The 72,089-nt window shown below is 38.0% G+C and overlaps 2 protein-coding genes and 3 long non-coding RNA genes across 10 annotated transcripts; 4 read left to right on the top strand and 1 right to left on the bottom strand.

Annotated features, from left to right (window-relative positions):
• Nucleotides 1-18,401: 18,401 nt before the first annotated feature.
• LOC26531354 (uncharacterized) lies at nt 18,402-36,914 on the bottom strand. 5 transcript variants are annotated; one of them, XM_070210814.1, is made up of 3 exons: nt 36,802-36,914; nt 36,017-36,075; nt 18,402-21,631 (listed from the first exon to the last, which is right to left on the bottom strand). In XM_070210814.1, the coding sequence occupies exons 2-3, from the start codon at nt 36,036-36,038 to the stop codon at nt 21,213-21,215; spliced, it is 441 nt and encodes a 146-aa protein (XP_070066915.1). In that variant the 5' UTR covers nt 36,039-36,075; nt 36,802-36,914; the 3' UTR covers nt 18,402-21,212. The 5 variants fall into 5 exon arrangements, 2 of the variants coding, with proteins under 2 accessions (XP_070066915.1, XP_070066916.1); XR_011417123.1 differs by lacking the exons at nt 18,402-21,631; nt 36,017-36,075; nt 36,802-36,914 and adding exons at nt 23,244-23,879; nt 25,433-25,672; nt 28,396-29,113; XM_070210815.1 differs by lacking the exons at nt 36,017-36,075; nt 36,802-36,914 and adding an exon at nt 25,433-25,566.
• On the top strand, nt 23,076-23,729 carry LOC116652329 (uncharacterized). The gene is made up of 3 exons (XR_004305305.2): nt 23,076-23,261; nt 23,323-23,397; nt 23,590-23,729. It is a non-coding gene; the product is annotated as an uncharacterized lncRNA (long non-coding RNA).
• LOC6635252 (spermidine synthase-like) lies at nt 25,538-34,741 on the top strand. 2 transcript variants are annotated; one of them, XM_070210813.1, is made up of 2 exons: nt 25,538-25,652; nt 33,873-34,741. In XM_070210813.1, the coding sequence occupies exons 1-2, from the start codon at nt 25,543-25,545 to the stop codon at nt 34,606-34,608; spliced, it is 846 nt and encodes a 281-aa protein (XP_070066914.1). In that variant the 5' UTR covers nt 25,538-25,542; the 3' UTR covers nt 34,609-34,741. The 2 variants fall into 2 exon arrangements, with proteins under 2 accessions (XP_070066914.1, XP_002058760.3); XM_002058724.4 differs by lacking the exon at nt 25,538-25,652 and adding an exon at nt 25,869-26,097.
• Nucleotides 29,204-33,074, top strand: LOC138911495 (uncharacterized). The gene is made up of 2 exons (XR_011417124.1): nt 29,204-30,320; nt 30,383-33,074. It is a non-coding gene; the product is annotated as an uncharacterized lncRNA (long non-coding RNA).
• Nucleotides 36,915-43,668: 6,754 nt separating the features above from the next.
• Nucleotides 43,669-50,371, top strand: LOC138911524 (uncharacterized). Its single transcript, XR_011417153.1, has 3 exons — nt 43,669-44,165; nt 49,047-49,261; nt 49,343-50,371. It is a non-coding gene; the product is annotated as an uncharacterized lncRNA (long non-coding RNA).
• The last annotated feature ends 21,718 nt before the right edge of the window (nt 50,372-72,089 follow it).

Consider the following 72,089-nt stretch of genomic DNA (forward strand, 5'->3'; position numbering starts at 1 on the left):
TAGGATCTTGCGTTCATACATACGGACAGACGGACGGACGGACGGACAGACAGACGGACAGGGCTAGATCGACTTGACTCCTGATGCTGATGAAGCATACATATACTTTATGGGGTCGGAGATGCTTTCTTCTGCCTGCTACATACATTTTCACAAATACAATATACCCTTTTTACCCATTTTTAATGGGTTCAGGGTAAAAAAATATTATTATTAAATTATTAAAGCTATTTATTCTTTTTTTTTTGCAAATATTATTCTGAGTATCCTTTATAGATATAAGTCACAAAAATAATAAAATTCATAACACAAGTGTAGAAAAAATATACAAAACTAAGTTAGTCAGTTAGTTCTTTGCAAAATGCAAACACAATTTAAATATAGCCCAAGCCAATAAAAAAGGAACTTTTAGCTATTGTCTGGGCCACCAACAGCTTCAGGTCCTCTTTATTCACAGAATGACAACGAAAACCAGATTTTTATCACAGAAAGACCTATTAATAATTATAATAATACTTAATAATAAAAGCTAATAGTAACAAAGTAGAAACGATACACTACTTTCACAAAATAAAAATTAGAAATTTCTTATCAGGCAATGACCCATGAATACGCTAAAGATATGATTAAAGAATATCTATGCACTAAGCAAAGTTTAATTTACTTCCATAATGAAGCAGACTTCATTATTTTCGAAGAATCTTATGTTGAAATCATCAACCCAAATAACTCAACAAAAGTGATGAAATCAACTAAACAAGTTATAGATGTCCAAACTTATGCAAACTTAAAGGAAATCATCCTTAAAAGTAATAAAGACTTATTGCATACAGGTATAAAATAAGTCATAACCCTTTTTAAAGAAGAATACATTACCCCAAAACATCATAAATGAATGCGAAAACGTAACATATGAATTCCAACCTTTATTTTCAAACGATTAAAGAAACGTTCAACCCTCGAGAGAAATATGTCGGATTTTTATATCATTGACAATATACAGTTTCTGTCTTGCATAGACACTAACTCCAAATACTCGGCATTAATATAAATAAACAGCAGAGAAACAAAAATTTTCAACCTAATGAGTAAATTCAGAATTCAAGTTCACAGAACTCCAATTATGGTTATAGTTTGAAAAGGTCCAAATAACTATAACCTACCAAAATTAAATCTCTAATATTGAGAGATTTCGCAAAACAGTTAACGAGAAGTTAAGAATAATTAACAGCAAATCCGGTCCGGAAAATAAATTAACAAAGTTTGTAACGATACTTCATACGACAAAAACAAAATACAACTGGTAGAACACTACCCGATATCTTTATATTTGCCAAAACCCCCGCTATAACACTAAAGTAAATAAACTTAAAATGAGAACAAACTTAAAAGAGAAACGCCAAGAGTTTGAAATAGACACTAGCTTTAAAGAATCACCCCTAGAGTAAGATCTAACACTACAACCCCATTCAAGAAAACCGGAACGCTCAAACAAATAGACGATAAGCATTACGAAGAAACGAATAGAGGTAGAAAAATCACACTACAAATCTAAATTAAAGAAAAAAATAAAATCAATCTAAGCAAATGCGATAATTCCAAATCAAATGGCCAAGAAAGCCCAACTTAAATTGACACCATATTTAATGTTATTCCTCATAAGCACTTTCGTGTACACTTACCTGTAAACTACGAATACCATTATCTGTCCGTTAATATATCTAAAACAAAACAAACTTATGACAAATCAATTAAACAAGCTGAAGAATTCGACACATATTCACAGATAAAATACTTAAAATAAAAATTAGAGAGATTATTGAAGTAAAATTATACGAAAAATTAACGGCAAAACGAAGCAAACGCGGTCTTGCTAACTTTATGGGTACAATTTATAAATATCTATTCGGCACATTAGATCAACAAGATAAAGAGGAATTAGAATCTAAAATGAATAATGTAGCAGAATAATAAAGCAGAATAAGTCGAGTAATAGTCAATACAGGCATAGAAACCATAAATAATTTAAATGAAGTAGACGCGGAAAGCCAAAGGTAAGCACTCCTCATATTTAACCTCCAGGAATACACCGAATACATAGAAGACATTTAGTTAAGTATGCAACTAACGAGACTGGGATTTTTTAATCCGAAATTACTAAAACATAACACCTTACAATGTTTTTAGCCAGAAAAATTATTATATCAAAACTTCAACTTGGTTAAAAACAGACACTAACGAAATTTTTACCATATTTTATTTTTATCCCATATTCCACGAGAGATAATCAAAACGATTTTTGAATTATTACCGTATCCCGATTAGGGATGAGCCATATTTGGTCAATCTGTTACAAGTAACAAGTATTCAAAAGTAACTAGTTACTGCTGTTACACCTTTCAAAAGTAACAGCGACAAAAATCATCCAATGACATGCACGGATATTAAAGCATGTCTAGATTTTGGTCGTTGTTTACTCAAAAGATTGACACCGAACATTTCACTAAGATTACTAATATTATTACGACAAAATAATAATTGACTGGATCAATGTTGATGGCTTCATTATACCCTTGCAGAGGGTATTATAATTTTGTCGTGATATGTGTAACGCATAGAAGGAAACATGTCCGACCCCATAAAGTATATATATTCTTGATCAGCATCAACAGCCGAGTCGATAGAGCCATGTTCGTCTGTCCGCCTGTCCGTCTGTCTGTTTCTATGCGAACAAGTCTCTCAGTTTTAAAGCCATCTTAATGAAATTTTGCAGAAGTCCCTCTTTCAGTTGCACGCAGCACATATGTGGAAACCAGCTGGATCGGACCACTATATCATATAGCTGCCATAGGATCGATCGGTCGAAAATTAAGTTTTTATATGAAAAAACATTTTGTTTTTCAAGATATTTTGACCAAACTCGGCATTTATTAATTTTACTTTGCTCCTCATATATATGCAAAATCCTATTAAGATCGGACCGCTATATCATAAAGCTGCCATACGAACGATCGGTCGAAAATTAAGTTTTTGTATGAAAAAACATTTTGTTTTTCAAGCTATCTTGCCCAAACTCGGCATTTATTAGTTTTACTCCTCATATATACGCAAAATTTTATTAAGATCGGACCACAATATCACATAGCTGCCATAGGAACGATCGGTCGAAAATTAAGTTTTTGTATGAAAATACATATTGTTTTTCAAGATATCTTGACCAACCTTGGCATTTATTAGTTTTACTTTACTCCTCATATATATGCAAGATCCTATTAAGATCGGACTACTATATCATATAGCTGCCATAGGAACGATCGCTTGAAATTTAAGTTTTTGAATGAAAAAACATTTTGTTTTTCAAGATATCTTGACCAAACTCGGCATTTATTAGTTTTACTATGCTTCTCATATATATGCGAAATCCTATTAAGATCGGACCACTATATCATATAGCTGCCATAGGAACGATCGGCCGAAAATTAAGTTTTTGTGTGAAAAAACATATTGTTTTTTCAAGATATCTTGACCAAACTCGACATTTATTAGTTTTACTATGCTCCTCATATATATGCAAAATCCTATTAAGAGCGGACCACTATATCATATAGCTGCCATAGGAGCGATCGGTCGAAAATTAAGTTTTTGTATAAAAAACATTTTGTTTTTCAAGATATCTTGACCAACCTTGGCATTTATTAGTTTTACTTTACTCCTCATATATATGCAAGATCCTGTTAAGATCGGACTACTATATCATATAGCTGCCATAGGAACGATCGCTCGAAATTTAAGTTTTTGAATGAAAAAACATTTTGTTTTTCAAGATATCTTCATCAAAGTCGGCATTTTTTAGTTTTACTATGCTTCTCATATATATGCGAAATCCTATTAAGATCGGACTACTATATCATATAGCTGCCATAGGAACGATCGGCCGAAAATTAAGTTTTTGTGTGAAAAAACATATTGTTTTTCAAGATATCTTGACCAAACTCGACATTTATTAGTTTTGCTATGCTCCTCATATATATGCAAAATCCTATTAAGATCGGACCACTATATCATATAGCTGCCATAGGAACGATCGGCCGAAAATTAAGTTTTTGTGTGAAAAAACATATTGTTTTTTCAAGATATCTTGACCAAACTCGACATTTATTAGTTTTACTATGCTCCTCATATATATGCAAAATCCTATTAAGAGCGGACCACTATATCATATAGCTGCCATAGGAGCGATCGGTCGAAAATTAAGTTTTTGTATAAAAAACATTTTGTTTTTCAAGATATCTTGACCAACCTTGGCATTTATTAGTTTTACTTTACTCCTCATATATATGCAAGATCCTGTTAAGATCGGACTACTATATCATATAGCTGCCATAGGAACGATCGCTTGAAATTTAAGTTTTTGAATGAAAAAACATTTTGTTTTTCAAGATATCTTGACCAAACTCGGCATTTATTAGTTTTACTATGCTTCTCATATATATGCGAAATCCTATTAAGATCGGACCACTATATCATATAGCTGCCATAGGAACGATCGGCCGAAAATTAAGTTTTTGTGTGAAAAAACATATTGTTTTTTCAAGATATCTTGACCAAACTCGACATTTATTAGTTTTACTATGCTCCTCATATATATGCAAAATCCTATTAAGAGCGGACCACTATATCATATAGCTGCCATAGGAGCGATCGGTCGAAAATTAAGTTTTTGTATAAAAAACATTTTGTTTTTCAAGATATCTTGACCAACCTTGGCATTTATTAGTTTTACTTTACTCCTCATATATATGCACGATCCTATTAAGATCGGACTACTATATCATATAGCTGCCATAGGAACGATCGCTCGAAATTTAAGTTTTTGAATGAAAAAAGATTTTGTTTTTCAAGATATCTTGATCAAACTTGGCATTTATTAGTTTTACTATGCTCCTCATATATATGCTTAAATCCTATTAAGATCGGACCACTATATCATATAGCTGCCATAGGAACGATCGGTCGAAATTTAAGTTGTTGTATGAAAAAAACATTTTGTTTATCAAGATATCTTGCCCAAACTCGCCATTTACTATTTTCCCTGTGCTTTTTAGATACGGGCAAAGCACTATAAGCATTATGAAAAGGTTGGGTCTGCAAGGGTATTAGATCTTGGGCGTGCTGAAGATAGCCTTTCTTTCTCGTTAGAGTTGGATTCGAAAATCGTATACTATGATAGAAAATCCGAAAACTAATATAGAAATACCACCAAATGGAGAAGTAATTTTAAAAATTTGTTTTAAACGGGAATCAAAGTGGGAGGCTACCATAAGTATTTAATCTATAATAATAAGTTTAAGGGCTAAGCTAAATCGGGTCTTTCCGACACCCGACCCACCACCAACAAATATATAGAAGACGGATTTTTGTTTGGCATTGTGCAAAACATGTGTAAAATATGTTTCCTATATTAAATTAAGTGGTTTCTGTAAAGCTCGACGCTGACTAGAAATTTTATTGCATTAGCAACTTTAGAAGGCCTAATGGTTTCAGGCATGAAATCATCCTACGTTTGAGATGAATTTGCACTACCTCGCTCTCATACGTAACAGCATTGGCCACAGGAATTGGGCCATTGACCAATGCTCCTTTAATTGCATTTTGTCGGCCTTGTCGTAAAGAGTTAATAATCTTGAAAAGAAGGCGAGGAAAATCAGCCTTTTCGTCTAAAGGCGTTAAGCCTTTCAAACAATCTGGCAGATCTGGAAAATCTAGTCCATTTTTATAGAAGTTTTTGTGTTTTTCCTAATTTAATAATCTATGTGTTGTCGATGGCGAGCTCGCCGAATATTGTTTCGTTCTTGGTGCAGATGCCTCAGCTCGGTGTACAACAGTGGATCGCATTTTTGCTGATAAAATGCCCGAAGGTAGCAGCCTGATGATAACTTTAATTAAGGCGCTAGAGGAAAGTGCATCACAATTGTTGTCCCAAATATGCTCTGCTGGCCTCACATGCCCACAATTTAAAGAAATCTTCGTTCAACGCTTTGTTGACATCGAAACGTCGGCTGCCACACTGATAAAAATTTTGAACGGGCGACCAAAGTCTGTAGAAAGTTACACCGAAAATGGGAGCCGAATCGTCACCTTACTAATGTCAAAATTTAAATCTAATGATCTGGAGGAAATTGCGGTTTCACTAGTCTTGGCCCACATGGCACAAATTGATGACAAATTGTCGCGCTGGGTTGTTACAAACAATATTAAAACTCGAAATTAAATGCAACAACAACTACAAGCGCACACTTTTAAAAAAGGGAACCTAGATGCCGGCGCATCTACAACAGGCCCGGAGCGTAAAAAGTCGAAGTATCTCTCTCAAGTGAAATGTAATTATTATGGAAAATCTGGACATAAATATGCCGAATGTCGTGTTCGGCAGAGGACACCACTTCAAGGAAAAAGCCACTACGGTAGTTCAACGCAAGGATCAAAAGACCGGTCAATGTCATATGTTTCAAATGCGACGAGCCTGGGCACTTCGCATCCGCTTGAACAAAAGGACGATCACAAGGAAACGACCGAGTAATCGAGAAACGTGTAGACATCTGTACTGTAGCTCCACCATCAGGAACAATAAGTAGTTCAACCGGTGAGTCCGTTCCATTTTGCTTCGACTCTGACGCTGAATGTTCCTTGGTTAAGGAAAGCGTCGCCGATAAATTTAGTGGTAAAAGAATTAATAACATTGTTAAATTGAACGGCATAAGGATTGATTCAATATATATATATACAATATATATATAACATTGTTAAATTGAACGACATAAGGATTGATTATATATATATATATATATATATATATATATATATGTATATATATATATATATATATATATATAAATATTGATTAATGTTATTTTGAGATTTTGTTACATGTATTTGAAACATGACATACTAATTGGTCGTGAAATTTTAGCCAGGGCTTCGGCATGGACGCTGACAAATTTCAAATTTACACAACCAAAAGAGTAGAATCGTTTGTAATTACCAATTATGAAGATGTCATAGAATCAAATAGTGAACTTGATGATCTTGATAAGGCAGCCTTGATAAATATTTTAAAATGTTATTCAGATTGGCTTATTGATAGAATACCAAAGGCTAGGGTCACCACAGGGCAGTTTAAAATTAGATTAATAGATCAGCAAAAGGCCAACGGTGGCCATATAGGCTTCGTGAAGAAGAGAAAAACAAAGAGCGGGGTAAAGTTAACGAATTACTAAAAGCTAAAATTATTCGTCCAAGCTGTTCACCTTTCGCTAGTCGCATGATACTAGTTAAAAACAAGTAAGAGTTTCTAGTCGGGAGCTCCCGACTAGGGAATACCCTGAACCCTCTTCCTTCAACATCAAATGCATATATATATTTTATTCTAGAAGCTAATTGTCAAGTTTGGTGACTCTAGCTCTTATTATTTACCAAAATTTCCCAAAAAAAACAGGTTATCGATATCGATTTTTATCGATTGCTCGGAAACGGAGTACGTTATCGACTATCGGAAATAAACTCGATCTGTGCAAGAACTGGGAGCACCTACAACTAAAACTTCTCTAGCTCTTATAGGTTCTGAGATCTTTGCGTTCATACATACGGACGGACGGATGGACGGACGGACAGACAGACGGACATGGCTAGATCGAACCGGCTATTGATGCTGATCAAGAATATATACACTTTATGGGGTCGGAGATGCTTCCTTCTGCCTGTTACATACATTTCGATTTTGCACAAATACAATATACCCTTATACCAAAGACAATATAAACACTAAGATGAGTAACGCCATACAACAAAATGATACTATGCAGCTTGATTTTTTGAAAATTGAGAACGAAAACGAAATCTGTAGCATTGCGCTCTCACAGCCGAGAGAACGAAAAAGCTAAAAATAGAATTTGCTCTCAGCTTCGGCTCTATGAGGGCCGTGCAAGCAATTATGTTTGTATGCGTGTGAATATACATACATAACAGCATATTTGAATGTGTTGTTATCCACTGCCTGGCAAGTTAACAACAAATAAATTCATACAGTCCCAATAAGAAGCATTGCAACACCTCATAAGAAGTGCAGCAAAATGCTGACTTGGTGTCTGTGCCATTTCCTCCACGCGCCGACTGGCAACCGCCGAAAATTCCAAGAAGAATTGCCCAACGGGCCAACAACATCAGCAGCGACGCCGCTGCCAACGCCGCTGCCGCTAAGCCACAGGTTACTAGGGCTAGAATTGATTTAAGTTTATTCAGTTGCAAATTAACATCAAATAAAGGAAGTCCTGCTTCCCTAAAAATTATATTTTTTTCATCGTTTAATAAAGTTTGGAATTAACTGGCGCCCGAGCAGGGACCGGCTCGTGTTACAACAGAACAAAACGCTTCTACGTACGCGTTAGTCGGTTATATACGCGAAAATAAAACCAGTGCAACTCTCGTTGATTAAATTCAACGATTGGTTAAATTCGCGAAAGGCAATTGGAACTTAATTGTTTAATTTTGCCCATCGGTGGACAACGCATCTTGTAAGGCCCGCCCGCAGGATACTCTCAACAAAGACTGGTCGCAGGATCCCTAGTAGATACCCAAAGGCTTCAAAAAGGATGAAATCCGGACCGGCAGGGGAGGTTGCCACATCAGGAATAGTACTGTAAGTTAGAAATTAAGTGAAACACAAAAAAACAAACGAACAACTAACACAAAAGTGAAATAGAATTATAAGAATAATAAATACTAAATATTGTAGAACGATAAGCATGATAAAAAAGTGTAAAACGATAAACAAATATAAGGACTACGAACGTAGTATAAATTATTTCCAACTTTGCGACTCCCAAGGGACCCTCCAAAGTAGAAGGAAGAAACCAGCCACTGGTTTTAAAAAGAAAACAAAAACGATCAAAAATTCAATTAAAATATGGAGTAAAAAATTAATACTAGATTTAAATATACTTCGAAAATATCTTCAAATATACAATATAAGTAATATATCTCGTTTTTGGCTAATGAAAGCAATTTACTTAGGCCCCCAATAGTATCAGATCAACCACAGGTAGGCGGACATAACTCGAACAGACAGCAACAACGACATATCGACAGACAAAACGAACATTTACAAAATAGAGTCATGGCGAATAACGCAGAACAGATAATAGCAGCCACGGTTAGCCAGATTTTGGCACAACAACTGCCGACATTGGTAAAGCAGTTAGTCAACCCCTCTAGGGAGTTTAGTGACGTAAACGACCAAACAATAACTGCCAACCATAATTTGAATGACTTAGACAGAGTTCCGGACATAGTTAAAAGCCTCAGAGAATTCTTCGGTAATCCAGCAGAATTTAGCTCATGGAAGAAGAGTGTAGATCGTATACTCTCAGCCTATGCAGCTGAGGCAGGTTCGCCAAAATACTTTGGCATATTGCATACAGTGAGAAACAAAATCACTGGCAATGCCGACACGGCCCTCGAGTCGTATAATGTTCCCCTAAATTGGAGCGCTATCTCCAAATGTCTCACGCTGCACTACGCAGACAAAAGAGATCTGGGAACATTAGAATATCAGATGACAATGTTAGTGCCAGGTAACAAACAAACAGTAGAAGAATATTACCAGGTCGTTTACAACCACTTGTCGCTGATATTAAATAAAGTAGGCTGCATGGAATTAAATAGGGAATCCGAAACCCTTATGACAAAAATATACCGAGATAAAGCATTAGATACCTTCATTAGAGGTTTGAAGGGAGACTTACCACGGATTCTTGGAATAAAGGAGCCAGCAGATCTACCTTCAGCCCTTCACTATTGTCTAAAACTAGAGAATCAAAGCCATCGCACTAACATGGTTTTGAATAGAAATGAACAGACACATGCCAGAAACCCAAATAGAAATATACCACCACCTACACTGCCACCCCGAACAGCTCAGCCTTCGTTCGCTCAAACTTTTAGGCCACCACCCATTAGCTTCAGGCCTCAACTCCCGATCCATACACCTTGGCCAACCAATACAAACTATGGACCACCGACTTACAACAATAATGGACCGATTCCACAATATCCCAACCAACGAACCTACCAGACACAACCACAACAGGTATACATACCCAATAGACCTTCTGCACCAAAACCCCAACCACGTCCTGAGCCAATGGACGTGGACCAATGCATCCGCACGAGGATGATAAACTACATGAACAGACCCAATTTTGAAGTAGGGAAAAGACCTCCACCACCAACAAACGCGACGGACAAAAAACAAAGAAATTTCAACATACAAACAGGAGAAGAACAGACGGAGACAGAAAACACCGACAACTATGTGACTATGGAGGAATACGTACAATCAATGCTAAATTACGAACAGCAGACTGAATACGAACAGCCATTAAACGAATACGCCCAACAAATTGAAGAAACAGATGACGGACAAAATACCCAATACGAACACTCAGACATTAATTTTTTAGGATAAAGAGCTCCTCTCTTCCTTACATAGAATGTAAGATGGGGAGCGGAAAATTACTCAAAATACTAATAGATACAGGATCAAACCGAAATTACGTCCAACCAAAATTCGTGTCCGAGCCTATTCCAAACGAAAAACCCTTCGAAGCCGTCACAGTCGGCGGAAGCATTAAAATTACACACCACAAGTTCGCTAATCTTTTTAATAGAAACGATATAAAAATAAAATTCTTTCTCTTACCCACCCTAAAATCATTTGACGCCATATTAGGTAACGATAGTCTAAAGGAACTAGATGCTGTGATACAAAGCAGCAAGAATCTACTAATAATCAAGAACAACATTTGCATACCCATTAAGCAGAAAAAAATAGAGGCGGTCAACACGGTAATACCACGGACAGAACATATGACAAACGAACAAAAAAATAGCCTTAATCAACTAGTTAAAATGCACCCACACCTATTTGCCAATCCGGACGAAAAACTGACATACACAACCAACGTCAGAGCAGAGATTCGAACAAAAAACGACTCCCCCATATATTCAAAATTTTACCAATTTCCAATGTCTTTAAAAGACGAAGTACACAGCCAAATCAAAGAACTTTTAGAGGACGGAATCATCCGACCCTCCCGATCCCCGTGTGGATTGTTCCGAAAAAATTAGATGCCTCCGGGCAAAAGAAATATCGCATGGTTATAGACTACAGGAAACTAAATAAAGAAACTACCGCAGACAAATACCCTATACCCGAAATCAACGAGGTACTAGCACAGCTAGGCAATAACAAAGTTTTCTCTGTCTTAGATTTGAAAAGTGGCTTTCATCAAATACCCCTTAAGGAGTCAGACATAGAAAAAACTGCCTTCTCCGTTAACAACGGAAAATACGAGTTTACACGACTCCCATTCGGTCTCAAGAATGCGCCCTCAATTTTCCAGAGAGCTCTTGACGACATCCTTCGTGAGCATATTGGAAAAATATGCTTCATTTATATTGACGATATCATTATCTTTAGCAAAGATTATGAATCGCATGCGCAGCACCTTGCCGCCATATTCAGAACTCTACAAGAAGCCAACATGAAATGTCAGTTGGACAAATGCGAGTTCTTTAAAAGCAGAGTAAAATTCCTGGGATTTGTCATCTCAGACAAGGGGATAGAAACTAATCCAAACAAAATTGAGACAATAAGGAAGTACCCACTTCCAAAAACACTCAAAGATTTAAGATCGTTTATTGGCCTTGCCAGCTATTATAGGAGGTTTATAAAAGACTTCGCTAAGCTGGCAAAGCCCCTAACCTCTCTTTTAAGAGGGGAAGATGGACGCGTGTCCAAAAATCAATCAGCTAAAAAGCTCATTAATCTCAACGAAGAAGCGATCGAAGCATTCAATAAAATAAAAAATTCCCTAGTTTCGAATGAGGTAATACCTCATTACCCAGACTTCAGCAAAGAATTTCATCTGACAACAGATGCATCCAACTTTGCTATTGGGGCTGTCCTATCCCAGAACAAGCGACCCATTTGTTTCCTCTCTAGAACTCTCTCTAAAACAGAGGCGAACTACGCCACCAATGAAAGGGAAATGTTGGCAATAATTTGGGCCTTAAAAGCCCTCAAGAATTACCTCTACGGTAAAGCGAGTGTAAAAATATACACCGACCATCAACCCTTAACCCACTCTCTTAGCAGTTGGAACGGCAACGCTAGGATAAAGAGGTGGAAAGCTTACCTAGAAGAGTTTGATTACGAACTCCTCCATAAGCCAGGTAGGGATAACATTGTAGCCGATGCGCTATCACGTATCCCTGTGATCAATAATATTGGATCAGTAGCCTCCACCCAGCACAGTGCAGACAGTTCAAGCCACAATTTAATTCCGAGCATAGAAGCTCCAATTAACGTATTCAAAAACCAGATATTTCTCAGTATTCCACAGGCATACAATTACTCGACCAAATTTCTCAGAACACGACCTTACGCAAATACTGAAAGCTCATCTAAACCCATCCGTAATCAACGGAATAATAACTTCAGAAGAAATAATTAATATTAAGTACGCCATACAATGGGCGAAATTGAATTTAATAAATACATTCCTACTTGGCGAAAAAGAAATAGAGATTGTAAACGATAATTTTAATAAAAGCAACATGCCACCTTTAAATATTGAAGAAATGCTAGAATTCGCAGATGTGTCCATTTTGCATAATGGAACCACTCTGTTTTATATTGTAAAAATTCCAAATTTAAAAGAAATAGAATGCAAAAATACTATAATAAAGCCAGTAGTGAAAAACAACAATATAATAAATTTAGAATTTAACGAACTGTTTCATTGTAATAAAACAATCTATGGCATAAACAACAATTGTAAAAGATACCATAATATTTAAATTTGTAACAAATCAAAAATTGTAAACTTGAAGAATAATAATTGTATACCTAAGTTAGAGAGCAAGCGCTCTGTGGCTTTAGCAATGCAGATCATATTCCGGAGATGGAGGAAATCGACGAGGGAGTTATACTAGTGAACGACTTGTGTGAACATAAAAAACAACGGTACTATTAGATGGCAAGAAGAGAAGAAACGCGTGAGAGGCACCTACATGATTAACTTCTGGAACGAAACCTTATTCATCAACAAACAAGAGTTCAGCAACCTAGAGGTCACCGTCATGACCCCAGGAAATCCCACAATACAAATAACCCCAATAGAAAACGAAAGAATAAAGATTCTTTCTCTGGAAGCATTAGAAGAATTGCACATCGAAAACATAAAAAACATGCAAAAACTTCAGACGCACTCTATAGCAAATAGAGTCGGTTTCATAACTCTGTTCACAGTTGCCATCCTTCTTACCTGTGTATTACACGTAATGAAGAAAAATAAGAAAAATATAATACTGCAACTGAACAAAGAACAAGAGAGACCCAAAAAAGAACCAGCACATTTCCAAATACAAAATACAGATGTCAACAACCTTCAGGTTCAACAACATACCTTTCTTTCGATGATCGCTTGAGGACAAGCTTAAATCAAAGGGGGAAGAGTTAACAACAAATAACTTCATACAGTCCCAATAAGAAGCATTGCAACACCTCATAAGAAGTGCAGCAAAATGCTGACTTGGTGTCTGTGCCATTTCCTCCACGCGCCGACAGGCAACCGCCGAAAATTCCAAGAAGAATTGCCCAACGGGCCAACAACATCAGCAACGACGCCGCTGCCAACGCCGCTGCCGCTAAGCCACAGGTTACTAGGGCTAGAATTGATTTAAGTTTATTCAGTTGCAAATTAACATCAAATAAAGGAAGTCTTGCTTCCCTAAAAATTATATTTTTTTCATCGTTTAATAAACTTTGGAATTAACTGGCACAGTCTCTGGCTGGCAAAGAAACAATTTTCTTAGTTTTTTAGCGCAGATCACGACGACGATTTTGTGTACTGAGGTTGGCTCCGTACAAAAAAAAATTGTATTTTTAAGATGATGCAAATATTTAAGTAATTTTTTATATTTGAAATTATTAAATTATTATTATTTTTAAGTAATACAAAATAAATTAAGGAAATAAAAGTGCAAATTTGTTGTTTTCAAAGATACATTTAATTAATTTTTATTTTTCTTATGTTACTATTTTTTGTTCGAATTATAAAGCACAAAATACGCAGGGAACACCACGAGGAGGTCATTATAATTATAATGGGGTCGTAACTAAATATGACCTTCGGGTCGACTTGAAATGTAACTGTATTTTTTAGCACTCTTATATGACATAATTGGAGAATAAAAATAATATTAATTTAATTTAAAGAAATTATGTAAATATTTGCATCGACTTAGAAATACACATTGTCTGTGCATCCAACCTCAGTACACAAAATGTTCGTAAGTTCTAAACTTTTTCGCTCAATGTACTTCGAAAACGAAGCGACGCAAAGTTCCATTTGACTACAACTTAGAATATGGCGCCAAAATACTGTACGAGTGAGGGGACGGCGTTGTCGCGCTGACGCCGAGTGTAGTCCAGCTTGCGTGTGTAAAGAAGCATATATCGATGAGTGAGTAGAAGATGCGAGCAGATTTAGGCAGACTATTGAACACGCCGGTTGGAATTCGCTTTACTCTTAAAGTTTGTGTGTCAACATGGCAGACCAGCCACAAGAAAATAACAACACTGCGACATATACATAGAAAAATGAGCGCGCTACTTAATTTATTGTGAGAAACACATGTCTTTCAGCCTTGAAGATAATATATTTTATTTTATCGCATTTTAGCAATATAAATATAGAGGAATATTAATGTATAGAGCACACAATTTTTTAATCACGTGCGCTGAAAGTGACAGTGCTGAAAAGGGTCTATTTCGTGGGCTTTTATTGATCTGTGATAAAAATTAACATATTCATTCACATATAAAGCATAGGTATAGAACGTATATATGTATTTTAAAATAAGAGAAATCATTTTCAAAGGTTTAATTAATTAATTATAAATGAATAAGAAACAAAATTGAGCATTGATTACACCATCTAATATTAATCATAAATACGCATTTAATTTCAGAATGTACATACATTTATTACTTAAGGAGTGAATGTATAACGAACAAAAACAAAAAACATCCTCCTAATTTTACGGTTTGAGCTTGCACCTCGCCGAGAATACATTATATTACATAATATTTGATCCGTCCCTTTGTGCTAAAACCGTAACTCCGTTAAATGTTTCGTTATACCACTAATCAAACAACATATAGACTGGACATCACATACAAACAACGTTGTCACAACCGCTTACTCTACAGGAAAGTGCTTGGCGCACTCTCTTCCATATGATTTGTGCGATAGAACGGCAACGTGGCTAACTTTTATTTCGCTCGCACTTACTCTCAGCTCTCAATGCTCTCTCTATGTTTAGGGATCGTTTAAATGTGTGTGTGTGTGTATTTGTCCGACAAGCAAAACTGCGTAAAAATTCAATTTTTCCTAAATGCTGAGGCATTTCTACCATTTTGAAGGCACGAGCAATATGAAATAGAGAAAGGGTTTGCCACGTCGATGCAAAATTCTGGCATTTTAGTTCGCTATTGTTGGTAAGGGTACCCAAGCGTTGCCATGTGTGCGTTTAAAATATTTTGGACTCGCTATTCACGCATACTTGTATATTTTGTATATGAATAAAAGGATTTATGCGCTTGTGTGCCTGTTGCTTGCCTGCCTGCCTGTCCCCGATGCAAATTTAACAAGATTTAAGGATTTCTGATTTTGGACCTCTACACACAAACACACATACAAATGTCTGTGAATGGGCTGATCATGGGCGCAAAAGAAAATACATATCATTATTGGCACGCGCCTGACGCACGCTTTTTTTTTTTTTAGATTTTGATGATTTGCGCCATGTAAAATAAGTTACTGTATAAAATATATATTTTTTTTATTTTCTAAGAAACTTATCAGATGTTAAGATATCAGTTGGATAATGCTTCGTTGCGACACTCATTCGGTCGCGTGTCAAGATTGTTCATTCAGGCTTCAGCTGTTGTAGACTCTTAGCAAACTTTGGGAAAACGAGTATTGAGTTATTATTGTATGAGATTTTCGTATAGAATATTACAACATCGTTGAGTGTCTTTCGTTAGCGAAAGATTAAGCTGCGTTAGCAATTATGCGTGGATGCTCTATGATGGGAGCATAGGTCTTTAGTTTTTAATGTCTGATTTAGAGGGTCATGTTTTCTTGGCAATGGCAATGGCTTGCTACGTGTTGTGTTTACAGTTTTGTACATGTACTTATGGGTTTTATAGTATATGCTTATGTGATAATTTGCCGCCATTACTTGCTTGCTGTTTAAAATAAAGTTGCTCTTAATCGATTAATTGTCTAGTTGAGAAATGCAGAGGCAACTTCCTCTATTAATTTAATCTTGCTCCAGAAGATACTGTTATTTTCGTAAACGGCACTGCAAGCTTTGTAACGCGGCCTGTTACAATGTAACTGACGTTGGAAAAGAGTTTATTTGTCCGAGCGATGTGGTTCAGATGCTCTAAGCGAAGCTCCGATACTTCATTTTTATACAAAACTATTTCAACAAATCCTTAAAACGTAGACTGAACGTTCAACAATGTCAAACAATGTATCAAATATTTTTGTCTTCTGACACGTGGCACGTAGCCTGTTTATAACTTCTACTTTTATTTCAGCAAACACAATAACGTTTTCAGCAGTAGATTATTCTTATATTAAGAGGACAATTGCATTAAAATTGTGGGATAAATTGGCGGGTAGTTCCAATCGATGAATTTAATTGATTTACAGCTATGTTGCAGAGGTGTGGGTTGGCGATAGCTATAAAATGAAAAGAGCCTGACCTGTATAAACTATTCTAGAAACTACGTTTGCTGTTTACACTAAAATGGTCGCACCACCACCCATTGGGCTCCCTCGTTGCGATTAGTCGTGATACGATTAATATGCTGTTTGGTGTATCTGTGCATTGCATGGTTAGTGCTGTTAGATACATTTTTACATTACATACCCTTTTTAAGTAAATGTGTAGAATTCGGGTGAAGAGACCCCGAACCCAAGTATAAGACCCCAAAAATATGTAAATTCTTAAAATGTGTTATATATTTACTTATATATATTTTTTAAATCCCTTAGTTTAAATAAAAACATTTTATAAAATACCTATATAGAAAAACACTAATAGAAATGGTGAATAGAGAACCACTGTGGTAACTATATACTGTCCTGAGTCTTCTAGCGCTAATTTATACACTGGAGAGATTTGATAATCCCAATTTAATGTGCGATTCAAACTTGGTAGTGGACATTTTTAAATCTAATAGACACCTTAATTCCTTCCAGAGCAATTCATCGTAAATGAACTCACATCCATGAAATTTGCTCAACAGTCCCTTAGCGTGGAATATTGCTGAAATAAATCCTCAAATACTGTTTTTAACAAGTGTGAGGAACTTTTATCAATAACTTAAAGTCCTAAAGACATATAACGATTATATGGAATATTCAAACAAGACTGACCCTTTCCTACTGCTTAAGCACTTTTATAAAAACCGATTCCACACTTAGCTAGTGGTTCATTGGTATAACCTCGCAATCGAGATGGAGTATGAGTATATTAGGGCCTCAACAAAACATAGAAAAGACGGCTGAATGATTAGACTTTCGGGAATATCTCTATGTATAAAACTGTTTATCCAGACTGACTGACTGGCTAATAGGTAATAAACGCACAGTCCAAACCGTGGGAGCTAGGAAGCTAAAATGTAATCTCTAGTTACCTTATGCAATGCGATTTTTCCACATTGTGGAAAAATCGCGAAAAACGTTTGATTGACACTTACTTGCTTACCAATCGGCTTCAAACTCAATTTCAATGAAATTTGTTCAAACTCATTTGAGGGGTGTTTCGGACATTTTGAAAAATCCATCATTCCGTGGTGGAAATAATGGTCTAAGATATGGTGGGTGACGTTTCGCGCTCAAATTCATTTCAAAAGATCTATATGAAAAATCATTTAAAACATGTTTCTCGCTTTTCGCAGATTCCAAACTTCTTCGGAGAAATGCGATTCAAAGATTTATTGGACTAAATTTTAAGTTTTTTCAGAACATTAGAACTTAACGTATACGCGCTTCAGCGGGTCAAGGTTTTTGTTCACTTTGAAGGATCTATATGAAAAATCATTTAAGATGTTTTTCGCACTTTTCGCAGAATCCTAACTTCTTCGGCAGAAATGCGATTCAAAGATTTTTTCAGATGAAATTCTAAGTTATTACGGACAAAGATTGGAATAGACCTTAAATAAGTCGTATCTTTTGGACACCCGCACTAGCTCTTACAAATTTATAGAAAACGGATTTATTTTTGACATTGACATTACAGTTATATTTACAGGTTGACATATTTCACAGTAAAGTCTAACATGCTAACTATTGCTACACCAGTTAATAAATCTGGTTTTGATTTGAGAACCTTAAGTAATGATTTAGTAAATACTTTTAAATATTTCCAGATTGTACCGAAGGTGTACATGTTCGCTCAAAGTGTACACATCGTACAGAAGCTTAATGGGAATGGAATTACTGTTTTGGGCATGGGCGAGTATGGAACACCAAAACTACATTTGTGTGGCCTAACTTCTCGCCTACATGAGAGCTCGAAATTATGAGTTTGATACTCAAAAAATGAAGCCACGTCCAAAATAATTGTTTCAGTTGCGATAAACTAATCAAGACTTCACTTCCGGGGCATCTTTCAGCCAGAACATGCCATGAATGTGAGGGAAGGCAATTTTTAGAAACTAAACACGCCAAAATGACTACCAGAAACATCGCCTTTCGAACGGTTAAAATCAAAATTACCTAGCAAAAGTAATAAGGTTAGCTCTAGTTAGACACTCTATGTTTTTTAAATTTTAATTTGCTGCTTATTCACCGGAAATTTTTAACGGATTTTCATTCTTAGAAAGTAAAACTAACAGCTAAAACTAGCGAAAGTCTATAAAAAAGTTCGCAAAGACAATCTGCCATGGCCTTTTTCTTTTCTGCTTCCCGATGAGCAAGTGAAGTGCTAATACTTTTTAAATCCCTGTATCGTGACGTATGAAAATTTTAATATGATCCTCAATAAAACGTTTAGCTGCCGTAATGACTCGTGTGGCGCCGGGCTTACGCAAACAAGGTATCTAAGTTATGATCTAACTTTTATTGTACAACTTTAAGTACACGTTCTGTTAAGGCCAGCAAAAACAGTTCGGAGTGCCAGGGACATTTTTTAACAATGTCCTAGAGTAATATAAATGAATGCAATTTTAATTATCCCCTGTCGTCGGCAGATGCAACAAATGGCGCTTCTTCAAAAGAAAAGAAGGAAAACCAATGTTCGATGGCAGCAATTGTAAATTTTATTGCATCAGAAAATTAAGAGGGCTGAATAGTTTCAGCCATGAAATTGATTCAATGACCATCGTTACCTTTAATGATTTTGTCGGCCAACCTCTAAAGACTTAATAACCATGAGGGGAAGACGTGGGGAAATATACCTCTCCTCTAAAGGACTTAAGCCCTTCACAATTTTAAGCCATTTGATTTAGAAGCATTATGGCTTTAAACTAATGTAATGCTATGACATGACGTTTTGCAAAAACTATATTTATTATTGACAGAGGGAAATATAGAAGATAGACAGATACAAAATATCTGAATTTGAACTTATTACAATACTCACTAGAAAATTTGTCCACTTAATGTAGAAACAATAAACCTTTAAAAGAAATGCAAAGGTGATCTGATCTGGCCGCATTGTGCCTATTCTCTGATATTACCAATATGGCTCCTAAAACGGCTGATGCTGCAAACTTCTATTGGCATCAAAAGATGATTGTCGCGCTTGAATTTACGCACTTCGGCTTGCAAATGTTTTACGTGCTTGACTAATTTTTCATCGGATCGAATTTTCTCTTACCTGTGACCGTTCATTCCAATCTCTGGCTTATTTTAAAGTTGTAGATCTATGTTTTTTCGACTATGTCGAGTCAAGTGGTCCGCAGTATTTAGTATGTGTTCATTTACCATATTAACTATCTTGTCTTTCGTTACCTATTCCTATTTGTCTCACTTGGGCTAAGATAATTACCGATTTCTAGCTTTTTGTCTCTGAGACCTATTAAGATCTGATAGCCCTTGTCCTGGACATTTTACTTAACTTTAAAATTTGAATAAAAATAAAAATATAATATACGAAAATAAGTAATTTAAAATAAGGATTCCTAATTAGTGTCCATCACACACTAGCACATACACGCAAAACAGTAACCGAAAACTTTTTATTGATGATGCCTACTTTTTTTAAAGATGATCAGGCAACAACATCAGATATTGAGTATCAACAGTTCCGAACCGACAAACCAGTTTTTTCGCATTGTGCACAGAATGTGTCCGGCTTTCCGCATCTGTAGCAGAAAATCTTACGATCCTTAGAGAGGCAGTCCCTAAAGACATGATCGAACTGCCTACAGTTCCAGCACACTGCCTCGCACGACTGCCTTCTCCAGTTCTCTAGGCGATGGTTCCGTACGATCTGGTGGCACTTCAACCTCGTGAACTGTGGGCCTCGTTCCTTGGAGTAACGCGATGGCTGCACGTACCCGGTCCGGCTTTTGCGACCAATGTGCCTTTCCACTTGTATGCATTCTTGGCGCAGCTCGTCCACGGTTAGTACATCCATGGCATAAATGTATTTTGCCAGACCCCCCTTCAAGCCTTGCTTTATAATCTTTACCAGTTCGCGGTCTCTCAGCGCCTTCGAGATTCACGCGGCGAGTTGACGCATGTGGTGAATATGGTCGTCCACCCCTTCGCTGGTCTGTTGCTCCCGTAGTAGTAGCTCCTGCATCACGTCGTGTTCCGTCTGATATCCACGGAACCGGTCTAAAAGAGTGTGCCGCAGTTGCATCCAGCTATCGACCCTAGAATGCCGCACGTGCATCCAGTACCACTCGCGGGCACGGCCGGTCAGGAGCAGATGAAAACCGCGCAGGAACTTCTTCCAAGGGCATTGATATTGCCTCTGCAGGAACTCCAGCCAAAACACGAAGTCTATAACAGAATTCATGACGTCCTCGCCATCAAACCTGACGTTCCACCGCTCGAGCATCAGGTACGCCGCTTCTCGCACGTTGGCATACGCTTCCTCTGGCTGAAAGTCATCCGCTCTCTTCGGATTCCGCCAGTTCCTCGCATGAGCCTCGGCAACATATACAGGACTGCTGGATGATTACTCCGCTCCTCGCGCGCCCTGTCTGTGTGGCTTCGGTGCCACCGGTGGTGTACGCCTTCCGGCACGCCAGACCGCGAAAACTTCGTCGCAACGTCCCGTGGAGTTCTGTCTTGTTGCGCCAATTCCTTCTCCAAGTTTCCAAGATGACCTTCCGCCGGGATCTGTCTTTCAGCAAATCCTCGGAAATTCATCGGCGTTCTCACAAGACCTCCCGTCGGACGTAGCGGTGGCATTGCTGACGCTCCGTCAGCTTCAGAGCCCCAATCAGACACATGTTCCTCAGCCATACTGAGCCCTGATACCAAAAAAAAAACTTCATCAATAGGAATAATTATCAGTAAATAAATAACTAAACGCCCACTAACAAACCTTACTAATAATGAAAAATAAATAAATAATCAAATAAATAACAACAACAAAAATATGTACGATAAGGGTTCCCCCTTTTTTTCAATAAATTTCAAATACTTGGAGGGGAGAGACAACAAATCCTATCACAGGCTAACTTATCTACGCACTGGACAGTGGAAAACACTTAGGCATTCGTCAAATGCTCAGTTCGTCAGTTTAACTGAAGAACGGCATTCTAGGAACGCTACCTTGAAGGCTATTATGTTCCTGTCGCAGTTCTAGAAAACTCCAGGACATGCTGTGTGACAGGTGCGGCGCAAGCTAGATTGTACATCGTCCTGGGTAACCTAGGTCCGAAGCTCATATAACTACGGCCAGCATACAGCAAACGTATACCCAGAGTGAGACAAAATAAATAGTAAACTATAAACAAGCTCCAACCGACCCTACCCTAATACCCATTTCATCACAGGATATTTTTTATAGCGGCTACCACCAGGCGAATGATGAACAGTCGCAAACGCTTCGCCAGCAGCCAACGTGACGTACTGTCCTCAACCGCGACAAGAAATCCCCCTGTTAATGGACACTATGGCAAGCTCAGTCCCCGTTGCTCTTCCGGCCATTTTTGGGATATGCTGTGTGGCAGATGCGGCGCAGGCTCGATTCTACATCGTCCTGGGTCACCTGGCTCCTAAGCTCTTGTAACCACGGTCATTCACACTCCCAGCATTAACACAGAATGAGACCAACAAAACTAATAATGAATAAATAACAACTGACAAACTACGTAATATCACATTCTTATCACGAGATGCCTTTGTCATTGCGGCTACCACCAGGCGAATGATGACCGGTCGCGAACGTTTCACCCACATGCGAACGTGCCTTACCGCCATCAACCACTACAAGAAAAAATTCTCATTCTTATGGATATTCTGATAATGTCTACTTCCGTCGTGCTTCTCGGATTCCACGACCCACCAAGCGATTATGAGCCACATAAGACTTCAGCGATAGGGATCCTAAACCCAACGGAGTCCTTTTCTCTGTACCTTCATTAATATCTTATTATTTTTATTTTTGACGTACGCACCGACTTCAAAGAAGCCGAGTGCGTTTTTAAAAATTGGGCGCTGTATTGTTACGAAACTGCTTGTTTCTCGGTGGGCCGCGCCGGCTGGCTCATCGGTTTCTGTGGGTGCAGTCCCATCCCAGGCCCGCAGTCCGCACAATCGATAACAACGAAGCTACACGTCTATAGCAAAACAGACTTACACAACACTATGCAAAACGAACCAAAAATCGATAACATCAAACAATCGGAACTTCTAACAGATGAACAACGTAAACAGCTGTGACGATAAGTAAATGTAAACAACAAAGATGAGATGTTGATATAAACTAACAAAAACATTATTAATCCACTTCACTCTTCCAGATCGGGCCCCGGTTCCGGACCGCCCAACCATGAGAAGATCACCTAGATTAGATGGCCATCGGCCTATGCCGGCTGTTATGTCAACTCTCCCCATCAAGAAAAATTTAGCCGGACATTTCTCTCTTCAGATACAGTATAATTGGTAGCATTTCTGATCGTTATTAACATTTAATCTTATTTCTATTCCCCTGCAGGTTATCTTCAAGCTGCTATTGATAATTTCGTACACGCGAACATTTCCGGCATTTTAAATCAGGTGGATACGATAAGTTGGTATATTTTTATATTAAGAAGATATTAATTTTAAATTTCAATTTTTTTACTTCCTTCAACTTCGCTTCAACAGTTATCTATAACGAGTTGCTTCATTTCATATTTATAAGAATTTCTGTTAATCTAAAAACTATTAAAATTTTTTTTTTTTTGTACATCATACATTTTTGTTGGCGACCTTCATACAGAGCAGGAGACATAAAAAAACGACAATGAGGAGTCTGCGTCTGACTCTACCGTTTACTCAGGCGAGGAGGCACGAACTGGAACAGACTAACTCGGACGATATGGGCGTGGTCTCGCCCGTGGCCGCCTCTTCGTCGTGTGAGTCCCGTCCGTGATGGATCGTCTCTCCGTCGTGTGGATTACGCCGATACTTGGCCGTGCTTTGAAAATACGGCCCGAGAATATCTGGGTTGATCTGGCCAACGTCCTCCGGGTCGGGATTCAAGCGTTGTGTGCCACTGAATGGCTGCGGCTGCTCTAATAAAGTATCGCTTTTATAGTTGTTTTAAATGACGACAGTGTGTTTCTGGTGTATTATTGTTTCGTGTGTTAACGCTCTTGTGCACCATTTCTTTTGCAATACGTTAGCACATAAGGAATTATCTTGGCAATTAACTAATAAAGAAAGCCCGTCATGAACAACTGTATGCCCTTTGATTTTTTTAAGCACATGTTCCGTGGCCGGCAAAAAAAAATATCCAACTTCAAAATTTTTTTAACTGTAAGCCGATATTTCCGCTGTCAACCGCTGACAAAGTCGAACCCTCTTCACTGTACATTGGGCAGCACATCAAAGGTGCCGTAATTCGGTACCCGCGTACATTTAAATATGGTTACCGTTGCTGCTCATCGGCACAGCTGCTCAAGGGCTCGAAACACGGCCAATGGCATGCGATCCACTCTCTCTTTTATCTCTTTGGGAGCGAATCGGGCAGCCAATTTGGCCTCTTTGGGCGTCGTGGATCGCAAGTTCGGTGTTGCCACTCCTCGATATTTTAAGCGCCCTTGTGTGTCCGGCTTCACCCCGATACTCAGCCCCAATCACCAAAGAAATCGCCGAGGCCGATAATAAAGAACGATACGGAAATGCAACAATCTAATTCGCCAACGAACGGTCATGCGATGGTCACCAGAATAAGGTGACTACTAACCATCTTATGCATTACTGGTCATTAAGAAATTCGTTAGCGAATGGACTTGCAATGCGTGCCGATCAAAACGAAAATGTTAAAGAACTGTTTTTCTAATTACGAGGTCTGTGCTTCGTCTTAAAAATTTGATCGCGAACAATAAAAATAGCCAAGTTCCCTATATTTTGCAGTCAAGAACTGTGTAGGAAACAAGGTCAATGAAGGGCGCGCGCGTCTTTTGTTAATTGTGTAATTTAATTAATGGGTATGTATTTGCAATAAGATTCATTTATATTTTTATACCCTGAACCCATTAAAAATGGGTATAAGGGTATATTGAATATGTGCAATATGAAATGTATGCAACAGGCAGAAAAAAGCATCTCCGACCCCATAAAGTATATACATATGTATATTCTTGATCAGCATCAATAGCAAAGTAAATCTAGCTACATATGTATATCCGTCTGTATGTCTGTCCGTATGTATGAACGCAAGGATCTTAGAACCTATAAGAGCTAGAGACTTGAAATTTTAGATGTAGGTCCTCGTAGTGGCTGCGCATATCGAGTTTGTTTCCGATAATCGATAACTTACTGCGTTTCCAAAGTTCGATATTAATATTCTATTTTGAGCAAATGGGGTAAATATGTATTAGAAGCTAGAGTCATCAAAATTGATATGTTGCTTCTAGAATATTATATATATTTCCAGTATCTTTCATTTTTTTCCTATCGCCACCTCCCTGCTACTACCTCATAGCAATAAAAAAACTTAATAAGCGAACTTGTATTGCCCACTAATTTAAGCCACAAATTTAATGGAATTAACTTTTTGAGAATACATATATATTCTATGGTACAATTTAATATGTGTAGGAAATTCCATTACCGACCTGGTTAAGAAACACGTGTTTGCGGCAGCTAGCACAAATTCCAAGAATTTCTGTGTCCATGTATGTATGTATATACACACACACATTCATGCTCGTCTGCTTCTAATTCTATGAGAAGAGGCGGTGGCAAACAGTGCGGTCTATTGCGAGTTCGAGCCTTACCGAGAAAACAATTTTTTATTTTGGCTCAGCATTATTTTGGTCATCAGCAAGTAATACGGTTAGTTGCGAGTTCGTACCCTGCAAAGGGAACTTTGTTACTTTAATTCATCTAAAACGAGCGCGAATAGTGATCTGAATTCGGTGTTGGTATAAGAGGGTTCAGGGTATTCCCTAGTCGGGAGCTCCCGACTAGAACCTCTTACTTGTTGTTATTAATTCCAATTGGCAAATCATGTGGGTACATTAAAATATGGTTACTTTTTCCCGTGACCACGTGTTTACTTTACTTTAATCCCAGATTGAACACACTTGTGGCCTGGGGCTTATTTATATTTGAGCTTAAATTTTTTCTTTCAAATTATTAACTAAATGGATAAAGTTCTAACGGGCTGGTTCAGTGAAATCCAAAATGAATTATGGCCTGGACAATCATTTTCTTTAAAAGTGCAAAATGTTCTTCACAAAGAAAAGTCGAAATTCCAAGATATTCAAATAATTGAGACGTAAGTAAAATTCTGTAAATTATAGTTGTTATGTACATACATATTTAAATACATAAATAAAGAAATGTATTTAGTCTATGTACATACAACATACATACATATGTATGTATATATGCTAGGGATGTAAAAAATAATTGGATAGTTAAAATATGAAAATAATAAAATATGTATATACATACATATGTATGTACTTCAGAATATAAATACATATGTATGTATGTGTGTACATATGTGCATACACAATGCCACATTAGTACCGAGTTCGATGGAACATTGTTAGAAAGGTTGATAATCCTTGGTATGAAACATAACTTTTATATTTTTATGCCCTGAACCCATTAAAAATTGCTAAAAAGGGTATACTGTATTTGTGCAAAATGTAAATTTATGTATGTATATAAAAACCAGAAGGAAGCATCTCCGACCCACAATAGTATATACAGTATGTCAATAAAGTGTTTTTACTAACAAAAAAAAACTAATTTTTTGGGTTTAGTTGAAAATAAATGTACCTAAAAGTGAGAATTTTTTTTCAATTATAATTTATTTCGATTCTATATTTCTCCTAGAACTTAATGGCAAAAAGAATTGTTAAATAACATTACCCAAACATTTTATAAAATTAAAAAACTAAAAACATTCACATTTTATGCTGTCAATAAAGTGTTTTTACAGCTACGGTAAATTGTTTTGCCGTTCTCTTTTGGGTGATCCCGTTAGATTTGGGCCCATGCGTTTTGGCTTCTCTTGTGTCTTCGACTTTTCTTGTCATTTTCTATTGCAATTTATAACGTTTTGCTTTAATTTTATGAAAAATAAAATGCCAGGAAAAAGAACAACTTTTGAAGTCGCTCAGCTGGTGTATTATAACCATCAGATGGGACGTCAAGTCTCGGAACTGGCTGATATGTTTAATTTATCAAAAGCAACGATATACAACATATTAAACAGAGCCAATAAGGAAGATAGGCTAGAGGCAAAGCCAGTATGTGGTCGACCCTGCAAAATTTCTGACAGAGATAAGCGAAAAATTCTGAGAAAAATTGAGAAAAATCCACAAATTTCGCTTAGGGATATTGCTCAGGAGTTCAAGGAAGAAAGTGGTGTTGATGTGTCACATGAAACTGTCCGAAAATTACTGAATTCCAATGACTACACATCACGAGTTGCCAGGAAAAAACCTCTACTATCGGCGGCGAATATTTTGAAGCGGCTATCGTTCGCTCAAGTCCATGTAAATAGTTCGAACGATTTTTGGAGTAACGTCATATTCTGTGACGAAAGCAAGATGATGCTATTCTACAACGATGGGCCATCCAGAGTCTGGAGAAAGCCACTAACAGCGTTGGAAAACCGCAATATTATTCCAACCGTTAAATTCGGAAAACTATCAGTGATGGTGTGGGGGTGTATTTCGAGCAAGGGTGTAGGAGATTTGACCTTCATTGAGAATACCATGGATGCTAGACAATATCTGAGCATTTTACAGACACATCTCGTCAGTAGTGCACAGAAATTTGGATTCTATGAGGACAATAAGCCAATTTTTAAATTTTACCAGGACAATGACCCGAAGCATAAAGCTCATATGGTAAGAGTTTGGCTGTTGTACAACTGTGGAAAGGTGTTAGACACTCCACCACAAAGTCCAGATATGAATCCAATAGAAAATGTGTGGTCATATTTGAAAAAAAAAGTCGCAAAGCGGAGTCCAAAATCAAAAACTGATTTAAAAGCTGCTGTACTGGAAGAATGGCAGAAGATTCCAGAAACATACATACAAAACCTTATTGTTTCAATGAAACGGCGATTGCAGGCTGTATGTGACGCTAATGGCAGCCACACAAAGTATTAAAAAAAAATATTCCTGTTTTTTTAACATTGTTATTTAGTAATAAAGTTTCGTGTAAAAACACTTTATTGACAGCATAAAATTTGAATGTTTTTAGTTTTTTAATTTTATAAAATGTTTGGGTAATGTTATTTAACAATTCTTTTTGCCATTAAGTTCTAGGAAAAATATAGAATCGAAATAAATTAGAATTGAAAAAAAATTCTCACTTTTAGGTACATTTATTTTCAACTAAACCCAAAAAATTAGTTTTTTTTCGTTAGTCAAAACACTTTATTGACATACTGTATGTACATACATATATCCCATCTGTCTGTCTATCTGTCTACCCATATGTATGAATTTAAGGATATGAGAACCTATAAGAGTTAGAGACTTGAAATTTTAAGTATAGGTCCTCCTATATTTGCGCAGATCGAGTTTGTTTCCGATAATCTATAACTCACTTCGTTTTCAAGCAATATTCTGGAATATTATATATGTACATACATATATCAAGTATCTTGCTTTTATACCTATTTGTATTGACTAACAATTAAAACCACAATTTAAATGCATTTAACTTTTTGAGTATACACAACATTTCTACGGTACAATTAGATATACCATAGAAAATTTAATTAAGATCGGTAAATTAAACACGTGTTTACAGCTAGCGCAGTTTGAAGAATTTCTGTATACTGTATATGTACCCACACACATGCATGCGCGTCTGCTTCGAATTATATAAACAGCTCTACAATTGCGATTGTATTGCTTTCTTTACTAATATTTTATAGCAATCGCAACAAGACTTAATAATGGTTAAGCAGAAACGGCGGCAAGTAGTGTGGTTAGTTTCGATTTCAAGCCCTCCCAAGGGAACATTTTTCTGTAATATATCTTTATTGCTACAAACGAGCAAGTAGCGCCAGCTGCATTTGGTGTTGGTATAAAAGGGCTCAGGGTATATATAGGTTGGGAGCTCCCGACTAGAACCTCTTACTTGTTATTTGGCTGTTGAGTTGAGTCGTCAGCAAGTAATCGAAAAAAAAAATAAAGTTATTAAAATTATAAGGTTTAAATTGCATATGAATTTGGAAAATATGGATTTTTCGTTTTTTCAAAAAGATTTCTTGACATACTGAATATGTGCATACTACCACTAACCAAACTACATATAGACTGGACATCAGTGCAAGAAAGTAGGCACAAAAAGTATTGGAGGCAACTGGTCCAAAATCGCGAGGAAGCGAGTAAGATATATGTATGTACATATAATGTATTTTTGAACCGCTTACTCTACAGGAAGGTGCTTGGCGCACTCTTTTCCATATGATTTGTGCAATAGAACGGCAATGCTGCTAATTTTTATCTCGCTCGCACTTACTCTCAGCTCTCAATGCTATCTCTTCATGTTTAGGAATCGTTAAAATGTGTGTGGTTGTATGTGTCCGACAAGCTAAAATGCGCACAAATTCAATTTTTCTCAAATGCTGACGCATTTCTACCGTTTTGAAGGCACGACTAATATGAAATAGAGAAAGGGTTTGCCACGTCGATGCGAAATTCTTGAATTTTAGCTCGTTATCGTTGGCAAGGGTACCTTACCGTTGCCATTTATACATTTAAAACATTTTGGACTCGCTATTCACGCATACTTGCATATTTTGTATATGAATAGAAGCAATTATGCGCTTGTGTGTCGGTTGCTTGCCTGCCTGCTTGTCCCCGATGTAAGATTTTAGGATTTCTGATTTTGGACCTCTACACACAAACACACATACAAATATCTGCGAATGGGCAGATCATGGGCACAAAAGAAAATATCATTATTGGCACGCGTCTGACGTGTACCTTTTTTGTTATGATTTTGATAAATGAATGTTGACCCCTTACTAAGTGTAAACATAAGTATAAGTATATAAATTTAATCGCTTTTTTTCTTTTAAGTTGGTATATTTGAATATTTTAAAGATTCTTATTTTTTCACAAATTTCATTCATAAAAATCATAAAAAAGGCGCGCGTCAGACGCGTGCCAATAATAATATTTTGATATATGAAAAATAATCCTAAGAGACTCCTTTTCAAACGGTGGGGAGCCATAAAATATGTACGCCCTTAACACTGCCGAAGCGCGGTCGAAATATAACCGAGAAACACCAAAACAATAGAATTGTTGTCTCTGCTCGTCCCATTGAGTCCTTTCTTCTACACTGATAGCATAATTGCTGGCGAAGATACGACCTTTTGTTCTAAGGCCAAAGTGTAGGGAAGATCTTAAAGATTTCTTAGTTTCCGAATTAAGCACACGTGGAGCGTGTACCATCCTGTACATTTCGTTCAATGTGACAGCCATAGTTGTGTCGTAGATCATGATCGTTTTGTTCGTAAGTAGGGTAAACCCTTATCTCTGCTATGTCGTAAATTTAATAATAACTTAATATTGCAGATGTGTCAGATTAATATGCTGTGGCGTTGATTGTTCTATTGAATATAAATGTTACTTTTCCGGATATATGAATCTTAGGAATGATTTTGTATTAAATATATTTATTCTTTATGTTCTCTTTAAAACTTATTAAATGTTACAGTATTTTGTAGTTGGCCAATGCTTTGGTGCGACACCCATTCGGTCGCGTGTCAAGATTGGGCAATCAGGCCTCGCTGTTGTATGCCCCTAGCAAATTTATTTACAAATTTGTCTATGCGACAAATGAGTAAATAATACAAATAAATAATCTTGCCTTCGGCAGTAATCCATTAACCTGTTCGTGTCGAAAAGGATTTCTTGATTATTGAGTTGGTTACTCTTAGCTGCGACTTTCTTAAATATCGATTTGTGTAATCGTTTAATCGAATTCGTATTGAACCTTGTGGTTTCATATTGTTTTAATATCATTTCTATGCATCGCTTGTTTCTATACTTATAATTACAAAATTTCCTTTAGGCCGATCGGATAGTTATAACCACGATTAATATACCATCAGATATTATGGTTAGCCATGGTTACAGGTTTATGGCTTAGGTCTCGCCAATATGTATGGCAACCAATTGGGCATCCAATTTTTATTTTTTCGGGACAAACAGTTTTAGGATTCACCAAACTAACATTTGCCACGTCCCGTGACAATAAACTTCAGCAAAGTATATTTTAGGTTTTTATATTCCACTAAAATTTGTTAAATCATCTATTGGTAACATTAAAATGCTAAAAGGATATTATTTTATTACATAAAATTTCTTTCTGAATAACAAGGCGACGAATTTCCCGTTTGCACCGGTATCTATGGTGGCCTATTTTTATGGTGTCTATCTTTACACTTGTCTTCATTTCCTTAATTTGGCGGAAAAAGGCTTTACCTATAGCATTCTAAAGAAAAAACTTCGATAGTCGAATTATTCTACATTTGCTTTAATGTTATCAACATAAATAAGTAAGAGATTCTAGTCGGGAATTCCAGACTAGGGAATACCCTAAACCCTCTTGTACCAACACAAAATGCAGTTCGTTTTAAATAATAAAAAGAAATAAGAACCATTATACCCTTTTTATCCGTTTTTAATGGGTTCGGGGTATAAAAATAGTTTCGCTGGTAGGGCTCGAACTCGCGACAGATCGCACCATTGGCCACTGCTTCTACTCAGCAGCCACACTAATAATTAAGTCTTATTGAGAAGAAAAGCAAATTTAAATGGCAGCACAAAAATCAATCGCAATTGTAATGTTGACAGAATGCGAAGAAGACGCGCATGATCATAATTAAATTTTCTACAGTATATCTTATTATACTATAGAATATTTGTGTATTCGCAAAAATTAAATTGCATTTAAATTGTGGCTTAAATTAGTGGACAATACAAGTTGGCTTATTAACTTGATCTGATAGGTATAAAATGAAAGATGCTTGATATTTTGTTACTGTAGCTCTTATTATTTATTCAATTTGTTAAAAAAAAGGATATCGATATTGATTGTTTGTGAATGGGCAAGTTATCTATTATCGGAAACACACTCGATCTGCGCAGGCACTAGGAGGAGCAACACCTAAAATTTCATGTCTCTAATTCATATAGGTTCTGATATCCTTGCTATCATACATATGGACAGACAGAGGCGGACATGGCTAGATCCTCGGCTATTGATGCTGATCAAGAATATATATTCTTTATGAAGTCGGAGATGCTTTCTTCTGCCTGTTACATACATTTACATTTTGCACAAATACAATATACCCTTTTTAGCCATTTTTAATGGATTCAGGGTATAAAAATTATAAAATATTTATAAGAATGCTCAGTATTACTGCCAAATGCACACTGATCTCTTTTTTCACTAATACTTATGTCTTGTAAAAATCAAATCCTGCCACAAAAAAGTGTAATAACGGAAGTAACGAAAGAGAAAGGCACTCTTCGGCACGCCGAAGATCTAATACCCTTGCAGACCCAACCTTTTTATAATACTCATAATGCTTTACCCGTATCTAAGAAGCACAGGGAAAATAGTTAGTGCCGAGTTTGCTAAAGATGTCTTGATAAATAAAAGAGGGTTTTTAACCAAAAACCTAGTTTACGACCCATCGTTCCTATGGCAGATATATGAAATAATAGTAAATAAGATTTTAAAAAATTGAAGGGAGCATAGTGAAATCTTTAAATGCCGTGTTTAACCAAAATATCTTGAATGACAAAAAAGTTTTCCACACAACAGCTTGATTTTCCACCGACCGTTCCTATGTTGAGTTTGGTCAAGATATCTTGAAAAAAACAATGTTTTTTCATACAACAACTTAATTTTCGAACGATCGTTCGTATGGCAGCTATATGCTATAGTGATCCGATCTTAACAGGATCTTGCATATATATGAGAAGTATAGTAAAACTGATAAATGCCGAGGTTGGTCGATATATCTTGAAAAACAAATGTTTTTTTCAATCAACAACTTAATTTTCGACCGATCGTTCCTGTGGCAGCTATATGATATATTGGTCCGATTCAGCTAGTTTTAACATATGTGCTGTGTGCAACAGAAAGAGAAACTTCTGCAATGTTTTATCAAGATAGCTTTAAAACTGAGAGACTAGTTCGCATAAAAACACACAGACGGACATGGCTACTTCTGTTGATGCTGATCAAGAATATATATACTTTATGGGTTCTTATGGGTCTCCTTCTATGCGTTACAAATTTCACGACCAAATTATAATACCCTCTGCAAGGGTATACAAATGGGAACCAACGAAGCATTTTGCATAGGCATTCTACTAATAGACGACATTAGACTTTGGCTTATCATACTTATGAAAATATGCCATTACTATTACGAAAGTAATTGTTAAAAACATCTAAAATTGAAATTATTTACTTGTACTATTTACTGGAAAAAGTTTTAAAAATTTTGTAGAGTTATCCACTAGCACCAAACGCTATATTCTTTCTGAATTTATACTCGGTAATATGAAGTGTACGGGACGCGTGACAAGGCGTGGGTTATTGGTTAGTCAACATAGAAGAGCTGTTTTCACGCGATATCAACTCATGAACTTCACCAAGCATAGTCCAACGATTAATTAAAGAAGATTAGTCCTTAGAAGTCTTCTAGAGTATATTAGTAACCGTATACAGTATCCCAATTTAAGCCACGAACGACTAACAGCAAAAATTGTTTATGTACATATTCAAAGATAAAATAGTAAGCACCAGAAATTAAAATGTTTTTTTTTAGTGTACGGACTCTCAAACATCTGTGACCATCGCTGGATAAAACCCAAAACAATTCCGGCTTTATTGACCATAGTTTTTATGATAGTCGAGTTGTTTTTCGCCAATTTACGAGTGTTACGGGTGGAATATCCAAAATTGCTGAAACACAATTTCATTAACTTCGAATGAAAGTTATACACTTTCGCTAATCAATCCTTCACTTTATTTTCACAGAGAAACATATGGAAGGTGCCTAATACTGGACGGTATCATTCAGTGTACTTCTAGGGATGAGTTTTCCTACCAGGAAATGATAGCTTTTTTGCCGCTATGCTGTCATCCAAACCCACAGAAAGTTTTAATTGTTGGCGGTGGTGATGGAGGTGTAGCACGCGAAGTTGTAAAGCATCCGCTGGTTAAAGAAGTTCATCAAGTCGAAATTGACGATCGTGTTGTTCAACTTTCAAAAAAGTATCTACCTTCTATGGCATGTGGATTCGATAGCAAAAAGTTAAAGCTTACTATCGGCGATGGTTTTGAGTATATGAAAAATCACAGAAACGAATTTGATGTCATTATAACCGATAGCTCTGATCCAATTGGTCCTGCCGTTAACTTGTTTCATGAAAGCTACTTTGATTTACTAAAACAAGCACTAAGAGATGGAGGTGTTGTATGCTCTCAAGCAGGAAGTTTTTGGTTGGACTTTGAATACGTAAAGAAAACATTAAAAGGATGTGCCTTGCATTTTCCAAAAGTAGGATATGCCATAACTTCTGTTCCATCTTATCCATGTGGTCACATAGGATTTATAATAGCATCTTTGGATAAAAAACATAGGCTAGAAAACCCCGTGAAAAAGTTTGAGAAATCCGAAATAGATGCATTAAATTTGAAGTACTACACAAGTGAAATCCATGCTGCTGCTTTCACTTTACCTCGTTGGGTTGAGAAGCACTTTTACGAATAAAGCTGTTTAGACATTTAAAGCATTTTTGTACTCGGTAAACAAAATTTAATGATTTTATACATTGACAATAAAATATTTTAAAATAAATAAACAAGTAAAAAGTTCTACTCGGGAGCTCCCGACTAGGAAATAACCTGAACCTTCTTATTCCAACACCACCGCAATTGAAGTAATTAAGATAATTAAAAAAAAGTTCTCTTGGCAGGGTTTGAACTCGCAACATACCGCACCACATTCTAGGCCTGTATTCAACACCCACACCAATAATTATGTATAATTGAGAAAAGTACTAATTAAATAGCAGAACAGAAAACAATCGTTATTGCAATGTCGTTGATAGAATTCGAAGCAAACGCGTATGAATGTGTGAGTGTACATGTATACAGAAATTCTTAAAGCTGCTGCCCCATTCAATTGCGCGGTTACATATAACTTTGGTTTTTTTCTTAACCGAACTTTATGAAATTTTCTACAGTATATCTTATTGTACCATAGAATATTTGTGTATTCTGAAAACGTCAATTGTATTTAAATTGTGGCTTAAATTGGTTGGCAATACAAATTGGGTTATTAACTTGATTTATAGCTCTGTGGTGGTAACGGGGAGGTGGCTATAAGTATAAAATGAAAGATACTTGACATATATAAAATATTCTAGAAGCAACATATCATGTTTGGTGACTCCAGCTCTTATTATTTACCCAATTTGCTCAAAAAACAGGATGTTGATATCGATTTGTATCGATTGATTGGAAACGATTATCAGAAACAAGCTGGATCTGCGCAGGCACTAGGAAGACCCTCATCTAAAATTTTCTGTCTTTAGCTCTTATAGGTTCTGAGGTCCTTGCGTTCATACATACGGACAGACGGACATGGCTAAATTGACTCGGTTATTGATGCTGCTCAAGAATATATGTACTTTATGGGGTCGGAGATGCTGCCTTCTGTCTGTTACATACATATGCATTTTGCACAACTACAATACACCCTTATATCCATTTTTAATGGGTTCGGGGTATAAAAATAATATGTACATACATATTTATGCACTGATTAGGACTAAGCCTCAAACGTATGTAAGTATGTATGAGAATATATATATACATACATGTACATACATTAAATTACATATCTTCCGCAAGCTTAAATAAAAATATTGATTTTTGAATAAGGAAATAATGTTTGGCGTAAATTGACATTTTTTAAATTAATATGAGAGTGCATACATTCGTATGTATGTTTAGTGACACATGGACAATACACATAAACAAATACTAACTATAAACAGCTCGTGCTACGCGCTCTCTTTGGTTAGGCTAAGCCGAAAAAAAATGAAATTTCTTGACCTTTTCTAATGGTACAACTATCATTACAAAAAGTTATAATTGTATAAAAAATATCATACCTGGAATAAAATTTTTCACCATTGATCAACGAAACGGCTGACATTCCAAGAGTTGGCATCTAATGAAAAAACGGTACTTAAACAGCAGCACATTCATATATGTAAAGAGGACAGCATACGATCAATAACCATAGAACATGGTTATTGATACGATACATTCGCAATTGTAATTATTTGTGTGTGTATGTATTGTTGTGCTAAAGAGTATGCGAATATTTTAAAAATAAAACAAACAAGAGGTTTGTTTAAAATAAGTCTTCACCTTAACCTCTAGCAATCTGTGTGCTTCAAGTTAACAAACTGCACGTGTTGGAGCGGGCACTCAACGCTGTTGTAACAGACAAAGAATACGACGTGCAAACATCCAAATTCGGAGTCATGCGTATCTACACTGCTAATGCTCAAGCGTTTCGATCAGTTGTTAGAGCGCTAATCCAACTAGACTGTGAGTTTTAGCAGCACCAACTGCGGGATGACAAACCTTATAGACTGGTTCGTAGGGATATCATGCCAATGTCCCAAATGATCTTAAGCGCATTCTCTTTTAAAGGTTGCACAGTAACATATATTGCCCAAGAAAAATGGACTTGCGCACATCCGATCAACGAGGAGGACGATGAGCAAATAAATAACGCGAAGACTAGACAAAATATGTTCTACGTTAATATCGAACACACATCAAATGTAGCCGAAACAGTTAAAATAACCCATATAGAAATAAAAAGGTTACAGTAAAGAAAGCGGGTCGCAAAAGTGAGTTGGTTCAATTTGTTAATTGTCAATACCTTGGGCACACGCTAAATTACTAAATTACGCTAAAAATCCAGTCTATGGCAAGTGCGCAGGCGATCACCGTATCGACTCAGTATCTTGTCAGTTGAGGTTGAGTGACAACAACACATATTCTAACTGTAGTGGGGACCACATAGTTAGTTTTAAGGGCTGCCAACTTAGAATAAAACAAGAGGTTTTAGTCGGGAGCTCCCGACTAGGGAATACCCTGAACCCTCTTATTACAACATGGAAACGGAGTGAGTTATCGATTATCGGAAACAAACTCGATCTGCGCAGGCACTAGAAGGACCTACATCTAAAATTTCAGTCTCTAGCTGTCTAGTTCTGAGATCCTTGTGTTTATACATACGGACGGACAAACAGACAGACAGACGGACATGGCAAGATCGACTCGGCTATTGATGCTGATCAAGAATATATATGCTTTATGGGTCGGATATGCTTTCTTCTGCCTGTTACACACAATTGAATTTTGCACAAATACAATAAACCCTTTTTCAATTCAATGGGTTCAGGGAATAAAAAAAAAGTTTAAGCCAGTTGTGGGTTAGCCAAAAAATGGGGTTACGCGTTCTCACAAGCAAAAGAAGCATGCCAATGCGAGCCAACCGACACGCATATATCCCGGCTGCAGTCGTCCATTATTAACAAGTTTCACTCATTAAAGAAATCAATGCAGGACTTAAATTAGAGAATGGATCAAATGTTCAATCTAATACAGGAGACGATGGTAGCAAAAAATAAAGCTTTTCGTGACCTGGTTAAGCATCTCATCTCCCTAAAATCCAAATAACCAACCCGCATTTTAAAATCAGATTGTGGAACGCACGCGGCTTACTTAAGGACAATGATGAACTTAGGTTCTTAGTGCCCACACTCTAGATAAAATGCTGGTAACTGAAACACACATGCGTCTTAGACTGAAAACTGAAAACACGGCTATGAAATATACCATTCTTATCAGCCCAGTGGTAACTGCAGAGATGGAGCAGCGATCGTTGTCCGATATTCTGTTCTCCGTTGTCAGAATAAGCCCATATCGCGCATGCATGTCAAGATAGTGGTAACGTGCATACAAGCACTGGAATCGTCACAATTGCTTCCTTATATCTTCCACCTAAGGAAACACGAAACTTTGAATATATCTTAATTACTTGGGCAGCTCATTCAATGAGGGGGGAGACTGTCTTCGAGAAAATGCCATATCGAGCTGCTCATGCAAAGTCCTGGCTCCAGGCAAACAAACATTATATTCGTATAACACCCAGCTAAGTCTGCGCTCGACTTTTTCACAGTTCAATCGCTATATGAACTCTCTCTGGATCACTTGCCTCACGAAGGCAATGAAACCTCCAACCTCGATCCTCTGTTGAAGCGTTTAGACTTGGCCTCGACAGAAGATTAAATCTCAACATGTAGTTAAGCGTACCGGAGGACATTAGGGACACAATCTCCATGTTCATCGAAAATATTAGACAAGCAGAAATTTGAGTTTCGCCTAAAACGAACAAGTTCATCGAATCTATAAAGTGCTTCCCTTCTTCTTCCCGTCTTCAAAAGATTCTAGTCTCAAATTGATCGGTTTCCGAACGACGCGGCCTCATGTTGTTATTGCTTTCGTCTGGCATTCATTCAATTGGTACCGAAGCGAAATTGTTCGAGCAGGGTCAGGGTCCTGGAGAGGCGATAGTCCGACGCATTGTTTCGGCTCGTTGTATTTTCGAATACCGTGAGATTAAGCCAACATGGCAGGTGCCCACGTAAAACACTCTGTTTGCCCTCTAACCCACTGACTTTGTCGGAGGTAATGCTGCAGATCAAAAACTTTAACTTAAGCGTCGAGCGCTGCTATTCATAGATCTTTTGTTCAACCGCATTTTCCAAAGATCTGAAAGTCTGCACTGATCACGATGGTCCCTAAGCCAGAGAAGTAGCTCACGGACGAAGTCGCGTACAGACCAATCAGTCTCCTCCCTGTCCGTGCACCGATGTTGAAAAGGGTTATTCTCATAAACGTGACACAGACGAAAATGTCTCGGAATCCCGGAGCACACACAAATTGCAAACACAACACCCGGGTGTCTGCAGCTACTTCTGCCAATGCCCAAAATTCAATGACAACTTCAAAACATTTTCCATATGAACCAAAACCAGCCATAATCGAAACAAACGACCAGCAATGAAAAAAGCACACCCTCTTAGCTCATTGATATGGTTTTTAAGCAGTGCTATGCCTATAATTCGCAAGATCATTAATTTTATAAAATTTCATTATTCGACCAGCAAGGCACCCTTTCTCAAAGAAGGGTATTTTAACTATTCATAAGTAGTATAACCAAATACCTACTAATATACACATTTTTATCCAATGAAATTTCGTATTAAGTGTGCAACTATTGGTACAATTAATAATAATTATTTTCGTAAAACATTAACTACCATTTCTAAGTATAAATAATTAATGCCGCGACGCGCCAAATAGTTGTTGTATGAGTGTCTTATCTCAAACATATTGGTGCAAATCTGCGTATATCTATGTGTCAGCCAAGCCAAGAGACTTCTATGAATGTAAGAAGATTGGAAGGATTTTGATGTGCGATCATTTCGTATTTAAAATGATTACATAAGTCAATAAATGATTTACTATAAAGGACCCTATTCATAAATTATTTAAAAGTATATAATAAAGGTTTGAAATATACTACTCAAGGCAAGAAATAAAAGTCTATAAAATGTGACGTCATAAGTTGTTATGCTCCGTGTGGGTAGCCCTTTGATTTGAAACCCATGGCTTGGTGGCATACGCAAATAACACATGGGAAGATCAAAACGGACAACGAAAAAAAAATGGGTTTCGTGCGCACTGTTGTTGTGCAAGTGATTTGTTGTTGTTTCCTATGGTAAATGAGCATTATTTTGTTGGGTTTGTTTTTGCGTTTGCGGACCAACCCGATCAACCGCTCATGAACTTTAAAACTTATAACTCAATGGCTCCTTGATATATACATACAAAGGGCATCGAGAGAGACCTAGGAGTTCCCAAAGTAATCCGAAGCATGTCAAAAGATACTTTGAGCGCCTTCGCTCCCATCCCAACCCACTAGTGAGACGCATAACTTATCCAGGAATAACAAGAATAATATGCCGCATTACAGGAGTTTGTCTCTGTAGGGCCAAAAAGAGGAGACTTAAACGGTGCCAAACACTGGATCTACTTAACAGTGTCTTATGAGACATATCACTTTAATAAAATATATAATATAACAAGTAATACTTATGCAGAATATAAAAAAATAAAATTATTTGCTTTATACCCTTAACACCTTAGACTCATTAGTAATACATCCATAGAAAACTAGTTTAAGCTGCCATGTTAGGTAGAAGTGATCTTGTTAACAATAATGTATATATACGGAAACAAAAATATTATGAAATAAAATATAAATATTTCATGTAGGCCATTCAAGGTCGGCACGCCGTTAAACTAAAAAATGCCGAGTTTGGTCAAGATATTGTGAGAATTTAAATTTCGAGTGATCGTTCCTATGGCACCTATTTGGATTCCGATCTTAAAAGGATTTTGCATTTATATGAGGAGCATTGTAAAGCTAATAAATGCCGACTTAAGTCAAGTCTATCTTGATAAAAAAAATTGGTTTTCATACAAAAACTAATTTTAGACTGATCGCTTCTATGGCAGTTATATGATATAGTGTTCCGATCCTAATATGACTTTGCTCATATATGAGAAGCATTTTAAACCCAATAAATGCCGAGTTTGGTCAAGATATCGTGATAAACAAAATGTATTTTCATACAACAACTTAATTTCCGGCTGATCGTTCCTATGGCAGCTATATGGTATAGTGGTCCGAACTTAATAGGATTTTGCATTTATATGAAGAGTATATTATAAGTATTAAATGCCGAGTTTGGTCAAATATGTCAAAAGATACTAATTTTTAATAAATATTTAAATAAATATTTTAATAAACTAATTTTTTTTCATACAACTTAATTTTCGACAGATTGTTCCTGTGGCAGCTATATGATAAATTGGTCCTATTCAGCTGGTTTTGAAATATATGCTGCGTGCAACAGAAAGAGAAACATTTGCAAAGTTTCATAAAGATAGCTTTCAAACTGAGAGACTAGTTCGCATAGAAACAGACATAGAGACAGACGGACATGGGTATATCAACTCGGTTGTTGATACATATATGTATATATTTTATGAGGTCGGAGAAGAAGGAGAAGGAGACATTCTATGCGTTACACATTTCATGAAAAAATTATAATACGCTCTGCAAAGGTGTAAAAGTAGATCAGATTCTTCTCATAATGCCCGACTGGACGAGGAAATATATGCTTGAGCATTTAAATGTGTGTTCCCATTGCTACCACAGGCACAAAAGGAACATTATTAAACATATAAATCTCTGGTTCGCGACAACGCCGTGATCTACTTGTGCACACATTCACATATCACAAACATATGTGTCTGTTTGTAGATCTCAGGGTTTTGTGAGAAGCTAGTGAGAAGCAGGGAGAAAGAAATGCACTCAAGTGTGGAAAGCAATGAATGAGAGCGAGGCACTTGCATACACACATTTGTATTTGGGCTGTAGGGATTTAAAACTAATATAAATATATTTTAGCCGCAGCGACGTTGTGAGCTGAGCGAGATGCGGCTTCATACTGAACGTTCGGATTTCGAGACACGCGTTCGGCGGCCACTCTCAGCAATCTTACTCTCCCAGAATACAACAAAATGGTCGCAGGCTCTCTTGGGGTTCCATCCTTGCGATTTATCGTGCCTTGATTATTGTGCTGTTTGATATATATGTGCATTGTATGGTTAGTGGTTAAACCATTACTGTAGTGCAGTGCATACGAAGGCTCAATCTTTTGTCTTCTTCGATTTCTAACGATTTTCCCATGGCTCTTTTAGTTTCTAGCCAATCTCTACTTTTGATTTCTATTAGAGTGGCGTATTTTGAATAAATGTCTATGCAAGATACAAATTGTTTGCTTTAAATTATGTATAATTCGAGGAAGTAAAATTGTCAAATTGTAATTATGTGTTTCTGTGTTCAGTTTTTCAGCAACATTGCAACATTGTTTACTTCGCATTCACTGATTGTGTTTTGAATGGGATTTTGATAATCTAGAAAGTAATATTTTTATACCCTGAACCCATTAAAAATAGGTTAAAAGGGTATATTATATTAGTGCAACGCAATGTAAATTTAAATGTGTATGTTTAAAATGCAAACGTATGTAACAGGCAGAAGGAAGCATCTCCGACCCCATAAAGTATATATATATAAGAGCTAGAGACCTGAAAATTCAGATGTAGGTCCTCCTAGTGCCTGCGCAGATCGGAGTAAGTTTCCGATAGTCAATAACTTAGTCCGTTTCCAAGCAATTGATAAGAATCGATATCGACATTCTGTTTTGCTTAGCAATTTTGGTAAATATTAAGCGATAGAGTCACCAAACATGATATTTTGCTGCTAGAATATTATATATATCAACTATCTTTCATTTTATATATATATATACCTTTTGCTACCACCCCAGAGCTATAAATCATGTTAATAAACCAACCAATCCAAGCCACAATTTGATTGCAATTGACTTTTTGAGAATACACAAATAATCGATGGTACAATGCGATATACTGTAGAAAATTTCATTAAGATCGATGAAGAGAAAACCAAAGTTACATGAGACTGCGAATAGGATGCACAGTTAGCGAAAACGTCAAGAATTTGTGTATAAATTAATATTTAAATAAGAAGTCCTCACGGATTTTTGTTATAAGACTTTATTTTTGATTATTTGATTATTTTAGAAACACAAAATTATTTAGTAAAATTATGGTTTATAAAACACTAGGCCGATACGCCGTAGTGAGTGAGTTAATTTATGCGCGAAGTCGCTGGGCCGTAGTGAAAGCCGAATTAAAAACTAAATTTACAAAAGATTGATCAATATTACCTAAGCTATTGTGTGCTTTTCACAACGGCCGCTAGAATGCTTAGCTTGCGCCTCGTGCGATACCGTCGTCCAAGAGCATCCGGCCCAGAGCTATGTCAGCATCTGTGGCTGGTGTTATATTGAATTTTGCTGACCCCTGTTGACTCAGTGCTATATCAGCAGCTGGTGTCGTTAGCCTCTGTTAACTTATACATGTACACACACACATTCATGCGCGTCTGCTTCACGTTCTATCGCATTCTAACAGCATTGTAATTGCGACTTTTTTCTGTAATGCTATTTCTGTTCGTTTTTCTCGATCATACTTAATTATTGGTGTGGCTGATAGGTAGAGGCATAGTTAGTTTTGCGATCTGTCGCGAGTTCGACCCTACCTGGGAAACTGTTTTTTTTTTTGCTGGTTTGTCTGTTGAGTAGAGTCGTCCACAAGTAATACGGTTAGTTGCGAGCTCGAATCCTGCTAAGGGAATTTTTTTTTTAATTTATGTCTATTACTTCAAACGATCTCGTTGCGTGAACTGTATTTTGGCGTTGAAATAAGAGGGTTAACGGTATTCCCTAGTCGGGAGATCCCGACAAGAACTTCTTTCCTGTTTGCTTTTTAAAAGTTAGTAAGTTTCTCCATGCCTGGGTTTAACAGGTTCTTGTTAAATTTGATAATAACTTCCTTGAATTCTGCATTTAGTTACGTTACTCCGACTGACGATTTCTATATAAGCAGATAATAAAGGGAAGTCTGCATCATTGTGGAAATATATTATATTTTTCTAAGTACATATATTGTTTTTTAATTAATCTTTTGCGTAAGTTTTGGTTTCTTGATATGAAATTTTGATTTTCTATTTGTTAAAACAGTTGATCGTTTCGACAAATTGTCTATTAGAGTAGTTAATAGGTCGCTCGCTAATGAAAATATAATTTTCATTATCTACTTGTGCACTATGTATAGTAGCTGCCCGGCTATCTGTAGTTTCACCAGGTAAGTTTTCTTCTATTTTGATCCGAGATAAGGCGTCTGCGACATCATTCTCTTCACTTGGAAGGTATTTGATGTGTTAAGCAAGCTCAATAGAATGATTTTCCGTCTCTGCAACTTCATATTTTGTTCTTGTATATTTTTCAAACATGATCACTATAAACCTCGATTTATCTTTCAGAAAGATAAGACCTGAAGTATTTTGTGGCCCTGATTGAGTTTCAGCAGGTACTCTATAAGAATTTACGTCAGTCGTCGGATGTGAAATATTTTGAGATAGTAGCCACACAACCGCGGATTGTGAATAGCTGAGGTTGGATTGCGTTGCAGATACACCTGTGTTGATGAAATGCATGATGTGCTTATCTCATTTCGGTATGTACGCAGCGTAAATGAATTGCATGCTCCCTGCTTTGGTATATCGTTACCAAGAAAAGTTAATACAATAGAGAAGATATGCAATGCATATATCGGAAATTTCATGGGTTAATAAAAGTAGACCAATATTAAATTTTTTTCTAATTTCTAGTACAAACATATGCATGTCCTTTTCTAGATTTGCCTGCGAAATAACAAAACAATATCAAACACAACACGACTTTGTGCAAATGCATGAAAGCTTGGTAAAAAAAGACGGGACTACTGCGACGTAAAAAATATACCGTAGATTAATTGGCAGAAGTATACCAATCAGTAGATGTTAGTGAGGAACAGGAGCTCGCTGCCATCCGCTAGTCAATGTAAAACTGTCACAGCGTCGAATATTTTGCTACGGATGCGGATCTATAAACGTATACAAGCAACAATGTAAATTAATCGAAAAAAGGTTGTTACGTTATAAATGATATAAATAATTATTTTGTTCAGACTCGAGAGGGCTCTGGAGCTCACTTACCAAAACTTTCAAGTCGTTAATGTGCTGTAGATTCCTGATGCTCAGCTCATGCAGGATTAGTAGGCTTAGTCCCTTTCGGTGTAACGTCACGTTGATCTGTGCCATTGCCGAGACGTCTGGACTTGGTGGTTATTGAACCGACTTCCGTTCAGAGAGATGTAATCTGTGAAAGTCAAAAGATAGGTTCCGCTTAGTTGGTTGTCCCTGTTGAAGGATGCTTCGTTAATGATGATAACACCCTTGGCGACCACCGTAATCGGATTCAGGTGTCCCGTGTGGGTATTGTATGTAGCGGCAGTTATTGTGCCCAAGACTCCGCTAAAGCTTCTTGCAGAAGGAACTGATGGCTGCGTCTCCGCAGCTCCCTATGGTGAATGTGTGCGTACCGCAGTCAGCAACCATGTTGCTTTCTTCAAAATCTAAAACTATTTTATTACTTTGTACGGGATAATCAATGATTTTCTTACAAACTACTTGAGGGATTAGGAACTTAATTAGGATGTGTAAAATGTCATTATTTTGAAAAGCATCAATAATAGTTACCTCTAAAATTCTAGCAACACTAACGTTTGTGAGATGTTCATTCATAATTTCTCGGATGTCAACGTTGTTTAGGATTGTTGGGCTGATGAGGTGTATTTTAGCTGAGGTTAAAGTTAAGAGCAAATTCTCTAAAACCGAAATTATTATTCTGTTCTCTGCCAATATAGTCTCGTATACATGTTCGGTATCTGTTTCGTCCGTCTTATGGATAGAATTAAATACTTCCATGACTAAATGTAGTTATTCTTGAATTTTTGTATTAATTTATACCTGCCTGTTTTCTGCTTCAATTAACTGTCCTTGCTTTAATCTAGCTTGTTGCCAATCGTCGAAGTCCGGTGTCCCAGCAACCACCTTTAGGGCGGTGTCTAGCAAATTTATGCTTCGGCCTTGCCTATGGTGAAGCTACCATTGTGTTTATAAGTCCGAGGTCGACGTTAGGTGCTTTGATCATGAGTTCCTTAGTGAATATGTATAGAACGCGTTTCGTTCTGTCTTTGTAATCCTCATAGGACGATACGCTTGCAGTATGTTCTAAGTATCCGAATCTGTCCCAAATCGTCACGTCTTCGTCAATGTGTGTGAGTAGTCCGTAAATTTTTTTTTGTCGTGGCGGTCAGGGTTATCGTTATAAGTATTGTTCGAGGTCCTAACCTAACATGTGTTAAAGTTCATATTATTTTAGATTGTAATGGTGTTCTTAGGTTCTGCCTCTACAATTTCCTCAGAACATAAGGGTGTTAGCTTATTACCTTGGTTTTGTTTACTTGGTAGGTTTTATATTCGCGATTTTTATTCGCTTGTTCTTGGGTCTTTTCCTGGGCCTTGTGGATTCTTTCCCTTTTTCACAACGACGGGAGCGAAGTAAATTACCTCGATAGGTTTCTTATTCGTTAACGAGCTTATTGTACGATTGGACTTTATTGTGGCCATAAATATCAATTCCACCGTCGATTATTTTTCTATCTTTATACAGAGAGCTAGTGAGGGTAATATGGAACCTTTCAACTTGCGCATTTGACGAGATGTGCAGTGGTGGTGCATTTGCGATGTGGATGTTAAAGTACTTCAATAAAACGGACTTGATTGTTTTGGAGTTCAGTTCATTATCTCCCTCTGTTCTGAGTGGTCGGTAATGTCCGCGACAAGGAATTTTTAGTGTTTTAATGCTGTAGAAGGGAATGTTTCGACTAGTTTGTGTTGGATGAAGGCCAATATCGGTAGCTGGCAATGGACTGTGTTAACTACATCGACTACGTCCATAGCGCGTCGCGTTCAAAGAATCAATTACGTGTCTGATTTTTCCTTTAAAATAAATGAAATTCGACACATGGGGAGCATCTGCTTCTTTTGTTATAATCTGGTTACGGAAACAGTTAACTGGCTTGCCAATTGTTACTATTGTTTATTTGACTGATACCTCACTGTGGCAGGCCCGGGCTATCTTCTAACGTGTCTACTAGCTGGTTTCCCAGCTTGTAAATCAGATTTGCACCATGTTCATCGATAAATACTTTGCAACGTTTTATCGTACCGTTAGGATTCTTATCGGACATCGCGAATGTAAGTGGTTGGTAGTCTGTGAAGATATTTAGATGCCTCACCCCATAAAGATAGTTTCTAAGCTTTTTTAGTGACCAGAAGATGGCGACAGCGTGCAGCGTGCGTGAAATCATCGTGGTTGGACGGCCATAACCGGAGGCATCGGTGGTTAGGTTGAATGGGCTTTTTATGGGGTATTTTAATAGAACATCCTCCAAAGCCAGGTTACTTTTAAGCTTTGAAAAGGATTGAAATTGTTTCTGGTTTAGTTTGATTTCCTCTTTTCGTGAGTGGCTTTTACTGATTATTGCCTTTTCGCCTTTTAGTGTGTCCTTGCGGGGCTTGGCGATTATGACGTGATCGTTAACAAAACAGCGACAGTAACTCGCAAGGCCTAGAAATGATCTAAGGTCAAAAGCGTGCATGGGGCTAAGAAATTTGGAATCGCTTGCACCTTTTTAGGATATGAATCCCAAGAATTCTGGGCTTTCTTTAAAAACTTGGATTTCTCTTGGGAGACTCGCTTACCCTTATCATGGAGACTTTTAAGGACCCAATCGATGTCCCAAATGTGGCCTTCTTTTGTTTCAGAGAAAATAATTACGTCGTCTACATAAACAAAGCATGACTGACTTATCTTCTACTTGAGTACATCGTCGATGTCCCTCTGGAAAATGATCGGGTCGTTTTTTAGCTCAAAGAGGAGCCTGCCAAAGTCGTATTTTCCGTTGTTGACGGAAAATACCGTTTTCTCTCTGTCTTGTTTGGCGAGCTCGATCTGATAAAAAACCGACTTCAAGTCCAATGTTGTGAAATAATGAGCCGTGCCCATATTCGACAGCATTGTCGAAATTGTGGGCATGGGGTACTTGTCGATCGTGTTTGGATTCAGTTTCCTAAAATCAATAACAAGCGAATTAAAAACTAAATTTACAAAAGATTGATCAAAATTACCTAAGCTATTGTGTGCTTTTTTCAACGGCCGCTAGAATGCTTAGCTTGCGCCTCGTGCGCTACCGTCGTGCAAGAGCATCCGGCCCAGGGCTATGTCAGCATCTGTGGCTGGTGTTATATTGCATTTTGCTGACCCCTGTTGACTCGTAAGAACATCCGGCTCAGTGCTATATCAGCAGCTGGTGTTGTTAGCCTCTGTTAACTTATACATGTACACACACACATTCATGCGCGTCTGCTTCGCATTCTATCGCATTCTAACAGCATTGTAATTGCGACTTTTTTATGTAATGCTATTTCTGTTCGTTTTTCTCGATCATACTTAATTATTGGTGTGGCTGTTAAGTAGAGGCATAGCAAGTTTTGCGGTCTGTCGCGAGTTCGACCCTACCTGGGAAACTGTTTTTTTTTTTTTTGCTGGTTTGTCTGTTGAGTAGAGTCGTCCGCAAGTAATACGGCTAGTTGCGAGCTCGAATCCTGCCAAGGGAGCTTTTTTTTTTAATTTATGTCTATTACTTCAAACGAGCGCGTTGCGCGAACTGTATTTTGGCGTTGAAATAAGAGGGTTAACGGTATTCCCTAGTCGGGAGATCCCGACAAGAACCTCTTTCCTGTTTGCTTTTTAAAAATTAGTAAGTTTCTCCATGCCTGGGTTTAACAGGTTCTTGTTAAATTTGATAATACTTTCCTTGAATTCTGCATTTAGTTACGTTACTCCGACTGACGATTTCTATATAAGCAGATAATAAAAGGAAGTCTGCATCATTGTGGAAGTATATTATATTTTTCTATGTACATATATTGTTTTTTAATTAATCTTTTGCGTAAGTTTGGTTTTCAAAATATAATTTTCATTATCTTCTTGTGCACTATGTATAGTAGCTGCCCGGCTATCTGTGGTTTCACCAGGTAAGTTTTCTTCTATTTTGATCCGAGATAAGGCGTCTGCGACGTCATTCTCTTCACTTGGATGTGTTAAGCAAGCTCAATAGAATGATTTTCCGTCTCTGCAACTTCATATTTTGTTCTTGTATATTTTTCAAACATGATCACTATAAACCTCGATTTATCTTTCAGAAAGATAAGACCTGAAGTATTTTGTGGCCCTGATTGAGTTTCAGCAGGTACTCTATAAGAATTTACGTCAGTCGTCGGATGTGAAATATTTTGAGATAGTAGCCACACAACCGCGGATTGTGAATAGCTGAGGTTGGATTGCGTTGCAGATACACCTGTGTTGATGAAATGCATGATGTGCTTATCTCAATTCGGTATGTACGCAGCGTAAAAAGAGAATATATAAATAGCAATCTTTACCACAGCTATTGCAAACACAGGGTTCGGAATTACAACGCACTTATACTTTGATTCCCGCCTGCCGCTGATACCTTTCGACACGATCCCATGCTGGTCTGACTAACCCGGTAGACTTTCCAAATCTTCGTCTTTATCACGAGCGGCTGAGAAATTATTTAGAAGCTTGAAACAAAGTAAAAATATTTTTGATAAACATCAAAAGCCAAGTCATTTTAGCAATGTAAGTCTGTATGTCGTTTGACGGAGCTTGAGTGACTGGTCGTAATCTTGGTCAGATTAATAATGCTATTAAAACCTACAGAAACTTGAAGTGCTTATTGATCACGTCAACTAAATGTTGCCTTATAAATTAAAAATTTCGCATCGTAAAAGAAAAGACCACATCGTTCCCGATTTGTTGTCGAGGTTGAATGAGAATGAATTGACAGAACTGGAGAGTGGCTCAGTACTAGGCTTCGAATCAGGTTTTAAATATGAAGTTGCACGACAAGCTTACTCTGCATTTCCAGATAATAAAATATCTAATCAATTTATTTATATTAAGACTGAACAGGCTAATAGGATAAAAACACACGCTGACAATGTATGGAAACTACGGTTTCCCAATAGACTTAGGAACGATGTGATCTTGTAAACTCACAGTACTGTAATTTCATCAGACTGTGGGAAGCACAAAACCATCAAGAACGTCTGTTCTGGTCTGGATTAGTGAACGAAGAAATTAATTAAAATCCCAACGGCGACAAATGTTAGAAATACCAAGGCCCCTAATTATATCAATTATAAAATATCCAACATATAGACTACTAGCAGGTATTGGCACGAATTAAATAAATTCTCTTGAAAATTATTGAAGCTTCTTCTTTTTCATGCACAATGCCTGTGCACAACGCTAATGTGAATGGCCTGTTGGGAATGGAATAAATATTTATCATATGTTTTGCAAACTTATGCAAATAAAACCATCAGAATAAGATAAAAAATTTTTGTTGCGATTTGAAAACCGTGTTAAAGTGAAACCGTGTAAATCAAATACTGTGTAAATCGAGGGAATCTTTTAAAGAAAACAAATCTTTTTTCATGCTTGCCTTTTGACCTTCTTTAGTCTTATAGGCATTGAGTTGATAAGTTGAAAAAAAGTTTAAGGGTCTATTTGCTCCCACTTCTTCAGTAAAGCATCTGTTCTAGTTAGAATCCGCCACGACCGTTGAAATAAATGAATTTTCGGGTAAATCGCTTCCCAGCAAAAATACCCCAGCTCATTTACTCGACGAACAAACTGATTACATTTGAATGTACAATACAACGTTCTACAATATCGATAGATATTCAATTCAATAAACATTTCAAATTATGTAATCAAAATATTAAATCGCGCTGACATCCGTACTGAATACTCCACAATTACTTGTGACCAGAAAATACTCCCCGCCTGGGAAGCTCCTTCCAAAGCACAATGTATTGTTGATTCCACTGGCAAGTTGTTTCTATGTATATTCCGCTTGAGAAACCCCGTCTTGGTCTTGAGACTCACGACACGCAATGCGCAATCGCATCCGGAATGTATTTCTGACATTATTTCTAGTAACCATTATCCAAGCGGTGCGCTGTCTTCGGCGATCAGAACTAGACTTCCGATCAGTACGCTGCCCTTAGATGATTCATCCCCTTCACTGCGCTCTTCCATAACCCTTTAAGACCACCCGACTGGCCAAAAGTTATGCCCTGCTCTCAAGCGCCTACAAATACGCAGAACAGGTCGGAGCACAGGCATAAAAACGCAGCTAAATACACCTCAACTAGGCGGTTAGGCGCTACCGCATTGCGAGCCAATTTTCTGCAATTTATGATCCAATGTTTCTGCCACAAGAAGGCACGTAGCGATTAAGCCCCGGCAAGTAAATTGTTTCGATGAGCGTAATTAATTAGTGCTATATGAGACTTAGGCACAAAAGTAGGATGTTTTGTGTTAGATTATAGATCGGCCTTAGAAATCGCTCACCTACGTGTTTTATCAAAATTCTTTCTTCTCCAATAAATGAGTCAAGCATTGAATTTCTGTAGTCTCAATAGGTGTTTTATCTTTCAACATAATGAATTCCTCATGCACCTTTTACGACCTCCAGCCAACTCGTCTGCAGATAACGCAACCCAACTGAACAATATAAACACTCAGATGAGTAACGACATAAAACAAAATGCTACTATGCAGCTTGATTTTTTGAAAATTGATAACGAAACCGAATTCTGTATCATTGCGCTTTCACAGCAGAGAGGGCGAAAAGGCTAAAAATAGAATGTACTGTCAGCTTCGGCCCTATGAAAGCCGTGCAAGCAATTATATATGTAAGCGCGGGAATATACATACATAACAGCATCCACAGCTCTGGCAAAGTCTGGGTAAGATAAATTATCTTAGTTGTATATATAATATATTATATATAATTTCATTAAATGAAGTTAATATTATTTTTATTCTAATTAAAAAATAAAAGTGTGCTAAAAAATACAAATCAAATATTAATATGTATTTTGACCCAATATTTAGTTAGCGACGACTTTATAATTCGAATAAAATATAATTTAGTAAGAGGTTCTAGTTGAGAACTCCCGACTAGGGAATATCCTAAGCCCTCTTATTCCAACACCAAATAAATTTAAAAAAAAGTTGCCTTGGCAGTATTTGAACTCACAACAACGGAGTAAGTTATCGATTATCGGAAACAAACTCAATCTGCGCAGGCACTAGTCTTTAGCTCTTATGGGTTCAGAGACCCTTGCGTACATACATACGGCCAGACAGACTGAGGGACATGGCTAGAGCGACTCGGCTATTGATGCAGATCAAGAATATATATACTTTATGGGGTCGGAGATGCTTCCTTCTGCCTGTTACATACATTTGCATTTTGCACAAATACAATATACCCTTATAACAAAGGCAATATAAACACTAAGATGAGTAACGCTCATACATTTGAATGCGACGCAAAATTTTTAGCCTGGCCTTTCATCTGGGCTTTGAGGCTTCGTGCGGCATGCCTGCCGACTGTTTGTTCGTTCTCCAAAGACCAGACAAACGAATGCCGAAGTCGCGGCTTGCTGATGCCGATACGAAAAACGAAGTTAGTCGCCAGCCTGCCTTCAGCAAAGCTGGTCGATGCTTCTTTGCGTCGCTTCGTTTTCGATCGACACAAAGTGCTTGTGCTTTATCCATGAAATGCATGCTTTATATAAATGATATATTATCCTAGATATTAACAAATAATTTTACAGGTAAATTTAAGAATTAAATAATTTTTGCACAAGGCGCATCTTGTGCAATAACTACGATAAGAAAATAGCGCACATAGATTGATTTCTCTTTTGTTTTTGAACAGTGTATGCTCGAGAAAAGTTCTTGTTTCAGGCTATGGCGTGCAAGCACCTTTGGTTGTATGCGTGAATTACACATGCATAAGAACTAAGAACTAGCTGGCAAGGAATTAATTTTGTTGGTTTTCTAGCGCAGATCATGACCTATTCCAAATTTGTGTTGATAGATGAATGCATTTTGTGTACTAAGGTTGGCTCCGTAGAAAATATGTATTTCTAAGTCGATGCAAATATTTACATAATTTCTTTAAATTATATTAATATTATTTTTATTCTCCAATTAAGAAAAAAAGTGCTAAAAAAATTTAATAATATATTTATTTGTACAAATAAATATGACTTTTGATTAAATATTTAGTTAGATATTTTATTAATTCAATTTAGATTATTGGGTTTGGGATAGGGGGTAGGTCGTGATCTGCGCTAAAAAACTAACAAAATTGTTTCTTTGCCAGCCAAACAAATACTTTGCCAGAGCAGTTGATAACAACACATTCAAATATGCTGTTATGTATGTATATTTACACGCATACAAACATAATTGCTTGCACGGCCCTCATAGAGCCGAAGCTGAGAGCACATTCTATTTTTAGCTTTTTCGTTCTCTCGGCTGTGAGAGCGCAATTTATTTTCTTAATTTAATTTTTATTACTTACAAATAATAATAATTTAATTAACAATTTAATTTAAAGAAGTTATATAAATATTTGCATCGTCTTAAAAATACATATTTTATACGGAGCCAACCCCAGTACACAACATGCATTCATATGTTAATAAAAGTTTTGGGTAGGTCATTTATTTATTTTATTTATTAATTTATTTATTTATTAATGGTCGACAAAACGAGTGTCTTCCTCATTATTCAAAAGATTGTACAATATAATTATATGCTAAAAGCCTAGTTAAGAGATACAATTTTCTAAATAGCATCACCGACCGATGGAGGTGTTTTATTTGCCAGTCCGGCCAGCTGTGCCCCTTTTCACAGCTAATTTTGTCAGTGACGCTATTAGAGCCTACATCTAAGCAGAAGGTTGTAAAAAGGAAAAAAGTGATCTCAAGTGAAATTAAAAATAATCTTAATTTGCTATATAAATAAAGAAAATACATTAAATAGGAAAAAAGAAAGTAAGAAAATTGTTAATAACGTAAAGCAATGTAAGTTAGATAAAGAGTGTTAAGTGGATAGGACAAAGAGAAAAGTAATGGGAAATCACCGACACGGTGGGGGAAAATTTTTCAGCCTGTCCGGCTAGCTATGCCCCTGCTCATAGCTGGGAATGGTCAGCGACTTCCCGAAGGTATCCTGAAAGCAACGATTTTATTAGGGGTAGAGACAGTTCGGTAGAGAAAACGTGATGCAAACTATTATAATTTTTACATAACACGCGAAAAGAATTGTGCATAGCGTAATCTGTTGTGCACGTAGATAGTAATAAGGGGCGATAATTTCTGGTTGGTCTAGCCGGAACAGAGAATTGAAGACGCCCTAGCAGAAAAGGAGAATCTATGTCGCCAATAATCAACTTATGTAGAAGGACAACACCGAGAATTGTCCTACGGTTGATTAACGACGGAAGGTTGAGAAGAAGCAGTCTGCTGGAGTAGGACGGCAACCGAAGATTAGGGTCCCAATTTAAACCTCGTAAGGCAAAAAGCAAAAATTGCTTCTGAACAGATTCAATACGATCCTGGCTGTTGATATGCTGTGGAGACCAGATGCAAGAGCAGTATTCAAGGATAGGGCGAACAAGAGAGATGTACAGAAGTTTTGTTATAAAAGGATCGTTAAACTCTTTAGACCATCGTTTAATGAATCCAAGTACATCTTTTGCCTCATTAACAATGGTATCTATGTGAAGATTGAAACAGAGTTTAGAATCAAAAATAACGCCTAGATCCTTAACTGTTAGTATACGTTGCAAAGGGTAATTGTCGATTGTAAAACTGACAAGATAAGGTGTAGTACGATTAAAAGTCATAAACATACACTTTGAACAATTTAGATGCAATTGATTGGCCGAACACCAAAGTTGCATAGCGTTCAAATCGTCTTGTAGACGAGAATGATGTAGGGGGTTAGTGTATGATAGAAAAAGTTTGACATCGTCCGCATACATGAGTACACGGGCATGTGATATAACAGAGGGAAGATCATTTATAAAAAGTGTAAAGAGTAAAGGTCCAAGATGACTACCTTGAGGAACACCAGAAGTAACGTGAACCCTTTTAGAGGTAGTCAACCTCAGTATTACTCTTTGGGTCCTACCTTTTAAATAAGAATTAATCCAAAGTAAAAGGGACAGAGGGAGACCTATTCGGTCAAGTTTAAAAAGTAAAATATCATGGTGCACAGAGTCAAACGCCTTACTGAAGTCAGTCTAAATGACATCAGTTTGCATTTTCGAAAGGAAAGCATAATTTACCAAGGAAGTAAACTCAAGCAGATTGCTCGTAGTTGACCGATTCTTTACGAATCCATGTTGAACAGGGGAAACAACTGATTTGCAGAAATGATGCAAATTCGAAGTGATTATTTTTTCAAATAATTTAGGAATAGCAGACAGTTTTGCAATGCCCCTGTAATTTTGTATATCAGACTTCCCACCTTTCTTGTGAAGAGGAATGATATAAGATTCTTTCCAAAGAGATGGAAAGACAGAAGTTTCAAGGGATAGGTTAAAAAGCTTTAGCAATGGATAGAAAAGGGAAGAACTACACTCCTTGAGTAGACAACTAGGAATATTGTCCGGCCCAGGAGAATAAGAAGATTTTAAAGAGTTTATAGCTAATAGGAGAGAGGAGTGTGATATAATGGGGGGAGGTATAGAACTAGCGGAAGAAATAGTAAAAGGGTAAGAATTAGTATTAGGACAGATTGAAGAGTAAGTTGATTGGAAAAAAAACAAAGAGGTTAGCAGAATCAGTGTCATTGCTAGCTTTATCCATCCCAAGAGAAAAAGAAGATGACAAACTTGAAGATTTACGCTTCAAGTTTACAAAATTATAAAACTGTCTCGGATTTCGGGCGAATTGCCTTTTACAACGAATTAGATAATTCTCATAGCATTGAGAATTAAGAAGAAAGAAGTTCGACTTGGCTATGGAATATTTAGCCAAGTCTGTACACGAACCAGACTTTTTAAACTTTTTAAAATATTTGGATTTTACATTTTTTAGATGTGATAATCTGGGAGTAAACCAGGGTGGTTTTGAACAAGTAGTCGAAGGAATTGACTTAGGAATACACACATCTAAGAGGGAGTTTAGGGTGATATAAAAAAAATTAATAGCTGTATTCATATCAACTGAGTCATATAAGAAAGACCAATCGGTTGAATAAATAAGCTGATTCAGCAAAGAATAATTTCCTTTGCGAAAGCAATAGCGGGGCTTATTGGCTGATGAGCACGAAATGAAAGGATTACAATTTAGCATTGCAATCTCTAAAGTTGGATGATAGACATCCTCAGGAAGAGATAAAGGAGGGAACCTAGACACATTAGAAATAAGGTAGTCGTTAACAAATACAAGGTCAAGTGTTCTACTCATATGATTAGAAATTGAATTGATTTGAAACAACGAAAGATCAAGCATGCAGTCTAAAAAATCGTGCTGTGCTGAGGGCACTAGATAATTTTCAGCAGTGAATAATGACCAAGAGATGTTCGGCAAATTAAAATCACCCAACACCAATAATAGGTCATTATCCCGCACGTGTGAAGAAACTTCTTTAATACAAGTAATATGATTCATATAAACTTGAATATTAGAAGAAGGTGGGACATAAGAGCATGCTACATAGATATTCCGTGTAGGAAAAGACACCTTAACTGAGACAATCTCAGCGTCAGTAGGCGTACTAAAACAGAATAGTTCAGACTGGAGAGTGGCTTTAACGCTAATTAACACCTCACCACCTCGAGTCGGGCGATCATTTCTAAACAAAATAAAGTTATTCGGTAATATCTCAAAATCAGATATGGTTGAGTTTAACCATGTTTCTGAAAATGCTATTATGTCCGAATCGAAGGAAGTGCTGGCAATAAAAAGATTTTTTAGCTTTGAAGTGAGACCTCTGACATTCTGATAATGAATAAAGATTTGGTCAGAAGATGAAGCTAGTTTTTTGGGGCAGAAATGGTACCCTGTATTGAAGGGACTGTAAGGGTGACAGGCTGGTTACGCTTTTTAGGCTTGAACTCATGAACAATCATGTGTGGTGGCCAAAATTTGGGATCACAAATGATTGGGAACATATCATGTGAAACATTTATTTTGAATGATGATATTTCACGAGGGGTGGAGAAATTAAATTTAGTTATTGACACGCTAGCAGAAGATTTGCTAGCAATATAGGCTGCCAATGACTCAGAAGTGGTGTCCGACGAAAGTCGAGACACAAAAACTTGCATACGAGGGGCAACTACCGTTAAAGTAGGCGCTGATGGGGCTGTAGGTAATACAGGAGTTGGAGGAGCTAACGAGGCACAATGATTGTTTTTAACAATCTGGGCAAGATTTTGCGCAGGTCTACCTTTGCGGCCAGGAGCTGACGGGGCCGAGGCAGTTTGATTAATTGTGACGGGATCAGGTACGGGCTCTACTGAGACTAGTACAGGGGTTGAAACAGGGGTAATTAGACAGTCGCTTGCAGAAGGCGATAAAGACAACATTGGAGATACCTCCAAGTTGCTAGGAAGAGACAAGAACGTCGTAGGTGTCTGAACAGTCGTAGAGGGCAATTGCAAAAGTTGAGGCTTTAACCGGCGATTGGTTGGGCAACTCGAAACTCGAGTCAAAATTACTCGAGAGCTGCTTAGCCACATTATTTAATTTTAAGAATTGATTTCTCACAGAATTATACATTCTGGAGAAATCAATTTGCTTGTCGATGCATTCTGGGCACGACCAACGCAAGCCACCGCAGCCCTTCTTGGCAATAGCAGCGATCTTGTCCCAATCACGCCCAGTGAGACCTGCACATTTAGCATGCATCATATTCTCACACAGCCAACAATTAACAAATTGCGGCAGTGCAGAATCGTCAGCCTGCTTGAACGTGCACGGTTTCTTACAGCACGACATAATTATTAAATGCGCAAGCAACTTGCGAGAGCGCAGAGCAAAACGAAACGAAAACGGTGCACAAGTAAACACTCAAAAAACAATTATTCGTACACACACAAATTGTTTGGTGCGAAAAGCAATAGAAAGAAATTTGTGAGAGCGCGATGCACAAGCAGAAAGTATGCAGCGAACACACGCACAAAGAAGTGTATGCACAGGGGAGCACAAAGGCAAAAGACTTAAAACAGCCAATAACAACAAACACGGAACTGACGCCGCGTTTTATAAAATGTAATAATTAACAGACACGCTGCACAACAGATAACACTTTGCACAGTTTATAAAAGCTTTTTAAATAAAGCACCGAAAAATGCAAATATTTTGAAATAAAAAGCAGGATAAAAGCACAAAAATATATAAAAATCTTGGAGCACAAGTAAAACACGTCAATCACTCTCAACTGAGAACTCTCTCTCATGATCAGCACTAGAAACCTAACAAAATTAATTTCATGCCAGCTAAACCAGAGCAGTGAATTACAACACACACATATAAATTAAAATTTAAATAAAAAGGTCTTCGCGGATTTTCGTCATAAGACTTTATTTTGGTTATTTATAAAACACTAGGCCGATACGCTGTAGTGAGTGAGTTAATTTAAGCGCGAAGTCCCTGGGCCGATGTGCCTCAGTGAAAGCCCCATTAAAAACTAATTTCTTAATACACAGAATATTTCACTTAAGCTAAGTCAAAACTCGCATCACGCCACAATGTCATGGTCGATAAGCCGACTCAGCAAAATCTTAGGCAATAACGGAAACTCTTGCAGCAAAGCAAGAGTGTCCGGTTACCGCCGCTGACCATTGCAGCTATAGCGCGCTGATACAAAGTATGCAGTGTCGCAATTGCGAGGGCTGTTCCTTAACTTATGAAGCACGCGATAGCGAGGGTTGATTATAAACTTATAAAATATCCTATATTAAGTGTTATGTGTTAACTTATATATATATTGATATACTTATGCATGATATACTTATTATGCATGCCATTGGTTGAGACAAGAACTTCCTTCGAGCAAATAAATAAATCCATGTGTGCTATTTTGGTAGAAATGCCTCAGCATTTGAGAAAAATTGAATTTGTGCGCAGCTTGTCGGACACATACACACACACACATTTAAACGATCACTAAACATAAAGGGAGAGAATTAAGAGCTGAGAGTAAGTGCGAGTGAGATAAAAATTAACAGCGTTGCCGTTCTATCACACAAATCATATGGAAGAGAGTGCGCCAAGCACTCTCCTGTAGAGTAAGCGGTTCAAAAATACATCATATGTATATCTTAATCCCTTGCTCGCGAGTTTCGACCAGATGCCTCCGATCCTTTTTGTGCTAACGTTTCTTCAATGTGATGTGCAGTCTATATGTTGTTTGGTTAGTGTTTGTATCTAGGGTAAAATATCATTTAAATAAAGCATGAATTTCATGGATAAAGCAAAGATACTTAGTGTCGATCGTAAGTTTCAAACTTTTCGCTCAATATACTTCGAAAGCGAAGCGACGCAAAGTTTCATCGACATGCTTTGCTTAAGGCAGGCTAACGACTCACTTCGTTGCTCGAGTCAGCATCAGCAAGACGCGACTTCGGCATTGGTTTGTTTGGTTTTCGGAGAACAAACAGCCAGTCGGTAAGCATGTTGTGCGAAGCCTCAAAGGCCAGATGAAAGTCCAGCCTAAAAATTTTGAGTGGCATCCTTCCTCTGTTCAGATATTGCTTTGAAGCTGCAGGGCCATTGCGGGTTAGCCCAGTCATCTACTAGATGGCCCAACTTATGCCTCCCGCCATAAGGTTGCATTGTTTAAGTCCGATGGATACAATTCCATGGATACAAATCTGCTGGGTTTAATTTTAAATCTACTGTATGCCAATTCTGAACATTGCTTAACTTTTGTGTTTCAGCCTCCGGGCTAGTTACGAAAGTCGACCATCGGCTAGCATGCGATGACAACCAGTTGAGCACAATTAAGGAGTCTGTAAAATGTCGTGCTGCGAAACCTTTAGATGAATACAATTGAGAAGCTTTGCATTAAGTCTTTCCATTAAAAGTGCTCCTTGCAGCTCAAAGCGGGGCAAGGAAGTCACTCTGACTGGAGCGACCTTAGACTTCGCAGTCACTAGGTGCACTGAAACCGTTCTGTCTTTATTGTGCACGCGAGCATGAATCGCTCCACCGTAAGCTCGATTGGACGCGTCAGAGAAACCGAAATGCTCTAATGAGTCCACTTCAAACGTTATGGGAACCAGCGGTCATTGCAGCGAGCACTCATTTGTGAGCTTCAGTTCCTCTCGGTATCTTTGCCATAGAGCCGCGTGACTTGACGCCACCAGAACTCTTGCACAAATATCTTGCAGTATAGGGCTCAAGCATCCCAAGGCATCGAACACTTGATCTAATTTTGATAGCACAGTTCGTTTCGTAATAGTAAAGCATTTGACATTAAACGATAAATAAAATAGGCCGTTTTGACTCACCCAATATATTCCAAGAGCTTTAGCTGAATTTCAATTTCAAGCCTTCGAGGCTCTTAGCGTCCGCTTTGCTGAGGACTGATTATTACTACACCACGTGTGTAGCCAAATCTGCCAAGTTCTAACAGCTCACTTGCTCACTTCCTGGTTCAATTCCACAAGGTTGTTTATGGTGTCTGAAGCACACAACATATGTTCCAGTTAGACACTACATCAAATCGCTTCAACTGCCATTGGATACTGTTTCCCATATTTTTCTGCAAGATAAGCACAATGTGCACTGGAAGTTGCGATGAGAATCTGTTACTAAAACTTATACATCTTGGCAATGTATGCTGTTTGGGCGAACCTATAAAAGTGAAATCTAGTCATGAACTCAAGAGAATGGGCTGCAAGGTCGGCCTAACAAGCATACAAAGCGTCAAATACGACGTGCAATTCGGTTATCAAAACTTCCGTCCTGGGCACAGGATGATGGGGCATAAAGTGCAAAATGTCCTTTACCTTACCTACCGGCGTCTATTATTTCCAAATGACACAACATTTTTGTATTCTTCAATAAATTCTGATAGCTGTTCTTTAAGGGGAGGATTGCGATTCAACTTCATTACTAAATTTAAGGGCAATACTCTAGTATTTTCTCGGGACTTTTGAATGGAAGTGCTATAGCTAATTGGCCATATTCAGATTGTCCAACATTTAAAACGAAGCTGTTTTTGCATAGTTTTTCCTCTTCATTAATTTTATCAACAGAGCAACCCATTTTGCCTCCTCTCCTTGGCTATCAGCGACACGTTAGGGTGTCGTAGGGGGTTCGCCAACGACTACCCAGCCCAATAGCGAAGGGGGGTTGACAATTTAAGCCTAGAGAGGGGCTTGTCGGATTATATTGCCTAATTTCGGCTAACACATACAAATTGTCTGTGGATGCAAACCTTGACCCTCTGGATTAAAAATGGCATTCACATCACCAATAATGTGTTATGTCGTATTGTCGATCCCACTGATTCGCATACTTTATTCACACATTTCCAGATATTAGCTCGATACTAATGTAGAAGTAAGAAAATTATTTTGACTACCAGATTATAGCATACATCTACAGTTATGATCAATTCCATCATAAGCTTTCATCAAAACCACGACGGTCGCTAGGAGACTTCCAATAGCCCGCTTTTTGTTAATAGTCCGCTATATAAAGAACTATTTCCCTGTTGCAATTCGCCATTATGCACACCGTCACCTACGCTACCCGAGACATTACCATAAAGCAATTGAGGCTTGTTGCATATGGTACAGTGTTAGCTATCGCAACTCCTCATTATATGCTGCTCACTAAAACATTTTAGGGTATCACACGCCTTTTAACCTACTGATAGCGTTGCAAAGGTGATAATTTTGCAAGTGCTCTCAACCCATGTGCGCTAAAACAAATGTAACACGTCTTGCCAATGTAGCTACCAGCTAAGCTAGCTTTCCTTAATACGTTTTGGCCGTTGCGTCGAGATCCATTGTTCCGCCGAACTCCTCGACTAGCCAAGTTCAAACCTCTAATTATTTAGAAATGCGATAACGATGGCCAAGAAGCGCATTTTTTGCAATCTCATTCGCTTATCGAGTTTTGCTGCGAATCAAATGAAAAACTAGGACGTCGGAAATACCTTACCCATTGCCGAGAGTAAAATTGAGCCAACTAACAGCGGTACTTCTGACTTCAAGTGCTGTTGCGGACACATCCAATTAATTTGCCTTTTCGGTAAAGGCAAAGTTATCCCGCAAACACTTATTATATATAATTCCAATTATGGAGCTTGCCATACTCTTAGCTGCAAAATTATCATCACAATTGCTAATGCCAACCTATCTTCCACAGGTATCCATACGGATATCCATAGTGCAAATACCACTACATTCACAACTTACAATAGCACCATTACCAGCCCCCGCATCGAGAATTCTACTTTGGGATTTGTACTCACTGTTCTGGACAACCATATCCCTTAAGCTGCACCCCAGGCGAAAGTCCACCCAAAGTTAACCCAATGCCTACCAAAAATATTAGAAACAATTCTGCGTATACCAAAGTCGGCTATCGCTGGTAAACTGTTTCACCTAGGGTTTAACCCATCAAAATAATGAAAGGAGCAGTTAAACGGAACCACCAAGCAGGCTCCCCTGTTCTATTCATTAAACGCGTCGCCAACGCATCCCCAATAAACATTGAAGAAGGTTCCTGACGGAAGCAACTGCAGAAGAAAAATAAAACAATCCATCACCGGCAAGAACGAATCATCGTCCACCGAGGATCATAATCCCATGAGTAAGCGATTAAGACGCCTTCTGAACATGGATCTCGCCATCGGCTTAGACAATTTCTCTGCTCACACAAATATGAGGCGCGACACGTTCATGCAATGTAAGAATTCTGAGAGAACTAATATGCTGCTCCGCCACTACAAGCTGCGCGAAGACACCCCATTTAGATTTGTCATTTAGAAAATCCACCACGTAGTAAACATCTACGAGCCATATGATAAAAACGACAAAAAGAAGAAAATTAGCCTGTGCCTTGTTGATGCTGCCAAAGCCGCAAATAATAAAGAGGTATTTAATATTACCCAACCTTGCATGAGGTTTTATCCGGAACATGCCTAGAAAAGCAATCTGCTTGCGCAGTACCATCGCTACCAAGCCTTTAGACATACCAAAGCATACTGCAACAGAAGACCAGTATGTGTTAAATGTGGCAACCAGCACGGATCAGCTGAGTGCACTTTAACAGGTAATGATATTTGACCATGCGCTAACTGCGGCGAAGAACACCCAGCCAACCATCTGGGATGCAAAGTCTACAAAAAAAAAGCCAATCAGACGGCAGCATAAAGAAATACTCCCAGTAATTTTCCTAATCGATTACTCGACCTACAACCCACAAGCTGGATCAAGATCTCAACAGGGTTCACAAATATCTACCGGCACCACCTTTGCAGATGCAGTCAGAGGTCGTGTCCTCCAAATGGCAATTTAAGCCACAAACAACATTCTCAAAAGCATCTAAGCATCCCCCCGTAGCCTCTTTAAAAAATTCGGCCACCACCACTCTACGGACTCGTAGCATGATCTCAATGCTGACCCAATCCTTCACAAAAATGTCTCAAATGATGGAAAGATCAAACCAGCGTCTCCTAGAGAAGATTAGAGGTATGGTCAATGATATTAGGAGCCTCATTGACCTTGCCACCAAAAAATAGTGGAAAATAGTGTTTTGGAACGCCTGTTCGGTATAGAGTAGAGCGCTTGAAATTAAAACATTCATAGAACAACACAGCCCAGATTCCTTACTAATTAATGAAACCCTGAAACTCTGTTCCAGAAAATTCATACGAGTTCCAGTATACCCTCTCCATAAAGCTAACCAATTTAATGACGCCCCACAGGGAGGCGCTGCTATACTTATAATTAATTACTAAATTATATTAAACAATATTCTCTTAGCCCCATCACACTTAGTTTCATGCAAGTAGCAGTGATCGGAATAGACTCATCACAAGGCGATCTAGTGCTACCGTCTATATATTGTCCTTCCAGGTACAATTCCATCGGAACTAATAAATTTCATGACCTTTTTGACTCGAGGGTAACAAATACAAATTCGCTGGGGATTGGAATGCAAAACATCACTATTGGGACAACATCAGAGGCTGCAGCAAGGCAACAGGTAGCGCTACCCACGTCCCAAATCATCGGGGCTGGGCTCTTTCAGCAATAGACTTTTCGCCATATAAAGGAATATGCCATGGAACGATTCGCAATAAGTCACTATACGAACTATCGAATCATCTGCCTCTACAAATCGACACGCTGGACACGTCAGAATATCACCCTCCTGCGGTAGAACTTCTTCGCAGGGGTGCAGATATAGCCTCTTTCCAAACCAAGCTTACCCAACGTCGAAAACGGAAACAGAAACGTTGGCACAAAATGTTTCAGAGGCATCTGATCCAAGCACGCTAGTAAGGGAGTAAGATATACATATGATGAATTTTTGAACCGCTTACCTTACAGGAACGTGCTTGGCGCACTCTCTTCCATATAATTTGTGTGATAGAACCGCAACGCTGTTAATTTTTATCTCGCTCGCACATACTGTCAGCTCTCAATTCTCTCTCATTCTGTTTAGGGATCGTTTAAATGTGTGTGTGTGTATATGTCCGACAAGCTCGCACTTAGGTACCCTTACCTACGATAACGAGCTAACATGCAAGAATTTCGCATCGACGTGGCAAACCCTTTCTCTATTTCATATTACTCGTGCCTTCAAAACAGTAGAAATGCCTCAGCAATTAAGAAAAGTTGAATTAAAAAGTTGAATTAATCCCTAAACATAAAGGGAGAGAATTGAGAGCTTAGAGTAAGTGCGAGTGAGATAAAAATTAACAGCGTTGCCGTTCTATCACACAAATCATATGGAAGAGAGTGCGCCAAGCACTCTCCTGTACAGTAAGCGGTTCAAAAATACATCATATGTATATCTTAATCCCTTACTCGCGAGTTTGGACCAGATGCCTCCGATCCTTTTTGTGCCAACGTTTCTTCAAAGTGATGTCCAGTCTATATGTTGTTTGGTTAGTGTTAGTATCTAGGGTAATATACCATTTAAATAAAGCATGAATTTCATGGATAAAGCAAAGATACTTTGTGTCAATCGTTAGTTTAAAACTTTTCGCTCAATATACTTCCCCGTTTTCGGAGAACGAACAGCCAGTCGGCAAGCATGTTGTGCGAAGCCTCAAAGCCTACAAATTTTGCGTCGCATTCAAATTTGTCTTTGGTCCGTCGTAAGTCGTTAGTAAATTTACATTTCCCGATAACATCATAAGTCATCCTCGTCTCAAGGCAAGTGAAAACATACCCTTCCTCTGTTCAGATATTGCTTCGAAGCTGCAGGGCCATTGCGGGTTAGCCCAGTCATCTACTGGATGCCCCAACAAATGCCTTCAGCCACAAGGTTGTATTGTTTAAGTCCGCTGGATACAATTCCATGGATACATATCAGCTGGGTTTAATTTTAAATTAGTGTATGCCAATTCTGAACATTGCTTAACTATTGTAATTCAGCCATCGGGTTAGTTACGAAAGTCGTCCATCGGCTAGCATGCGATGACAACCAGTTGAGCACAATTGAGTCGTCTGTAAAATGTCGTGCTGCGAAACCTTTAGATGAATACAATTGAGAACCCTTGCATTAAGTCTTGCCATTAAAAGTACTCTTTGCAGCTCAAAGCGGGGCAAGGAAGTCACTCTGACTGGAGCTACCTTAGATTTCACAGTCACTAGGTGCACTACCGTTCCGTCTTTATTATACACGCGAGCATGAATCGCTCCACCGTAAGCTCAATTGGACGCTTCAGAGAAACCGAAATGCTCTAATTAGTCCATCATGGCAGCGAACACTGATTTGTGAGCTTCAGTTCCTCTCGGTATCTTTGCCATAGAGCCGCGTGACTTGACGCCACCAGAACTCTTGCACAAATATCTTGCAGTATAGGGCTCAAGCATCCCAAGGCATCGAACACTTGATCTAATTTTGATAGCACAGTCCGTTTCGTAATAGTAAAGCATTTGACATTAAACGATAAATAAAATTGGTCGCTTTGACTCACCCAATATATTCCAAGAGTTTTAGATGCATCTTCAGTTTTAAGCCTTCGAGGCTCTTCGCGTCCGCTTTGCTGAGGACTTCATGATTATTACTACACCACGTGTGTAGCCAAAATCTGCCAAGTTCTAACAGCTCACTTGCTCACTTCCTGGTTCAATTCCACAAGGTTGCTTATGGTGTCTGCAGCACACAACATATGTTCCAGTTAGACACTACATCAAATCGCTTCAACTGCCATTGGATACTGTTTCCCATATTTTTCTGCTAGATAAGCGCCTTATCGTGTTCATGTCAAACCACCACAATGTCCACTGGAAGTTGCGATACGACCTACCGGCGTATAATATTTCCAAATGACACAACATTTTTGTATTCTTCAATAAATTCTGAAAACTGCTCCTTAAGATGAGGATTGCGATTCAACTTCATTACTAAATTTAAGGGCAATACTCTAGTATTTTCTTGGGACTTTTGAATGGAAGTGCTGTAGCTAATTGGCCATCTTCAGATTGTCCAACATTGAAAACGAAGCTGCTTTTCCATAGTTTTTTCTTTTCATTAAATTTATCAATAGCGCAACCTATATTTCCTCACATTTACAAAACCGTTGCTCTAGTTCTTGCAGCTTATTTGACCTTAGCCCATTTTGCCTCCTCTCCTTGGCTAGCAGAGACACGTTAGTATCGTACGGTTTAAGTTCGCCAACGATTACCCAGCCCAACAGCGAAGGGTGGGCAATGTTTATCCTAGTTTGATTTGACATGCAACAATCAGCTTGATGTATAAATAAACTCTCAATGGCATATAAATCCTTTGAGAAGAGTCAAATGTCAAATCCGCAAGTGTTACTCCGTTGAGTGGTTGTCAATTTAAGCCTAGAGAGGGGCTTGTCGGATTATATTGCCTAATTTCGGCCAACACATACAAATTGTCCGTGGCTGCAAACCTTGTCCCTCTGGATTAAAAATGGCATTCACATCACCAATAATGTGTTATGTCGTATTGTCGATCCCACTGATTCGCATACTTTATTCAAACATTTCCAGATATTAGTTCGATACTAATGTAAAAGTAAGAAAATTATTTTGACTACCAGATTATAGCATACATCTACAGTTATGATTAATCATTATCATTAGCTTTCATCAAAACCATGACGGTCGCTAGAAGACTTCCAATAGCCCGCTATTTGTTAATAGTCCGCTATGTAAAGAACTGTTCCCCTATTGCAATTCGCCATTATGCACACCGTCACCTACGCTACCCGAGACATTACCATAAAGCAATTGGGGCTTGTTGCATATGGTACAGTGTTAGCTATCGCAACTCCTCATTATATGCTGCTTACTAAAACATTTTAAGGTATCGCACGCCTTTTAACCTACTGACAGCGTTGCAAAGGTGATAATTTTGCAAGTGCCCTAACCCATGTGCGCTAACACAAATGTAACACGTCTTGCCAATGTAGCTACCAGCTAGCTTTTCTTAATACGCTTTGGCCGTTGCGTCGAGATCCATTGTTCCGCCGAACTCCTCGATTAGCCAAGTTCAAACCTCTAATTATTTAGAAATGCGATAACGATGGCCAAGAAGCTCATTTTTTGCAATCTCATTCGCTTATCAAGTTTTGCTGCGAATCAAATGAAAAACTAGGACGTCGGAAATGCCTTACCCGGTAGCGGTTACAGCGGTAGTTCTGAAACCCAGTGCTGTTGCGCACACATCCAACTAATTTGCCTTTTTGGTAAAGGCAAAGTTATCCCGCAAAACACTTATTGTGCTTAAACTTAATTTTTAAAAAGTGACACAACAATCAATAGTTGTAAGAAACAATAGAAAAAAATATAATTAACAGTTAGCGTTAACAGCTCAGCTCAACCCTATATTATATAGACAAGAAAAGCGAAAAAACATGTAAATGAATGGCCAATAAAATCAAATGCCGTCGACTAAATAGAAGAAGACATTGGCGCCGAATTGATACCTGTCGGCCCAATCAACCCAAACGCCTTTAACAACAATAATTCCAATTGCGGAGCTTGCCATACTCTTAGCTGCACAATTATCACCACAATTGCTAATGCCAACCTATCTTCCACAGGTATCCATACGGATATCCATAGTGCAAATACCACTACATTCACAACTTACAATAGCACCATTACCAGCCCCCGCATGGAGAATTTTACTTTGGGATTTGTACTCACTCTTCTAGACAACCATATTCCTTAAGCTGCACCCCAGGCGAAAGTCCACCCAAAGTCAACCCAATGCCTACCAAAAATATTAGAAACAATTCTGCGTATACCAAAGTCGGCTATCGCTGGTAAACTGTTTCACCTAGGGTTCAACCCATCAAAATAATGAAAGGAGCAGTTAAACGGAATTACCAAGCAGGCTCCCCTGTTCTATTCATTAAACGCGTCGCCAACGCATCCCCAATAAACATTGAAGAAGGTTCCTGACGGAAGCAACTGCAGAAGAAAAATAAAACAATCCATCACCGGCAAGTACGAATCATCGTCCACCGAGGATCATAATCCCATGAGTAAGCAATTAAGACGCCTTCTGAACATGGATCTCGCCATCGGCTTAGACAATTTCTCTGCTCACACAAATATGAGGGGCGACACGTTCATCCAATGTAAGAATTCTGAGAGCACTAATATGCTGCTCCGTCAATACAAGCTGCGCGAAGACAGACCATTTAGATTTGTCATTTAGAAAATCCACCACGTAGTTAACATCTACGAGCCATATGATAAACACGAAAAAATCAAGAAAATTAGCCTGTGCCTTGTTGATGCTGCCAAAGCCGCAAATAATAAAGAGGAATTTAATATTACCCAACTTTGCAGAATGAGGTTTTATCCGGAACATGCCTAGAAAAGCAATCTGCTTGCGCAGTACCATCGCTACCAAGCCTTTAGGCATACCAAAGCATACTGCAACAGAGGACCAGTATGTGTTAAATGTGGCAACCAGCACCGATCAGCTGAGTGCACTTTAACAGGTAATAATATTTGACCATGCGCTAACTGCGGCGAAGAACACCCAGCCAACCATCTGGGATGCAAAGTCTACAAAAAACAGCCAATCAGACGGCAGCATAAAGAAATACTCCCAGTAATTTTTCTAATCGTTTACTCGACCTACAACCCACAAGCTGGATCAAGATCTCAACAGGGTTCACAAATATCTACCGGCACCACCTTTGCAGATGCAGTCAGAGGTCGTGTCCTCCAAATGGCAATTTAAGCCACAAACAACATTCTCAAAAGCATCTAAGCATCCCCCCGTAGCCTCTTTAAAAAATTCGGCCACCACCACTCTACGGACTCGTAGCATGATCTCAATGCTGACCCAATCCTTCACAAAAATGTCTCAAATGATGGAAAGATCAAACCAGCGTCTCCTAGAGAAGATTAGAGGTATGGTCAATGATATTAGGAGCCTCATTGACCTTGCCACCAAAAAATAGTGGAAAATAGTGTTTTGGAACGCCTGTTCGGTATAGAGTAGAGCGCTTGAAATTAAAACATTCATAGAACAACACAGCCCAGATTCCTTACTAATTAATGAAACCCACATCTGTTCCAGAAAATTCATACGAGTTCCAGTATACCCTCTCCATAAAGCTAACCAATTTAATGACGCCCCACAGGGAGGCGCTGCTAAACTTATAATTAATTACTAAATTATATTAAACAATATTCTCTTAGCCCCATCACACTTAGTTTCATGCAAGTAGCAGTGATCGGAATAGATTCATCACAAGGCGATCTAGTGCTACCGTCTATATATTGCCCTCCAAGGTACAATTCCATCAGAACTAATAAATTTCATGACCTTTTTGACTCGAGGGTAACAAATACAAATTCGCTGGAGATTGGAATGCAAAACATCACTAGTGGGACAACATCAGAGGCTGCAGCAAGGCAACAGGTAGCGCTACCCACGTCCCAAATCATCGGGGCTGGGCTCTATCAGCAATAGACTTTTCGCCATATAAAGGAATATGCTATGGAACGATTCGCAATAAGTCACTATACGAACTATCGAATCATCTGCCTCAACAAATCGACACACTGGACTCATCAGAATATCACCCTCCTGCGGTAGAACTTCTTCGCAGGGGTGCAGATATAGCCTCTTTCCAAACCAAGCTTACCCAACATCGAAAACGGAAACAGAAACGTTGGCACAAAATGTTTCGGAGGCATCTGGTCCAAGCACGCTTTAAAATATTCAAATATAACAAATTTAAAAGAAAAAAGAGCGATTTTATATGTATTTATAGTTGTAATAATTTTGGTGATCAGTCATTTGACCTACATAAGCGGGTGCAGGTGCTTGCCAAAATATGACACTTTCGGCCCAACGGGCTTCTACAGGCAATAAGGGGTCAACATTCATTCAATAAAATCTTAAAAAGAAGGGTTCGCGTCAGACGCGTGCCAATAATGTATTTTCTTTTGCGCCCATGCCCATTCAAAGACATTTGTATGTGAGTGTCTATGTGTAGAGATCGAAAATAAGAAATCACAAAATCTTGTTAAATTTGCATCGGGGACAGGCAAGGAACAGGCACACAAGCGCATAAATGCTTCTATTCATATACAAAATATGTAAGTATGCGTGAATAGCGAGTCCAAAATATTTTCAAAAATACACATGGCAACACTTAGGTACCCTTACCTACGATAACGAGCTAACATGCAAGAATTTCGCATCGACGTGGCAAACCCTTTCTCTATTTCATATTACTCGTGCCTTCAAAACAGTAGAAATGCCTCAGCAATTAAGAAAAGTTGAATTTTTGCGCAGTTTAGTTTGTCGGACACATACACACACACTTAATCCCTAAACATAAAGGGAGAGAATTGAGAGCTTAGAGTAAGTGCGAGTGAGATAAAAATTAACAGCGCTGCCGTTCTATCACACAAATCATATGGAAGAGAGTGCGCCAAGCACTCTCCTGTAGAGTAAGCGGTTCAAAAATACATCATATGTATATCTTAATCCCTTGCTCGCGAGTTTGGACCAGATGCCTCCGATCCTTTTTGTGCCAACGTTTCTTCAATGTGATGTCCAGTCTATATGTTGTTTGGTTAGTGTTAGTATCTAGGGTAATATACCATTTAAATAAAGCATGAATTTCATGGATAAAGCAAAGATACTTTGTGTCAATCGTTAGTTTAAAACTTTTCGCTCAATATACTTCTCCGTTTTCGGAGAACGAACAGCCAGTCGGCAAGCATGTTGTGCGAAGCCTCAAAGGCCAGATGAGCGGCCAGCCTACAAATTTTGCGTCGCATTCAAATGTATGGGCCTAACTCATGTTAGTGTTTATATTGTCTTTGGTCCGTCGTAAGTCGTTAGTAAATTTACATTTCCCGATAACATCATAAGTCATCCTCGTCACAAGGCAAGTGAAAACATACCCTTCCTCTGTTCAGATATTGCTTCGAAGCTGCAGGGCCATTGCGGGTTAGCCCAGTCATCTACTGGATGCCCCAACAAGGGCCTCCCGCCACAAGGTTGCATTGTTTAAGTCCGCTGGATACAATTCCATGGATACATATCAGCTGGGTTTAATTTTAAATCTAGTGTATGCCAATTCTGAACATTGCTTAACTATTGTAATTCAGCCATCGGGTTAGTTACGAAAGTCGTCCATCGGCTAGCATGCGATGACAACCAGTTGAGCACAATTGAGTAGTCTGTAAAATGTCGTGCTGCGAAACCTTTAGATGAATACAATTGAGAATCCTTGCATTAAGTCTTGCCATTAAAAGTGCTCTTTGCAGCTCAAAGCGGGGCAAGGAAGTCACTCTGACTGGAGCTACCTTAGATTTCGCAGTCACTAGGTGCACTGAAACCGTTCCGTCTTTATTATACACGCGAGCATGAATCGCTCCACCGTAAGCTCAATTGGACGCGTCAGAGAAACCGAAATGCTCTAATCAGTCCATCATGGCAGTGAACACTGATTTGTGAGCTTCAGTTCCTCTCGGTATCTTTGCCATAGAGCCGCGTGACTTGACGCCACCGGAACTCTTGCACAAATATCCTGCAGTATAGGGCTCAAGCATCCCAAGGCATGGAACACTTGATCTAATTTTGATAGCACAGTCCGTTTCGTAATAGTAAAGCATTTGACATTAAACGATAAATAAAATTGGCCGCTTTGACTCACCCAATATATTCCAAGAGCTTTAGCTGCATCTACAGTTTTAAGCCTTCGAGGCTCTTAGCGTCCGCTTTGCTGAGGACTTCATGATTATTACTACACCACGTGTGTAGCCAAAATCTGCCAAGTTCTAACAGCTCACTTGCTCACTTCCTGGTTCAATTCCACAAGGTTGCTTATGGTGTCTGCAGCACACAACATATGTTCCAGTTAG

This window comes from Drosophila virilis, unplaced genomic scaffold (assembly GCF_030788295.1).
Source record: "Drosophila virilis strain 15010-1051.87 unplaced genomic scaffold, Dvir_AGI_RSII-ME tig00001170, whole genome shotgun sequence".
NCBI classification, from domain to species: Eukaryota; Metazoa; Arthropoda; class Insecta; order Diptera; family Drosophilidae; genus Drosophila; species Drosophila virilis.

Bases quoted from the DNA above. Each gene is read 5' to 3' on its own strand.
- LOC6635252 (XM_002058724.4), top strand. From the start codon at position 25,964: ATGGATAAAGTTCTAACGGGCTGGTTCAGTGAAATCCAAAATGAATTA. The intron at 26,098-33,872 runs GTAAGTAAAATT...TTATTTTCACAG, and splicing joins GATATTCAAATAATTGAGAC to AGAAACATATGGAAGGTGCC.
- LOC26531354 (XM_070210814.1), bottom strand. From the start codon at position 36,038: ATGGTGAAAAATTTTATTCCAG. The intron at 21,632-36,016 runs GTATGATATTTT...TTTTGGTATCAG, and splicing joins GGTGAAAAATTTTATTCCAG to GGCTCAGTATGGCTGAGGAA.